Genomic DNA, 72,089 nt, shown 5'->3' with positions numbered 1-72,089 from the left:
AGTAGGATGGAGGAATAAACTGTGGTACATCCAGACAATAGAATATTATTCAGCACTGAAAAGAAATGAGCTATCAAGCCATGAATGCATATTACTAAGTGAAAGAAGCCAATCTGAAAGGCTATTTACTGTATGATTCTAACTATATGACATTCTGGGGAAGGCAAAACCATGGATACAGTAAAAAGATTAGTGGTTGCCAGGGTTTAGGGGGAGGGAGAGATGAACAGGCAGAGCACAGAGATTTTTGGGCAGTGAAACTACTCTGCATTATACTATTGATATAATGGTGGATACATGTCATTATACAGTTGTCCAAAACCATAAAGTATACAACACCAAGAGTGACCCTTAATGTAAACTATGGACTTTGGGAGACAATAATGTGCCAATGTAGGTTTATCAGTTGTAACATAGGTACCTCTCTGGTGGGGATGTTGATAATGGAGGAGGCTATGCATGGGGAGGGGAGGGGGTATGTGAGAAATATATGTACTTTCCACTCAATTTTGCTGAGACCCTAAAACTGCTCTTAAAAAATAAAGTCTATTAAAAAAAAAAGAAAGAAGAAACCAACAGTCCGATGCAAGAGCCTTTAGGTCAAAGTCATGAAGATTGAGATCCCAGGAAGTACCAGGATGCCCCAGGCATAGTTGCCTCATTACCTGAGCCCAAAAGAAGAAGTGGGTTTGCAGGTGAAGAAGCAGGTAGACTAAAGCTCCAAAAAGGAGATGGAGGAGAAGCAACAGGAAATCTGGAAGTGGAGCAGCAGCCAATTTGACAGCAAGACTTGAAGATGCAGAGCAAGGTCATCACCGAATGACCCTAGTGGGTGCACGTGCAGCCACAGCTTCCCTTGACCTTCAGCCTGAGCCCTCCTGCTGGAAGGCTTGCTCTGGATACCAGCACGTCAAGCAGATGCTGACACCATGAGGGTTATTTTTTTTTTCTAACATCTTTATTGGAGTATAATTGCCTTCTTGCGTCTCCCTCCCACCCTCCCTATCCCACCCCTCTAGGTGGTCACAAAGCATGGAGCTGATCTCCCTGTGCTATGCGGCTGCTGCCCACTAGCTATCTATTTTACGTTTGGTAGTGTATATAAGTCCATGCCACTCTCTCACTTCGTCCCAGCTTACCCTTCCCCCTCCCCGTGTCCTCAAGTCCATTCTCTATGTCTGCGTCTTTATTCCTGTCCTGCCCCTAGGTTCTTCAGAACCAATTTTTTATTTCTTTTTTTAGATTCCATATATGTGTGTTAGCATACGGTATTTGTTTTTCTCTTTCTGACTGACTTCACTCTGTATGACAGATTCTAGGTCCATCCACCTCACTACAAATAACTCAATTTCATTTCTTTTTATGGCTGAGTAATATTCCATTGTATATATGTCACATCTTCTTTATCCAGTCATCTGTCGATGGACACTTAGGTTGCTTCCATGTCCTGGCTATTGTAAATAGAGCTGCAGTGAACATTGTGGTACATGACTCTCTTTGAATTATGGTTTTCTCAGGGCATATGCCCAGTAGTGGGATCGCTGGGTCATATGGTAGTTCTATTTGTAGTTTTTTAAGGAACCTCCATACTGTTCTCCATAGTGACTGTATCAATTTACATTCCCACCAACAATGCAAGAGGGTTCCCTTCATGAGGGTTATTTTTAATTGCTATGTGTTGGTTGCCTTTCTAACAGGCATAGAGGACAAAGGTACTTCCTCACTCCCTTTGAAGTGAGACATGGGCATATGATTTGATCCGGGCAATAGATGTAAATGAAAGTGAGTGGGCTCTTCCAATGGAAGCTTTCAAAGCCATCACACACTTTACCATGCCCCAGTCAGTGACTAAGGATACCTCGTGTTAGAGCTAAAATTAAACTTTTTTATATTAAATCACAGAGATTTGGAGGTTGGTTATTACTGTGGTATAACCTGTATCTATTGATTAATATGCCACAGTTTGGGTTTATGAACGCAGCTCTTCTAGCTCAGAGTTTCTCAGCCTCAGCACAATTGATGCTTGGGGTTGGATAATGTATTGTGGGGGTTATTCTGTGCACTGTGGAATGTTGAGCAGCATCCCTGGCACCCCTTCCCCAGCTGTGGCAATCCAAAATGCCCCCAGACAGTATGATTCCACTTTCGTGAGGTACCTAGTCAGATTCATAGAGACAGACAGTAGAATGGTGGTTGTCAGGGGCTGGAGGGAGGAAGGAATGGGGAGTCATTGTTTAAGGCGTACAGAGTCCCAGTTTTACAAGATGAAAAGAGTTCTGGAGCTGTATGGTGTGGCTTTAAGCACAACAGTGTGAACGTACTTAAAGCCACTAAACTGTACACTTAAAAATGGTACATTTTATGTGTGTTTTGTCACAATTTTTTAAAAATGGAGGGAAAAAAATGTTTCCAGATATTGCCACATGTCCCCTTGAGGGCAAAAAAATCACCCCTGGTTGAGAACCACTGTTCTAGCTGCAGGGGCACCTCATTGAAATGTATGTGTGAAAACGCAGGGCTAGGGTTCGGCTGGGTTTTACACCATAAAGGGTTAGAATTTCAGCCCTCCTCGACTGGTTTTTATCTGCCCTGATTTTCAGCCAGGATCTCCACAACAATTAAATAGTCTGATCCAGAAAAGCCTCCTCCTTATAGACCCAAAACTGACGTGAAAGAAATAAGCCCTGTGAAAACTCTTACACTGTTTTAAGCTTTCCCCTCCGTTTGATAAATCCTAGGGATTTTATTTGGACTAATGCTTCCTAAAACCTACTGGTTCCTCACGCAGACTCTAAGGTTAAAGGGCAAAGGGACATTGGAGCAAAAGAATGGGGAGACCGGAGGGACTCCCCAGCAGGTGTGTGACTGTCATTTGGAAGTGCTCATGGGTTTCCCTTCTCGAGTTCACCTTGAGCTGTAGTCCTCATGTCTGAGAATAAATTAAGGCCAACACAGGGGTCCAAATGGTGATTGTCCCTGCTGTCCGTGAACTGAATTCCATCTGACACTGAAGCAGCAGAGGGCTTCTTACGTCCACCCGCACTGCCACCACCCTGCCTGATTACCACGGAGAATCCTCTTTGTGTCTCAACATTGGGGCTTCATTCTTACCCCTCCATCCTTTTCCATAATGACTGCCCCCACATTGCTACAGTCTAGAGCCATGACATAGAGGGCAACCTCAGTGCCGGGCGAAGACTTCGTGTCAAAGTCAGGGGTGGGCACCCTTGATGGCAGGGCTTCTGTCTCCGGCCCTCAAGGACATTCTCCAGGTTGACACTGAAACTGCTCCCCCAAAGCTCTCTATTAGGCATGAACAGATTACCCTCCTCTTCTTGATTCCCAGGGCCAGAATCCTTAACTAATCCTCTACCCACAAAGTAGGGCTAGTTTCACAAGCTGCTGTTTCAGCTGCTTTTACTTCAACATCTGCTCCTGATTTGCTTACTGGACACCTCCTACACGCACGGAGCCGCAGCGTCACGCTGCATCCCGCTCAGCTTTCTGCCCCCTCCATCCTCGAACACACCTGCATCTGCACACACCCGCCCCACTCGCTCCCACCCCAGGGCTGCACACCATTGATCCATCCCCTCAGGGGCTCGCACCATCAACTCCTTGCTCTCAGTCCGGAATCTAACCTTCCCATCCCCAGGGCGCCTTCATTTATTCAACACAGGTACATGTTTAAGCCTCTCTCATCCTGGAAAAAAAAACATCCTCCCTTTATCGCCGTCTCTCTCTCTCCAGCTTTTTGTTTGTTTGTTTTATTTCATTCATTTTATTAAAAAATATTGGGGCTTCCCTGGTGGCGCAGTGGTTGAGAATCCACCTGCCAATGCAGGGCACACGGGTTCGAGCCCTGGTCTGGGAAGATCCCACATGCCGCGGAGCAACTAAGTCCGTGAGCCACAACTACTGAGCCTGCGCCTCTGGAGCCTGCGCTCCGCAACAGGAGAGGCCGTGACAGTGAGAGGCCCGCGCACCGCGATGAAGAGTGGCCCACGTTCGCCACAACTGGAGAAAGCCCTCGCACAGAAACGAAGACCCAACACAGCCAAAAACAAATTAATTAATTAAAAAAAATTGAAGCAATCATAGCAAAGTGTAAACTATCAATAAAGTAGTAATAGAATTTTTTCATTTCTCAAAATAAAAAACTTTCATTAAGAATGCTTCAACATGCTGTTCCTAGCCATATTACATCATTTTTATAGGGAAAACCCATAAAATTCACTTCTTCATTACTTCCATGGAATACAAAGGTCCCGAAGGACTTTGTCTAAGTTCATGCTAAACATCAGTGAAACAGTTCCCTCTCTAGCTTCTGAAAGCATAGTCTGTGATATTCTTTGCTACGCATTTACCCCTGTACTGAGTTGATCAGTGTTCCCCCACAAAATTCATGTCCTTCCCGGGAACCTCAGAATGTGATCTTAGTTGGAAATAGGGTTGTTACAGATTTAATTAGTTAAGCAAAGGATCCAGTGTGACCAGTGTCTTTATGAGAAGAAGAGTCACAGACAGCACACAGGGAGAAAGCTGCATGACAGTGGAGGCACAGATTGGGGTGATGTGCCCACAAGCCAAGGAAGGCCAAGGGTTGCGGGCAGCACTGAAAGCTAAGAGAAAGGCATGGAACAGATGCATTCTTAGAGCCTTCAGAGAGAGCACAGCCCTTCTGACACCTTGACTTCAGACTTCTAGCCTCCAGGACTGTGAGAAAATAAATGTCTGTTGTTTTAAGCCACTCAGTTTGAGGCACTTTGTTAATGGCAGGCCTAGGAAACTAATACACCCCTTAAGTCACCATGGTTTTCCTTCTGGCTTCAGGATTCTTCTGCACGTGACCTGCTAGAGCCAAATCCAGTCTTTATTGTATGTGACCTTCCTGGACTCAGGCTACTCATTCATTCCCTGTCGCTGCTCTTCCGCTTCTGTAACATCGCTGGCCCTTGGTTCTCCTCTGCATCCTTCTCAGCCCCTCACTGCCTCCTACTCACTGACGAGCGCCATCCCTGGGTTCACCCCCTCTCTTCTACTCACCCCCTGTTGTGATCTCATCCAAACGCCAGCTCTCCTAACGCCTGCAAGCTGAGGACGCCGCACGGTGTCCCCTGCCCGCCAAACCGCTCTCCTGAGTTCTAGTTTTTAATTTCCTACTGCCTCCTGGACATTTCCACCTGGCACTTGTACACGCACTTCAAATACTACACAGCTAAAATGGAAGTCATCGTCTAGAACTCCCTTCTCAAACAAGCCTGTTTCTCCTCCTCCAGTGTGTCCACGCAGGGGCACAGGTCAGACATTAGACGTCTTCCTGGACCCCCACTGCACCCTTCACTGTGGTCACCAAGGCCAAAGGATGTTGCCCATGAGGGTTTGGGGACTCCAAGGCCTCTGTCCATCCCTGCCGCTGCTTCGGCTCTAGCTCAGACTCTCACCATCTTTGTGACTAGTACCAAATCCCACTTTAAGGCTGCTCACCGGAACTGCCTTCTTATGCCACCTTGAGGTAAGTCACTTCCCTGGTCAAATGCTTCAGAGGCTCCTGGTTACCTGCAGGACAATGCCTTCAGCATACCTCGGCTTGGAAAAATAAGGCTTCTTAGCACCTGGCTCTCAGAAGTTTAGAGTGAAAGGACTCTAGATTCAATTCCAAAATGCACCATGTGCTTGCTGTGTGGCCTTGGGCAAGGTATTTAACCTTTGTGCCTCAGATTAGATTTCTCATCTGTAAAATGGGTATAATAATAGTACCTACCTCACTGGGTTGTCCTAAAGATTAAATGAGTTATGCTTAAAGTGCCAGAACTGTTTCCAGCACATGGGAAGTGAGCACTGACCATTAACTGCCGTTGCTATGGAAACTGCGTTCTTCCTCCTTTCCTCCCAGCTCCGCAGGTACCTTGCTCTCCAGCCAATCAGAATGACTCTCTCATCACGCTCTGTGTTCCCCTGGTTCCCAGCCTCCACACACACTGCCTGGAATACCTTTTCCCTCTCCCCTCTCAGCCCAAGAACTCAGTGAACATGCTTCAAGACCCATCTCCTCTGTGGAGCTGCCCTAGCCGCCCCTCTGCTGGGGTCAGACGTACTCCTCACCGGGCCCTCATCAGTTCCACATGTGTTCCTCTGTCAGAGCACAGATCATACTCAATCATAGCAAACTGTCTCCTGCCTCTCGGTTAAGTCCTCAGGCAAGGCCTGTGCCTTATTGATCTTGGCAATGCCAGCACCAGGCATAAAGGAGCTCGATAAAAGCTGTAGAATTAAGTAATGAGTAGTACAAGGCGGAGTAGAGGTGGGGTACACGTATGTCCTGGGCCGCCTGGGATGGTCCAATTTAGGCGATGGTCCTGACATAATTGTTAAAGCACCCCCTTTAACTCTCAACAGTGTCTCCACATGCATAATAAATTATAAAGTCACTCTAGGTATTAGAGCTGAGATTCTCTATCTGACCCAATACTCCCTTTGTCTAACGACTATTCTGGAATGCCCCATGCACTATCCTTAAATAAAATTGATAGATAATAGAATCCGAATAGAATTTCCAAATAATTGATGCAATGCCCTAGATAGCAGGTAAAGAAGACTTAAAATGAAAGTAGCTTAAAATAAAATTATATGTATTTTGATGTAATGTAATATGTAATGATATAATTTTATATGTATTTATAAAGTACATACAAATACGTATGTATAAAATACATAAATAAATATATATTTTATACATATAAATATGTATTTTATTCATACATATTTGGGTAAATGACTTGCTTCTGGCCAAGACAGTAACAGAGACCAAAATTACCCTCCCACCTCAAAAAACTAAAAAACTGGACAAAAGGCATGAAACAATGGTCTTCAAGACACTGGAAGTAAGCAACAAAGGACAATAATCCCCCAGATTCAGTAAACAAATGAGGTGAGCTCTTCGATTGTCCCCGTTTACTGCCTTGTGGGGCTCCCTGGCCACAGCACAGGGAGGGGGATGCAGACAGAGCCCAGGGGTCTCCCTGAGGGCGGAGGGCAGAACTGGGGATCTGGGAAGGCCAAGGCAGCTAGAATTCACAGAGCAGGGTACTGCAGAGAAGAGCGCTGCACAGAACTGCAGGGAACACCCATCCCCCTGTGTATCTAGCAGAGTACTGATGAGAGCATCCCTGTGAGAAAACTACCTGAAACTGGAGAAAGAACGACCCATGAGGGAAAAGCACTGGGTGCTCACGTGGGGCCATGAATAGTGCCTGGTGCCATCAGTTAGAGTAGAAAACCTCGATTCATGAGGCAAGAGTAGAGGATGCAGATGGGTTTTGCCTCAGTAGGGGGCAAACAAGCCCTAGACTAAATGCTGTTCTTACCACCTAATAAAGCCAAATCTGAAAGGATCACACCCCTTCCAAGTAGCTTAATGGTGTGACAGAACAAAGCTTAAGAATATTTATAGGAATACACATTTATCACATACCCAACAAGGTAAAATTCACAATGTCTGTTATCCAATCAAAAATTCTCAGGGCTGTGAAGAGGCAAGAAAATATGACACACAAAGATCAATCAAAACCAATCCAGAAATGACACAAATGATAGAATTAGTATACAAATATATTTGAACAGTTACTGTAACTGGATTCTATATGTTCCAGAAGATAAAGATTAAGCATTTTAACCAGAGAAATGGAAGATATAGGAAAAGGCTCAAATTGACTTCTAAAGATGAAGACTATAATGTGTGAGATTTTAAAAAATACACTGGATGGGATTAATAGCAGATTAGACATTGTAGAACAAAAGACAGGTAAATTTTAAAACACAGCAACAGAAATTACCCAAAATGAAACAGAGAGAAAAAAATACTAAAATAAATTAACAGAGCAGCAGTGAGCTGTGGACAACTTTAAGTAGCCTAATATATGTGTATTTGGAATCTCTGGGGGGAGAAGGGACAGAAAGAATAGTTACAGAAATAAAGGTTAATAATTGTCCAGATGCTAAGGTAAGACCGGGAACTAGTTATACGCTTACGTTTAAACACATAGATTACCATGACAGCAACAGCTACAAATGCAGACCACTGCAGAAGGTGATTCAAACTCAAATACCATGAATGTTTTTTTGCCTTGGGTGGGACCCTCCGGTATATTCCAGGATGTTCATCAACCCTAAACCTCACCCGAAAAAATGTCAGTAATGCCTCCCAATCACTGCACACAAAACACAAGAACCCCTCCCTAGAGTGAGGTGCCACTTCTCTGAGGGCCACTGGGCTACAGTAGACAAGGACCAGCAAACTATGGGCTGCATTTGTATGGCCTGTGAGCTAAGAATGATTTCACTTTTTAAAAAATTGTGTAGAGGAGGAGGAGAAGTACGAACAATAGTAGAAGGAGGAAGAGACGAAATAAAGGGAAAGAGACAGATTATAAGTGGCCCAAGAAACCAAAACTAAGATTTTGCTGACCCCTGGTCTAGACTCCAGAGGGAAAAGGACATCACACGGCCCATTCCTGCAGGGCGTTTATAACCTAATGGGGAATGCATCTGTAAGGATTCAATCCAAGAAGCAGAACCATGATAAGCAATATGCAATAAGGGATTTAGTACAAGGATTAGTGTGCAACTGTGGGAGCTGGTGAAGAAGTCCACGGCAGGCTGATGCCTTCGTGCCTGGTGGGGGCCGGAGGTCACTGCAGGTAGACAATGCATCCATCTGGAAGAAAAGCTACACGCGATGTTGGGGAAAGCAAGGACAGACGGGAACCCACCAGAGCCAGCTGCAACCGATGAAGACAAACTAGAGCCTGCGTCTGTCTCTCTACATGTGCTAATTCTAATTTTTAAGGTGTTGTGGTGACGCCGTGTTATTATGCGGGGCTTCATTGACAGGCAAGAGCAATTCTCGTTGTAAACAAGGAGAGTTTGCCCAAAGGCTGTGTACTTCACTATGCTGGTCCTTGGGAAGCAATGGTGTACACGCTTGTCCCTCACACCAGAAGGCTGAGCTAAGCTAGCAGGAGACCTATGCTGGGAACCTTCTAACTGGAAAGAAACATCATGCCTTGTACATCACGCATATGAGGCAGGAACTACAGGACGCCCACCATGTAAAGACTGACCAGGACTCAAGAAAGAGGGTATCAGGGAAGGCTCCACCGATACTTAGGGACACATCACAGTTATTATCATCACTAAATAATAGCTGACATTTATAGAGCATTTAGCCTGTGCCAGGCTAACCATTCACATGCATTATTTCATGTAATCTTTACAATGAAATCTATAATTATCACCATTGGATAGATGGGGAAATCGAGACTTTGAGAGGTTGTTTGTCCAAGATTGCAGCGTTAGTAAGAGACAGAACTGGAATGCAAACCAACACACGTTTCATCCAGAGACCCAGTTCCTCACTACCATCTATCCTTGGAAACTGGGCTAGTCCCTAAGAAAACTTGAGTCTAAGTTTTATTTTAACAAACAGAAGCTGTTTCCCTACAGTAGGTACTTTTTTTTAATTGGGGTATAGTTGCTTTACAATGTTGTGTAGGTTCTGCTGTACAACGAAGTGGATCAGCTATATGTGTACATATATCCCCTCCCTCTGGGACCTCCCTCCCACCCCACCCTCATCCCACCCATCTAGGTCATCACAGAGCACGGAGCTGAGCTCCCTGTGCTATACAGCAGGTTCCCACTATCTATTTCATACATGGTGGTGTATATATGTCAATACCAATCCCCCAGTTCATCCCACCTGCCACCACCCGTGTCCACATGTCCATTCTCTCCCTACAGTAGGTGTTTAAATGGTTTTAGTAAACATGGGAAATCTACTCCAGGATTAAAGTTTCAAAGCTATTGAATATAAAATACATACATATATTTGTATATACAGATATGATATGTGATATCATATTAATTAAGTGCTGAATGCTGTGAATCTGGAAATTCAGACAAACAAGAAATACCTAACAGCATTATATAAAACACCAGCTGCTTACCAAACAGGTATTGAATGGTTAAGAATATGACCTATTAATTAAGGTATTAGAATATCCAAATCTAGTTTTACCTAAAATCTCCATTTGTTCTAGGTAAATAATACTTTTTGAACAACTATAATTTGAATAATATTTACATCCATCTAAACTTAAAGGACAGCCCAATATATGTACCACCCTTTTACACACATCAATATTATAGATACAGTAGATTCAAATTAATTTCACGTGTAGTTTTGAAAACGTGCTGGGAATTGTTTGAGACACAAAGACGACTAAAATTTGGTCTCTACGTATATAGGATTCCAGAGATTGGGGGACAGGGACACAGAAACTTCTGCAAAGAACTGCAGAATGAGACAAATGGTAATAAAAGCCCAATGTACAATGGAAGAATGGAAATGGAAATTGAATTTAGTATGCATACTCATTAAAAAAATAAGGAGTCCCCAAAGTTGGCTACTTTTAATTTTTATTAAACATATTTCTTACATTAAAGTGAATTTTTTTCTGTTCAGTCTAATTTCTTTCATATCCTAAGTCTGTTCAATTTAGCGTTATCCTAAAATGAATTTTCTTCTCATGAGCCCATTTATGAAATTTAATGTTACCACTTTTCATTCTAAAATATGTAACAAGGGGCTTCCCTGGTGGTGCAGTGGTTGAGAGTCCGCCTGCTGATGCAGGGGACATGGGTTTGTGCCCCAGTCCAGGAAGATCCCACATGCCGCAGAGTGGCTGGGCCCGTGGGCCATGGCCGCTGGGCCTGCATGTCCGGAGCCTGCTCCACCACGGGAGAGACCACAGCAGTGAGAGGCCCGCATACCGCAAAACAAAACAAAACAAAACAAAACAAATAAATAAAATACGTAACAATATAAAACATTAGAAACAAAATTTTTTTTTGGCCATGCAGTATGCAGGATTTTAGTTCCCCGACCAGGGTTTGACCAGGCATCGAACCCGTGCCCCCTGCATTGGGACCATAGAGTCTTAACCACTGGACCACCAGGGAAGTTCCTAAAACATAAAATTTTGAAACATAAAATGTTTTTGGAACTTCAACTAAAATTTTAAAGGTGTAAAGAGCTTCATTCATGCCAAAATAAGACTAGATTTAAATTTTTAGATGAAGTATTTGATTGGTAATTTTATATTTCTATAGATACATGGGAAATAATCTCATTTTTAAAGTTGTAAGAAAATGTGATCTCTACATTTAGGAAAAAATTACAAAGCTTTCCCAGATCCATGCTTACCCTAATAATATAATATTTTCTCAACAGTTGACTCTTAAAGGTATCTTAGCTAAGCCCTGCCCCTCTACAAACAATATTATTATCAATATTTGCTAGTATTCAAAAGTCTAAATAAATTATCTTATCCCCAGTAATATCTTTAAATATCATAAAAATATTGCCTGTAACCACAAGATCAAGAAAGTCAAATTCTTCCACCTAGAGAGGTGGGATACGGAGGGTGGGAGGGAGACGCAAGAGGGAGGAGATATGGGGATGTAGGTATATGTATGGCTGATTCACTTTGTTATAGAGCAGAAGATAACACACCATTGTAAAGCAATTATACTCCAATAAAGATGTTAAAAAAAAGTCAAATTCTTGAAGATAGTCCAGTTTCTTCAGCAAAAACAAAAATACAATTTTAAAAAAAGGATTGATGAAACTTAAAAGGAAGAGACTATAAGAGACTATATCAGCCAAATATAATGTGTACCCCTTATTTTCATCTTAATTCAAACAAGCCAACTAATCAAAAACAGTTTTGAGAGAACTGAGGATATTTAAGTATAGCCTGGATAAATTGATCCTATTAATGAATTACTTAGGTGTGGTGATATTGTGGTTACCTCAATGGAATTCTTATCTTTTAGAGAAATGTTCAAAAATATTTGTGGATGGAATGATAAGATATCTGGGGTTTGATTCAAAATAATCCAGTGGGAGAGGACTGTCAGAGGGTAAAGATGAAACAAGACTGGCCTAACCAAGGGGTACATAGAGGTTAATTATATTAATCTCTTTACCTGTATATATGTTTGGAAGTTTCCATTACAGTAAACTTTTTAATAAAGGAAAAAATAATCACTGCTTGAAATATAGCACAATGTCTCTTATACAACAGATACCTTGAATAACATAATAAGATAGTCACCTTAATTTTAAGAACAAATGATCAGAAGCATGGCTTTGAATACAAACATAGCTATAGGTATCAAAATGACAGTACCTGAAGAAAAGGAATTCTCTCATGCTTAACTTAATCTCATTGTTCTCTTTGCCTGGAATTGGGAATAGAAACTGCTTCGCTGGTTGAATAAATGATAACTATCCCCAAATAGTCTTAATTACTGATTTCAATAAGCATACCCCTGCATTCTAAGGACAAACAAGTAAAGGAAGTTTATAACCAAATACTTCTTTTATAAGCATTCATTTTAACATATAAATCTTGATTATGCTAAGGTAGCTGAGCAGCAGGAAACTGGTGTTAAACTGATTTTCAGACTGGGTCTTCAAAGCCTTTTTCTTTTCCGTCACCTAATTTTCCTGGGTTTTTATTTGGGGGGGGCAAATTTTGGTATTAATAGATAAAACCTATTTAAGTTCTTTGCACCTAGTGATGTATATGACATCAATGAATGTTTAAACCAGAGAATAATTTCAGTGCTGATATGAAAATTAGGCCATTAAGACTAACCAATTTTTGTAGAAATTACAAGAAGGTGACATTAGCAATTAAGAGTAGGATTACAGTTTAGACTGGAATAATATGTTAACGTGAGAAGACATTTCTGAACATTCTTCCTAAGTGCTGAGGGGAATGAGAGCTAGGAGTTCCCCACACAGTAAAACGTGCAGGACGGGTGCAAATTCTTAGAAAACAAAATTTGCTCTACCTCCCTCCCCCAGCCTTAGTTAAATCTTATCATCGTTTTGATTCTATTTATCCTAGCGTCTGCTGTGTCTCTAGATTTTCTGCTGTCTCTTATGGCATCCAAGTCAGAATGAAAGACAGGGGGTGTCCGGTTTAGGCAGACAGGAGATGAGAGAGGTTCCTGAATCACTGGCTACACTCCACTGAATACACAAGAACCATACAGCCGATGTACGCAGGAACGGGGCGAAAGTCGTGTTACCGCGGTGCCAGATCGTACCTGCGCGGGGCGTGCAAGCCACCGACAAGCGCCCAGGCTTGCAGCCTTCGACCACCTCGGGGGACTCCAGTCCGCCCGACCCACAGACGCCCTCCCTCCTTCTCTGCGAGGGTCCCCACCTGACTCCAATTCCTGCCGGCCAGGACCTTCTGACCAGATGGTGACTGAGGGCTGGTCCTTCCTCAGTCCGGCGTCCCCCACCCCTCCCTCGCCTCTCCTCAGGCCGGTGGCGCCCAACAACCTGGGCACATCAGGGCCCCTTTCGCGCTGCCAGGATCCAGTGCCCTCACGGGGCGCGAAGCGGAGCGCAGGGTCCACATTCCGGCGATGAACTGTGTCTGGGCGGGGCGGCGCGGGGCAGCAGGGAGCCCACCTCCACAGCCAAGGGCGGGAGGCAGGGAGGAAGCAGCGGCTCTGGGCCTGCAGGCGGTCGGGGTTCGTAGTACCGCCGACGCCTATGCGCAGGGGTGCCTGGGCTGCTGGCGACCACGAGGGGAAAGAGCGAAAGTCCTACTGGGGAGGAAAAACTCACTCTCAGGACTCTGCTGACTCCTCACAGGCGACCTTGGGTTAAGCGAAGTCCTCGAGTTTGGCGAGGGCCGGTGCACTTGCCAGGGCCGGGCCGGCCGTGACCTTCCTGTCGCTCCACTCAGGCGCTTTCTAGGGAAACGCAGAGCGGAGCCGGGGCGCTGGGCTGCGAATATTACCGTGCGCGGCCTAGGGGCGTCCGGGTCTTGCGGAGAGAAACGCGCTTCCTGGCGCGAGGGGCCGGATCCGGGAGCCCGGATGTACGGTCTGGGACCGTGGCCCTCTTCCTGCCTCAGCCTCGGCGACCCACTGGAAGCCCAGGCATAAGAAGATTGCTGACGCCCAGGGGGCTAGTGGTTGAGAAACCCGACAGAGCACGGTGCCACCGCCCGAGGTCCTCGGGCGAGTTTCTTAATTTCTCTAAATCGCGAGTTTCTTATCTGTGTAATGGAGGTTCCATAGTGTCCTCTTCATTGGGTGCTGGGAGGGTTAAAGGGGACTCCATTGCCCCGCAGACAGGGAGCAGGAGATAAGGATTAGCCGCTATTGTTACTATTATTAGTGTTATTGTTAGCGGGCTGGACCTGAGGGAGAGTCACTTTTCCTTGTTTCTCCTTCTGCCCTCGCCCGGCCTGTCTGTGCCTCCCAGCTCCTTCGCACTCCGCTCGAGCTCTTTGGCTCCACTACTCAGGCAGCTCTGGACGCTTCCAGTCAACCCGGCCTCAGGAAGACGATCCCGAGGGTAGGAGACGACCCCTGACCCTCTAGTCCTTTGCGTAACTCGGAAGCGCCGCGCACGCGGGAGTTTATTTTATTTTTATTTTTTTTTCGGTATGCGGGCCTCTCACTGCTGTGGCCTCCCCCGTTGCGGAGCACAGGCTCCGGACGCGCAGGCTCCGGACGCGCAGGCTCAGCGGCCATGGCTCACGGGCCCAGCCGCTCCGCGGCATATGGGATCCTCCCAGACCGGGGCACGAACCCGTATCCCCTGCATCGGCAGGCGGACTCTCAACCACTTGCGCCACCAGGGAGGCCCACGCGGGAGTTTAAAATGGACCAGCGTTCTTGTCCAAGCCTGGGGCCGAGGCCAACAGCGGGGCGGACGGAAGCCCCGGACCCGGAAGGTGTCCTGACGCCCCTACTCCGAACCCCCGGGGCCTGGGAACCAGAGCTGCGGCCTCGAGCTCGGCGCGGTACAGCAGGCCAGGCCGCGTCCTGTACCGCGCCGAGCACCACGCGCCCTCAGCCCATTCCCGCCGCCTGCCGCCCCTGCCCCGGGGGCTGCGCCGCCACAAGGCCGGCCGGAACGCGCTAGCCCGGCCCCGTAGTAGCAGCGGCACCAGGCGCCGGTCCGTTCGGCGAGCCCCAGTGAAGGCCGGAGCTCTCCGCGCGGTCGCGGCGCTTCGTGCAGGTGGACCCGAGCGCCACGTGCGCTAGGAGAAGAACGTTTAATTTACTCTTCGACGGAATCGATATTTTCCTTGAAGACTGATCGTTCGATACGGTTCCATTCGGTAATAATTAGGAGCTTAGGGGCCGGCTTGGGCCGGCTTCCGGCCCGCAGTCACCCACGTTCGTGGCTCCGCTGGTCTGGCCTGGGGTCAAGGGAAGGAAAAGTAAACGGCGTCTCCTGCAGGGCGCGCTAGAGAGCCTCAGGGTCGGCTCTGGGCTCATCCGCGGCTGTACCTGGCGCTCGGACGTTTGTTGATCGAATAAATGAACGAATGTAGGCCTGGAGAGTTTCCACACAAAGGGCAAGAGGAAATTGGAATGTGAACGGGTGTGTTGTTGGCATGACATAGGCTCCCTTTATACTCTCCCTTGTTTCCAAACTCTTAGGTGAGCCCCAACCCGTAGAATTTGCTAAAAGGATCTTAAAGCTGAGGTGATGAGGGCGAGACAGACTGAGTTCACGATTTGGCAAAGCCTAAGGAGGGAGAGGGGGATGAAGGGGATGAGGGGGGTTTGGAGGATCGCCTGCAAGCCGAGGATAGGGGCCGACGTAGTCAACCGGTGGTGCTTGACCTGTGGGCGAAGGCTGCAGGTGCAGAGCGGAGGGCAATTGAATCGGAAGCTCGAGAATGGCGGCTACCAAGGGTTGGGCTTGGGAACTTTCCAGAACACCCTCGGAACGAACTACTGCAAGCCAGGAGTCAGTGGGGGTCTTAGGCAGAAGTTCCGAGTGATGGGATGGAGATGAGAAGCTGGAGTAAAAATGGGCCAATTAAACGGCTGTAAAAATGTGTGTCTCTATATGTTCCCTCCCTCCTGGAATGAGAAATTCAAAACTGGGGCTGAAGAGTAGATGAGGGGGAACGAGCTTCTTACACTCACGGGGGGGACTTCCTCCAAACCCGTGCGGAATACAGTTCTTTTGAAACGTGAGCCCTGGTCAGGACCTTGAGAGCTGCAGGGTCTCTAGAAATTTGCTTTCTCTGGCGGGAGTATTTCTTGATGGACATCTTCGTCTTGTTTGCCTCCCACCCAGTCACCTGAAACCGAATACAGTAAAGCCTTCCTGGTTGCAAAATCTTTTCAGAAATTTTTTTGAAAGAGAAAGTTCTTTCTGTTCTAAAGAAAGGGAATAGAAGTTCCTAGAAGATACCTGACCTGGGAGTTTTTTAAATTGCAAATGTCTGGGATCCGAGTGCTTCATTTGATATTTCCCTTTTCTCTGGGCCCTAGTTTTGACATTTCTTATTTTTTAAATTGCCTTTTATTTTTCCCGAATAATCTCTGGCCACCACATCTAAGATTCATGTCAAATCGCCCTTCAACTTATTCAGGAGAAAAATCAACGCTTTAGAAAGATGGAAAATAAATGGAGAATATATTTAGATGACTCTAATTATTTTTCACTTATAGATTTCATACATACTAAATCCCATATTTTAAAAGCCAGAATTTTTTCAACTTCAAATATTCGGAAGTTTAAAAAAACATTTTGAAAATGGATTGTTTCTGACGTCTATAATGAATATGAATTGTAAAACTAAATTGTTTAACTGGGAGGAAAAAACTAAGTTTTAAAATAAGTTCCATTTAGAAGGCGAAGTAATATAAAATATAAAATAAACAATGTTGTGTAATGATTTAGCACTTTATTTAGTCCATATAGTCAGGTTTAATTTTAACACCTCTCCACGGAAGATGGCACATCAGATATACAGATCAGAAATAAATCCTCTGAAATTAAAACTCTACTCATATTACACATTGATTTCAGGAAGACAAAAAGGGCACAGGGATTCTGCGCTGGATTTGGGAATAATACTTGCAGTTCCTAGGGAGTGAAGACGGGGGAAACGTTGTGCATTGGACGATTTATTTTCTCTGTTTTTCTTTTAATAACAGAACAAAATGCCCCACTCACGTTCATAGTTCCTCTGGAAATGTGCAAATCGGAAAAGCCTTGGAAGTCACGACTGGAGGCTGGAAAAGAAATGTTCGACGCTGACGCCATCGAACATTTACGTTCAGGTTGTCTTAAGGGAACAATAACCAACTTTTCCTTTGTAAATATTTCTCAGCGAACCGAAATTAGTGGTTGCTCCGCTGTAGGATGCAGATACACACTCTTGGTTCCGGCTGTGGAAGGTGGAGTGCGCCAGGGCAGGCGGCGAGGAGAGCGTGACCCCGGGTGGCTCCGCCGTCCAGGTTGGCTCCCTGTCCGCCCCAAGGAGTCGGCTCCAGGGCAGGTGTGGGTGCTGTTCAAAAGGCCGGTGAGGTCCCCTCTCCGCCCGAAAGAGCGACCAGCGGCGTCAGCCTAGAGCCCTCTACTCCAGGCTGACACCCCAGGAGCGCCGCGGTGGCGGACAGGTGCCGGCCCAGCAGAGCGCCCTTGCTGGGAGCGCAGCCGCTGGCAGAGTCCTGCTGCTGCTGCTGCTGCTGCTGCTGCTAGTGGATGCGGCGGCGGCGACGTGGAGCAAGGGGGCAGCGGCCTGAGGATGCAACAGGCACGACGGGCGCTGCAGCAGGTGGCAGTAACCCCACGGGGTCGGGGGCAGACTCTGCGCGGCGCCTGTACCAGCTCCCCGGACCCCTTGCAGGATACTCTCGATGCTGAAGGAGGTGCATCCGCCTGCCGGACGCGACGCCGGCCCCTTGCCCTCCTCCCAAGGCTGGGAGCCTAGCGTGGGCTGCAGCGCCGGAAGGGCGCCGGGGGTCACCAGATCCGCGCCTTGCGGTTTCCTGGGCGCCTCAGCGTAGGCCGGGGCAGAGAGCAGCAGGTAGCGGAGGGGATGAGGATGCAGCAGCGCGCGTGGGCGGCTCCCGGGAGTGGAGGTGGGATAGGCCCCCGGGACAGGCTGCGGCGGGATCGGGGGCCCGAGCAGCATGCCCGAGTACGGGGCCTGCAGGGCGGCGGGCGCAGCGGGCAGGGGGAAGGGGTGGTGCTGGTGGGCTCCCGGAGGCGGGTGGTGGCGCTTGAAGCGCTTCCTGCGCCGAAGGAAGCTGCCGTTGTCGAACATGTCCTGGGAGGCGGGGTCCAGGCTCCAGTAGTTGCCCTTGCCAGGGTGTCCCGGCTCCCGGGGGATTTTGACGAAGCAGTCGTTGAGCGAGAGGTTGTGGCGGATGCTGTTCTGCCAGGCGGGGAACTTGCGGCGGTAGTAAGGGAAGCGGCCACTGATGAAGGCGCAGATGCCGCTGAGCGTGAGGCGCTTGTGTGGGCTCTGCAGAATGGCCATGGTGATGAGCGCGATGTATGAGTAGGGGGGCTTCGCCGGCGGCGGGGCGCCCGCAGAGGCCGCCGCAGACCCCGTCGGTGCCCCGAACTTGGGGCCAAACTCGGAGGAGTCGCTTGGGCCGCCGCCGCTCTCGGTGCGCTCTCCGGGAAGCGCACCCGCGCCCGCGCCCCGCCGCGCCTTCTGCGGCTCCGGCTGGTGCAGCGGCTCTAGGAGCCGCTGGCTTCCCTCGGGCTCCTCGTCTTCCTCTTCCTCTTCCTCCTGCTCTTCATCTTCCTCCTCTCCTAGGATATCGATCGCACCGTCTTCCGTATCGGAGCCCCGGAGGCTGCGCGGAGGTGTGGAACGAAGGCGCTCCGCTCTTGGCCAGTTCATGAAGGAGCAGGTCTTGCAGATGCCGGGGAGGTGGCGGCCGCTCACCTGGCTCTGGGTGGGCTGGGCTGGAAGCCTGTGTTAGGAGTGTTCCAAGAAGCAGAGATGCTCGAGGTCACCCTTTTGGTGATGGTCTTTTTCTTCTGCCGATTTCTCCTCCTTTCCTACACCATCCGGCAAAGATGCACTTTGCCTTTTATTGAAGCTTCTTCTGAGTCCTTGTGTGGTGGACTGCCCCGTCCCCCTTTATACCCTTTCTTGCCCTACCTCAGAGCGCTCTCCCTTCCTCCCGACGCAGTCCAGTGATGAGGGTCCTTTGAGCATTACCTTGAGCAGCCTTCAGCTGCCGTCTCCTTAGACGCACCAGCCAGCAAGGAAGGTGCTTCACTCCTCAGGCTCAGCCAGCCAATTGCGCCAGGAGTTGCATAGGCTCTGTTAACGCACTTTGAAAACAGCGCAGATGTAAAAGGGGGTAGGAAAATACGTACCCGACAATCTAAGGCCACCTCCATATTCAGGCCTCTCTCCTGAAGGATAAAAATAGGAGGTGGGAGAAGGCACTGAAATGTAGAAGGCACTGAAATATACAGTGTTTGACTGTAAAAGAATGTGTAAGAGTAATCTGTTTTTGTGTTTCATAGCTGGTTAGTTACCCACTTTCCCTGGTGGATTGTGTCCTCCACCCAGAATGAGGAACTGAAGTATTTTTAATGTTCTTACTACATTCCCGAGCTCAGAGTGGAGTGTGAGAGGGTGTTGCCTTGTCCCTACTACCCCCTACCTCAGCTTCCCAAAATGTTTTCCCTGACTCAAGTTTTCAGAAAAGTCTGAAATGTCCTGTCATGAGGTTGTGGAAGTTCAGGGTGGAGGGAAAGCAGGAGGGCTAGAGAGAAGTCCCCTTCCAGCAGTGATTCTCAACTTCTTTGAACATTTAACCTCAGTATGAAGTAAATTTTATACCATGATCTTGCATAGACTTATATAACTGAGTTTCATAAAACAAGTGATCACTGATATTCTTTCTTTTTTAATGGCCATGACCAACTAAATTGATTTTGCTGCATACTAACCAGTACAAACCCAGTTTGAAATATCCTTTTCACAAAAATGGCCCAACAACTCCAAAGTATATATATACCCAGTCTGAGACTCCGTCTCTTTCTCTCTCTCCCTTCTTCCTTCTTTAAAAAGAAACCAACATTAAGCACTTTTTACTATAATAATAAATTCTAATCTTGAAACTTATAGGAGGCAAAAAAGGGCTGCAGTTTCAGTGTCTTTAATTCACCAGGTCATTATTCCTTTCTCACACTGGAGAAGAACAAGATGACAGAGACGCTCTGTTTAAGTCACTTGACATCCTTGGAAGTAACATGATTTTTAGATTGGCTTCAGTTAAATTAGTTCAGAGAATAAAGTAGCAGTGCAGTGCAATATAATTTTTTTTTTTTTTTCAGTACGCGGGCCTCTCACTGTTGTGGCCTCTCTTGTTGCGGAGCACAGGCTCCAGACGCGCAGGCCCAGCGGCCATGGCTCACGGGCCCAGCTGCTCTGTGGCATGTGGGATCTTCCCGGGCCGGGGCACGAACTCGTGTCTCCTGCATTGGCAGGCGGACTCTCAACCACTGCGCCACCAGGGAAGCCCAGTGCAATATAATTTAATGTGTGTTATATCACTAGGTATCCTATGGTAAAATACTAACAATATATACTCATAATTTAATACCTACCTACTTGTGAAAAGAATTTGAGGTGGCATCTAATAAAGATTCAGCATAGAAATATTGTATTATGCCATTGATTGTTACATAGTAAATCTTCTATTAGAGTTTGTAAAATGACAACAAATTTTCAGTGAGAAATCAGAAGCCAGCTAATATAACAAAAAATAGCTTAAAGGAGTTAGTTTCTTCAGGATAAAATTTTGACAACAGCTTTCTTACAAGTCTTTTTAAAGTCTTATCCTCTATTTCTGAGGTGTTTACCCTCTAAGTCTTCTCAGTTGTATGTAGTTTGAAGTAGAAAAAATAACAGAAGTTTTCGAGCCTAACAGATTTGTGTTTGAATCCCAAATTAACCAATTACTACTTGTGTGACCTATTAAACTAAGCTTCAGGGGGGCTGGGACAGGTGTCTTATTCAGCCTTAGATTCCCAGATGCCTCTCCCTCAACCCCCTGTAGGTAAGGCACATTTCTTCCATCAGCATAGGAATCCGATTACCTGGGAAAGGGAGCATTGTTAGTTTTCCTACAGTCAACTTCTATGGGGATTTGGGTTATTTAAAAATGAAAGGAGAAAAGTAAGGGCACTTAAAAAAAAAAAAAGGCAAAACAACCCCCAATGATGGAAGTATGTCAAAGAGGGCACTGGGAGACAAGAAAGAGCTGCCAATGGCCAAAGCTGGGGCAATTAGAGCATCAAAATATAGTATTAGATTATTAACCAAAGTATAAAATATTCATGTGTCTATACTGATAAAAAAAATAGATGACTGAGTAAATTAATACATGGGGGAAAGAGGCAAATCTCCCTTGCAGAAAACTTCCAAATAAATTATGTAGATATTCCACCCTCTAGGAGGTAGAGCATAACCCCCCAGTCTCTTAACTGTGGGCAATGCACAATGACTTCCTTCCAAAGAGAACCATACGAAGTGGGGGGAGGGGGAATAAGTTAGCGTGGAGAAACCTGACAAAGGTTTCAGCCAGGTGTCAGGTAATCAATGTCAACATCAACAGTCATAAATCAGGTTGATAGTATGTGCCCTTGATATGAGGTGATAAAAATGGGAGACATGACTACCCACGTAGTCATGGGGGGTGGAGGAGGGTGGCTGGATATGGGAATTCCCTTCTACTATCTGCTCTGCTCCATGTTTCTGTAAACGTAAAACTGTTCTGAAAACTATATTTTATCAAAAAATTAAACAGGAGAAAAAGGGCCTAGTAGCCAAAAAGTAGAAACTCAAATGTCCATCAACTGCTGAGTAGATGAACAAAATGTGGTATATAAATAGAATTTTATTCAGCAATAAAAAGAAACAAAATGCTGATACATGCAACAACATGGATGAACCCTGAAAACATTATGGTAGGTGAAAGGAGTCCAAACAGGCAAATCTAGAGACAGAAAGTAGACAAGTAGCTGCTGGGGAACAGGGGCAGGGGGAAATGGGGATTAACTGCTAATGGATACAGAGTTTGAGAGCTATGAAAATGTTCTGGAATTACTGATAGATAGTGGTACTGGTTGCCACTACCTGTGGATATACTAAAGCCATGAATTGTATACTCTAAAGGGTAAATTTTTTTGCTAATTATATCTAAATAAAATTAATATACAAAATATATCAATGTAAAAATAAATAGCTGTATCAAGGAAAACTAAGTTGAGTTTTTTGGAGATATTCCATTATGGCAAGTAATTCCTTAAGGAAAAAAAAGGGTGGGGGGGACTCTGTCCCACCTGGTTAATTCTTTAGTGTTGTGTTACTTTGTGCTCATGAAACACTGAAACATTTAACATGGGGTCTGGTGCATAGTGGGCACTCAATAATATTTGGAGATTACTTCTTTCCTAACACTGAATAGGTTTTTTGTTCCTGAACAAATCTAACAGGGGTCATAAATGCCATCCACCCCACTTTGAAAAACCAACCTCTCTAAACTACTGTACAGAAAAGAGGATGTCTGATTTCTCTCCATTTCGCTCTGAAAATTAAAGGCAATTCAGTTATCAACCAAGTTGATCCTTATTTTAAATAAGTTGATTCTAATATTAAGACTAATTCTGAGAAAAAAGTCTAGTTCTTCTTTCTCACCAAAGTAGGGCAAGTTGCTAGACATTCAAAGACAGAATTCACTTCTTTCAGTATCACCTCCACAATGTATGGCATTTCTAGAACTGGGAAAGTCCTTTCAAAGAAATCTTAAAATATAATTTTCCACCTACATCACTAATCCAAAGGAGACATTTATTCAATTTGTAGCAAGCAACCAAGCCCACAAATGTTTAAAAGCGTTTTAGCTTTATTTTGTTGATAATTCCCTTCAAAATTCATAATATATTAGGAATTAGAGACCCTTTCAATCCCTGGTCTTCCCTCACCCCCTGGGCTGACCCTTCCTATAGCTATCTTAAACTCAGTACTAATGTTCGTGTTCCTTTCACTAAAAGCTGGAAAAGCCTAGGAAAGAATCATGTAAGAAGCTGTGCAGAAGCTTGAATGTATTATCAAGTCTTGCTGGAAAAGGAGAATTTACATTTACTGAAACTCTGTATCAGGGTACTTTAAATTTAATCCCTGGAACAATTCAAAGAGATTTGCACTTTATTGCATTTTATGAATAAGGAAGCAAAGGTTTAGAGAGACTTAGTAATTTATCCTATGTTACTCAGTAAACTATAAAGTTACAGATGAACTATGCCTAAGTCTTGATTATCATCATTACCATAATCATAATACCCTGAAAATCTTCTATGGTTAGCAGAATAATGGCCCATGTTATTTATTTGTTAGTGATATCCATTATAAAAATAAAATCTCTCGAGGATATCTATTGGAGGTTCCAAACCCCTCTGAAGTACAGGTTAAACTGGTAATGTCTCTGATCACTGAAAAATACTTCATGTTGGGAAAAATAAGAACGAAGAACAGGGCAATGCATATTTAAAAGAACTTATAAATAACATAAAAATACAATTAAAAAACCTAAATTAAAACAGTGAGATGCCATTCCATCAGAATGGCAAAGGTTAAAATGTGTTAGCTAGGTTTGGAAAAAAGGGTACTTTCATACACTCCTGTTTTACAGCAAGAAGGTACAGCCATTTGGGAAGGCAGTTTATCAGTATCTATTAAGAACTTTAAATGTGCATATCCTGGAAGCCAGTGATTCCACCCTTACATATCTCTTCCACAGAAACATGCTTACGTAAAAACAAAGAGGCACACATAATGATGCTCACTGCAGCACTGTCTGCAATTTCAAAAACAGGAAGCAACTAGTTCATCTGCCACAGTGATCACAACCACATCACCTGTCCAGCTCAAAACCCTCAGCCACTTCCCAGGGCTTTCAGAATAATGCAAATATTTTGCTCTGTCCTGTAAGCAAAAAGCCCGGCCCTGGCTCACAACTCCAATCCCACCTCCTACCCTGGCTTTCAAACCTTCCACCACGCTTGCCTTCTTCCTGGTCTTCCAGCACACCAACTGGTTCCCACCTAAAGGCCCTCTCCACTACTTGCTCCCTCTGTGTAGAATCTTCTCCCTGACTTTGCATCAATGACTCCTTTTAACTCTTCTCAACTGAAAAGCCACCTCTGGCAACCTGGATGAACCTTGAGGTTCATTATGCTAAGTGAAATAAGTTAGAGAAAGACAAATACTGTAGGATTTCACTCATATGTGGAATATAAAAAACAAACTAACAAAATAAATAAATGAGCAAAACAAAACAAACCAAAACATGTGTATACAGGCAGCAGAGCAATGGTTACCAGAGGGGAAAGGGAAGGAAACTAAACTGTATGGGGAAGGATGGAAACTAAATTTTTGGTGGTGAGCACACTGTAGTGTATACAGAAGTAAAAATATAATGTTGTACACATGAAACTTATATAATGTTAAAAGCTAATGTCACCTCAATAAGAAATAAAGTTTTTAAAAAATGACAATTTTCACCAAACTGTACTATAGATTGAATTCAATTCAGTTAAAATCCTAGCAGGCTTTTTGAAGAAACTAACAAGTTAATGATAAACTTTATATTGAAAACAAAAATATCTAAAATAGCTGTAACAACTGAAAAAGATAAACAAGACTGGAATATTTACACTACCTAATTTCAAAACTTACTCTAAGGCTAAAGTTATCAGGACAGTGTGGTAGTGCCATAAGGACAGACGAATGAAAATAATGTCCATGAACACACACACACACACACACACACACACACACACACACACCACGTGATTTTCAGCAAAGGTGCAAAAAGCTCATTCAAAGGGCAAAAGAGTTTTCAAGACATAATGATGGAACAATTAACTTGAAATGGATCATGATGCTAAATGTTAAGAGCTAAAATTATTAAGTTCCTAAAAGAAAACATAGGGAAGATCTTTGTGACATTGGGATTATCAAAAAGTTCTAAAACAGCCCCACCCCACCAAAAAAAAAAAAAAAAAAAAGCCACTTCTCCTCAGAGGCTTTTCATGCCCACTCATTCTAAAGTCAGTTTTGAATTTTATCAGCCTTCTTCAGGCACCTAGTATTTTCTCACTTATTTATGTCCCTGCACTAGAATGTAAGCAATACAAACCTGGCTTTTAACCATCATGTGCAGTTTCAGCCCCAGCACTAATACTGGGCAAACTTGGAAGCTCTCAATGAATGTTTTTTTAAAGAAATGTATTCTATGCTATACCATGAATTTCTGTCCAGCAGTTAAAGACATATTTATATGCATTGTCACAGAAAGATCTAAGATTAATAGTTTTTTTAAAGAGCAAACTGTATTATAATATGTAAAGAATGATTTTTTATTTAAAACACACATTATAAAAATCTTTCCTTGAGGATATTTATGGCAAGTTTGTAAGTTTTCCGAAGAAATTCCTTAAATTATAGCTTTATTATTGGAAAATAATTCACTCTGGGAAACAATGTAAACCATAATATGTGCATAAGTGAAAAGAAACATCTAAAAGGATAGACATTAAACTGACAACGCTGCTTACCCAGAAGTGACAGTGACTGAAGGAGAAAGGTCAGGAGAGACTGACTTCATCTGTAATGCTTGCATTTTACAACACAAATGTAGTCATGCAATACTTTTGTAAAGAAAAATATTTAAAGATTAATACGTTATAAAGAAAAAAATCAAATATTTATCAGTTTAAAACAGATTTTTAAGAGTTTAGATTAATATTACTTCAAACATTTCTCCCACAAAAGTACCATTAATTGTAAGCCCTTTCTCATGGCCTAGAACAGATGAATCTAAATACTTATTATTTGCCAATGAACATTATGAAGTATTATCGTGACTACATTAATTATAAAATAAATTGAAATTTTTAGGAAGGAGAAAACATTTATCTATGCTCTGTTGTGGGCCAGGAGCTGAGCTGGGTGCATTACAAACCTATTTAACCCTCACAACAAGCTTGAATGTTTGATATTATCACTGTCCACTTTAAAAGTAAGAAAACTAATCTCAGAGAAAATACTTTGCCCAAGATTATACAGCGAAGCAGCAGCAGAGCTGGAATTAAAGCCCTGGAATTAAAGATCTGACTCAAAAATCAGCTGACTTTCTATCAGGCAATTGGCTGCCACAAAATAAGCGTATTCTCTCAACCACAAATTAAGAGAATAGATTCAGGAGGCAAATGGATGAACATAAAGAAGTTATATTAAAAAGGTACAGAACACAGGGGAAGGGAGATAGATAATCTAATCAATTAGCCTGCCTCCAACGACTGGAACCATTCAAGATACAGAGATGTAATTTTGACTTAAAATTCTGAAAAAATATTCCAAAAGCCATTCTGACAGCCTTCTGATATTTAACAACCATTAACTCTTCTTTAAATTCCATTTAAGGCCTTTCTCTTACAATTTGAATATAGTTAAGCTGACCTGGCCTTTAGCAGGAAGAAGAGAAAAGTAATCCATTGTATACTTACATGCCTACCATTTATATAAAGATTGTTAAATTATCAAAAGTTAAATGCAGTTACATCTGAAGTTTTATACCTCGTCACTTTTTAGTTTATATTAAAAAATAAAGAAGTTAAAAAAAAGATGAATTTAATACCAGTAGTAAAATCTACTTTAAAACTAAAATCTACTCTAAAATTAAAAGCTCTACAATTGAAATCTTTGAAATATATTACAAAGTGAATGGCTGAAGTTCCATTACACTGACTACCAGTAAGTAAGGCTTAGAATCTGACTAAGAATAAGAGAAAGTTTCAGTTAATTTCTTTGATTTAGGTTCCTTCCACTTATAAGTCTCTACCACTGTAAACCCTTTATTTCCTTTAATAAAAATGGTGACATTGTTTTTAAAAATTTTTGTTATTAACAATAAAATTACATCCATGCAATCAGCTGAAGTTCTAAGGGAAGATGACAATGTTGAAGTAAGTTTTCCCATTATTATTATTATAACTTCCATGAGTGAGAAATTCAGCATATGTAAACTCCAAAGCCAATTCTGAAAGATATGTTTATGAATCATTTGTCCACAAAAAAAGTCAGAGGACAGTGTATTTTATTGTATGAATACCAAATGTTTTATAATACTGATTTACTATGTTGTATGTATTCTATAAAATAAATACTATTTTAAAGATTACACTGGAATTCATAAGAGAAGTAATGCAAAGAACAGATGCTTGAAATATATCCAATAGGAAACTTATTCCCAATTTTATTATCCAATCCTTTTGGTGATGCTTCTAGTGTTATGGACAAACTTGATCTTCTTTGAAATGTGTTGTCCATTGATTTTCTGTTTCAGTAACAGTAGCTATAAATAGTTGTTTAAGAATATCCTTATCTAAATTCCTGCCTGCAAACAGAACAAAACATGGTATGAGTATATGATGCTTATTAAAATGACACAGTTTACCTATCAAGTCCAGATCATTAAATGTTTCATGATCTTCAGAAATTTATAAAAACAATAGTAATTAGTGATTCCTTCCTTAACTTTCTAATTAAGTCCCTTAGAACCAAGTTGGCATTTGGATTAATCACTTTTCTAAAATTATTTGAAGAGGAGTAAAAGGCTTAACAAGTTCTTATGATGTTATCTCATAATTAAGACAAATACATTAACCACAAGCTTATTCAGATTTACAAAAGAGGTTCAGATTGGTTAGTACTGCTTACGTAGCACATTATATCCCTTTCTCTCTCTCTCTCTCTCTCTCTCTCTCTCTCTCTTTTGCTTTAGAAATTTAACTGTCTATAAGGGAAAAGAATCTGAAAAAATAGATATATATGTATGTATAACTAAATCACTTTGCTGTACACCTGAAAATAACACAACATTGTAAATCAACTATACTTCAATTTTAAAAAAAGTTAACTGTTTGTCACTTACCAATAAAGACCAATCGATTTGTTCTCTCACTGTCATCTTCCCAGCTCACTGGTGTCTCCTCCAGATCATACAGCTCATGGACACCCTGGACAATCACTTGTTGTGGTTTGTCTTTGATCGACACCAGCCCCTGCTCAGAGGAGAATGAGCAATCAGCCACAGTTTGAATTTAAAAGCAGAAATCGAGCATCAATGTTAATGGATTAATTACTCCCATTTCTTTTTAAAATACAAACTCATAAAGGAGATGCTGTTAAAATTACTTAATTCCAGTTATTTGTGCATTAAAGAGTTTCCTAAATCCTCCAATTTTTAAAAAAGGCTTCTGCACACATTTTTTTTAAACAATCCCTATTTCTTTTTTTTTTTTTTTTTTTTTTTTTTTTTTGCGGTATGCGGGCCTCTCACTGCTGTGGCCTCCCCCGTTGCGGAACACAGGCTCCGGACGCGCAGGCTCAGCGGCCATGGCTCACGGGCCCAGCCGCTCCGCGGCATATGGGATCCTCCCAGACCGGGGCACGAACCCGTATCCCCTGCATCGGCAGGCGGACTCTCAACCACTTGCGCCACCAGGGAGGCCCAACAATCCCTATTTCTAATGATAAAATTAATATACGTAATTAGGATGTTTATTCAGTGTTACCACAATGAAAACTGAAACAACCAAATGATAAAACATGTTATATCTCAAATTCTACCAATGATTCTACTTTTAAGGATTTTATACTTGTTTCACAGTTTTAGTGGGAAAATTTGAGAAGTTAAAGGATTTTGGTGATAATCTGTTTTTGAATGGGTTGTAATAAATGGAGAAGATAATGATGAAATAAAGGAAAAGAAAAATTATTATTATTTATCTGAATAAAATTCATTTAATACTGCTTTGCAGAAATGAGGAACAAATTATCTGATGAACTGGCCTATGGGAATGAAATAATTTCTCTGAAATAATATTTGTTATACATATTTATTATAAAAATAATATATGTATTAAAAAATAGTAAGAGACAAACCACTGTCATTCCCACCACATAATTTTTGATGTATTCATGTATTTGGGGTACATGTTCTTCCAGTTTTCTTTTCTTGTGCAGAGTTTTGTTTTCTGCTTTTCAAATCTGAGTTTTAATATGTAACAGCAAGCTCCATGGAGAGAATTACCTAAGCATCAATTTTATACTTGTATAAAGACTTTGAAGTGTCAGCTGTTATTAGAGTTAACAGTTTAAACATGTTGATTATTTTCAGACTAGTATAATACTTTGTAACAGCAAAGAGAAGGAAGTCTATGAAGAGAAAGGCTGTGGTGCCTCAGAGGTCCCAGCGTTGCTGTGATGAGAGGAAGGCCAAAAGAAGAACCAAGGAGGACAGCTGCAGAACAACTGTCATACACGAAGGACAAAATCCAGACTGGGATGGTGCAAGATGAGCCACTGAACTCTATACAGAGGTCTCGTTGCTGCATTCGTATAAACGCCCAAATGGTTGCTTTTCTAGGTAACCACCCCCCATTCAGTACTAGGGGATAAAAGCAGTTACAGAATGAAATATGATCTTCCAATTAGGATCACAGACTGTAGATGGGGACACAGTCATAAAGAAGCAGCAGGATCTGGCTTAGTTCCTCTGCGGGGGAACGACGGGGGAATAGACTAGGATTCAGCTGTGCTGCTCTGCAGCGCCAATCCCAGGTGGAACGAGCACAGGGAGTGAAGAAATCTAAACCAAAATAGTTTCCCGATCATTCTAGTGACCCTAGGAAGTCGGCTGCTAGCCAGAGAATCTGGCTACTAACAGTAATGATAATAAACAGTAATAATAAAACCTTATGCACACTTCTGGAAACACAGGAGTAGACACTCAAATGACTGTTGATTCGTTAAGCACATAGCCTAGAACCCACTGCTCCCTGGAAAAAACACCTTTTTTCACCCAAATATCAAGTAATATGAATAGATTTCCAAACACAGAGCAAGAATTCTTCTAGTCCTTTGTAACACTGTCTCACAGTATAACAAATGTTTAGTGTCTGCTAAATTCATCAAGAAACATAAGGTTCAGCTGCAGCAAGACTTCTACTATTACTCCTCTGTTAATGAAGCTCTCTTAGAAAAAGCAGCATGAGCACGCTTCGCTGGTGGCACAGTGGTTGAGAGTCCGCCTACCGATGCCGGGGACACGGGTTCGTGCCCCGGTCTGGGAAGATCCCCCATGCCGCGGAGCAGCTGGGCGCGTGAGCCATAGCTGCTGAGCCTGCGCGTCCGGAGCCTGTGCTCCGCAACGGAAGAGGCCACAACAGTGAGAGGCCCGCGTACTGCAAAAAAATCAACACAAGAAAACTTTCAGTTTTCTCTGACTAACCAAGCTGTGTGCCAAGGGGAGGAGAGATTTAACAAGTCAAGCTCATTAGCCAGATAACTGCTCAGAGCACCTGGCAGTAGAGAGCAGGGGGTAACGTTTCAAAGCACACAGGTTGTTTTAGCTGCAACACTCAATGAAGCTGTGCAAATAAATCATGCCTTTATGCAATGACTTCCAAAGCGTCTTTTCAGAAATGGAAATAAGGAAAAACGAAAACAGACAAAGGTTATTTGGACTAAAACTAGTCCTTGTGTTTAAGACTAAATATGGTTTTGTGTAACAGCAAAGAAAGGGACTTTGTCCAAAAGTACAAAACTGTAAGCTATGTACTGCACCTTTAGTCGTATGACCTCCATGCAGTCGTCATCCCTGTTTCTCACATTCTTTTCCCACAGAAGATTCTGTATCAAGTGACATATTTTAATAAGATCAACCACTGCTCATAGGAACAACTACATAGCAAAACAATTGATAAATCATTAATCAGTTAAAATTGCATTCACCTGAATATAGACATTTAGACTTTCTTCCTTTGCATTTCCTGGTACTTCGAATGTGACTGTAACAATACTCTGTAAATCAAGAGATAGTCAACAATGATTTTTTTTTTTTTTTTTTTTTTTTTTTTTTTGCGGTATGCGGGCCTCTCACTGTTGTGGCCTCCCCCGTTGCGGAGCACAGGCTCCGGACGCGCAGGCTCAGCGGCCATGGCTCACGGGCCCAGCCGCTCCACGGCATATGGGATCCTCCCAGACCGGGGCACGAACCCGTATCCCCTGCATCGGCAGGCGGACTCTCAACCACTTGCGCCACCAGGGAGGCCCAACAATGATTTTTGTATAGTAATGTCAAAATATTTTTTTTAAATCACAAGTTTTAAGATGAAAAGTAAGGAAACATTTATGGACATCTGTGTTGCCTTAACAACTATATTAGGTATATCTTTTTCACTATATTTGCTGATTTTTGGTATCAGCAACTCCATGTTCTATATTCTGCAGAGTTAGTCAATGGCTTAGTATTTACACAGAGAAACTCTTATGAAAGGACATTCATTGTTTAATTCATTCTTTACAAGACTCTCGGCACTAAGAGGGAGGGTAATATAGAGAGCGTATCAACTATGTACTGAACGAGGCACTTCTGCCTGGGTCACTTTATTTCATCTTTTCATTTACTCATGACAACAATCCTGTGGATTAAAGAGAATTATTTCCATTTTATAAATTGAGGAAGATGAGGCTCAGAAAGAATAAACTACCCAGAGCAAGGGATAAAACTCAAATGCAAACATTTTCTGGGAAAAATAAATATAAATTAAAAGATTCAGTTTATCTCTGACCAAACATGTACCAAGGGAAGAAGAGTTCCTAGAGATGAGAATGATAATATAATGTCATCTTTGGTTTTAGGAGGTTGATGTCAACATTTATAGAATGTTAACTCTGAGATTTATTTTTCCTCCTGATCTTGATAAACCTCCCACTGTCCACTCTAAGGAATCAGAAGCTTAAGATTTCCTCTAGCTGAGCACATAATTAAAATCCAAACCTCCGTTTGCCACAGTAACCCAAAATTTCAAAATTAATGATAAAAATACACAAGGGCTAAGCATAACACAATAAAAGCACAAACACCACTTTGGATAATAACATGCTCAAACCAAGCTTTAAAACAGGCAGGACGAACACACTAATGCACAGCTTTGCATAACTGTCTAGAACCACATATCTTAACAAATAATACTTAAAAATCCATACCAAAATGTATAGCAAGTCATATAGCATATCAAAATATACAGCAAAACGTTGCCAAATGAAACATAATTTGTCAGTTTCAAAAGACAGTAGTGGGGCTTCCCTGGTGATGCAGTGGTTGAGAGTCTGCCTGCTAATGCAGTGGACACAGGTTCGAGCCCTGGTCTGGGAGGATCCCACATGCCACGGAGCAGCTAGGCCCGTGAGCCACAACTACTGAGCCTGCGCGTCTGGAGCCTGTGCTCTGCAACAAGAGAGGCCACGACGGTGAGAGGCCCGTGCAGCACTATGAAGAGTGGCCCCCGCTTGCCACAACTAGAGAAAGTCCTTGCACAGAAACGAAGACCCAACACAGCCAAAAATTTAAAAAAATAAATTAATTAAAAGAAGGCTAAAAAAATAAAATAAAGACAGTAGTAATTCAGCTTTCAAAAATGCTTAAAATGTATTTTATTCAAGTTGGATAACTTGGCTTTTAATGTTGGGAATGTCTCAGTATAGGACTCAATACTGTCTTATTCTTAGCTTAAAGAATTTTGTAACAGGAATGATTTTTGCTTTTGGCAAGTTAGAGATATGACAATATCTCTAAGGGGTACAATTAACTCCAATGTGAAATTTTTAAAATGGTTTTAAAAATTAAGACAATGCATCATGGGGCTCAAGGAGGGAGAGAGACTTTTAGAACTAGATGTTTTTCTGTACCAATAAACTCTTCTCATATTAGACAAACCCTAAAGAAGATGAAACCCATAAATGCCCAGTGCAGAAGAGAAGGGTCACAACGCATAGTTCACAACTGGCTCTACTAATAAGTATACATAGAATGCCACCTGGGTTTTCTCATCTACCTTACCACCTTCCAAACCCAGGTCCTCTTTATCAGGATGACCAAGAAATCCATGAAAAATGGAGAAATGCATTAAACATCACAGTGATAAAACTGTAATGACATACATAATATGTCCTAGGTATTACCCATTTCAGACTTCTTTTTGACCTAAAAAATTTTTATTTTGAACCTAAAATTAACTCTCCTTTCCCCAGACACAGAAAGAAGCAGAAACCTGAGGCAATAATTCAGAAAGCTGAAGCAAAATAAGGTACTGCCCCTAAAATAAAATTTAGGAATAACTCCCAAATTTTTGTAGTTTGGTGTGTTTTTTCTTTAACCTCCCAGGTTATTTCCCTCCGTTTTCTACTCTTTTACAAACAATACCTAATATGCAATCATTTCTATACATTTTTTCATCTGGAAAACTAAGCCCACTAACATGCTTAAACACAAAACCTCTGTCGCCACACTCCACTCCTCTGCTCCTCTTTCCCTGTATCACCTCCGCGGTGATATCCTACCATCAGGTACATAGCTAAATATTTGGTGTTTTCATCCAAATCAGCTTACCTTCTAAATTTCCCTATGTCTAGGTTCCTCTTGTCAATCTAGGCTTGTTTCCCATCACTTCTCTCTCTCCTTACTGCTCACCATCAGTTACTTAGGCTATTCATGCAAGCCTACCTGTGCTCGTTTTACACCATTTCCATTCTCACTGTAACCAGCATGGATCAGGCCCCAATCACAGGGTATCTGGACTTCTGCAGTATCTTCCTGCTTGGTCTCCTGACTCCACACTCCAATCCAGCTCACCGGACACTGTCCAGTAGCAGAGCATGAGTTCTCTTTGTCTGGCAAATCAAAGCCTAATACCTTAGGTCAGGATTCCAATACCAAGCATTCATCAGGACTTCTGCACTAGAATACTGCTCTTCTAAAGCACTGTCACTTTCCCACTTTTAAAGATCTGGATTGCTCTTTCCCTTATTTCTTCCAGTCTAAAAAACACAAAAAACAAAAAACCTCCTAGTTTAAGGCTACTTTTTGGTGTATAAATCAGAATAGCAGTTACATCTTTGGAAGAAGAAGGGTTACCAACTGGGAAGGGACACAAGGGAACTCTCTTAACAGTTTTGGAAATCCTTATCTTGATCTGAGTGAGAATTACAGAGATATGTGTTCATGTGTACATATGGACAGCTATATAGACACAAATGTAAGTAAAGATACATTGACTTGTACTCTAAAAACTTGTATGCTTTACTGTATGTTAAAAAAAAAAAAGAAAAAAGAAAAAACTATCTTTCATGAAGCTTCAGATCCACTAAACCAAATGAGACTGTTCATGCTTCTGAAACCCATAGTCCTTGGTCTGCAATATTATATTATACTCTGCCCTATGTTTATATATCTAAAGCAGGAAAGTGCATCAGAATCTCCTGCAGAGCTTTTTTTTAAAAAAATAGATATGCCCTATTTACTGGTGAAATAATGTAATGTCTGGGATTTGCTTTAATACATACCAGCAAAGGTGATGGGTATTTGCAGGTCCATTATACTATTCCACTTTTATTTATGCTTGAAATTTTCCATTAAAAATTTTTTTAAAACACTCCAGCAAAAGAAATGTTAGGAAGATGGATAAAATAAAATCGGCAAAATGGTAAAAGCCATTGCAACTGGGTCATCTGCACAGGGGATTGATTCATTTTAATATTCTCTCTACTTTTGTATATCTCTGAAATTTTCCATAATAAAATGTTAAAAATATACATACACATTAATTTGCACATACCCAAGGTCTGCTCCTGGAGATGTAAGAGATGCGGACCACTGAATGTCCAATATTTTTTAAAAGCCTACAAGTGATTCTGACCTACATCCCCATCTGAGAATCACAGCTTTTCATTCTTCACTGAGCACCCACCATATACCACATCCTGTGCTAAGCAATGAGGAATGTATATTTAGGAATTTATAGACTACCGTTGGGAAAAGCACTTCAACCCAAACTACAAGACATTATAAATGCCACGACAGGGGTACTTTCAAGATACTGTGGGTATAGATAATGACCATGATAAAGGTTCTTGAAAGTAAATACTACATATTCTTCATCTTCTACTCCTTATGACTCCTAGTATGATGTCCTTCACCGAGAAGAATGTGATGTGCTTCAACTTCTTCTTTATGACTAATACTGAGTATCATAAAGAATTTTTCTAAAAATTCTACCTCTAGGGACTTGTAACTTCTCTCATTCACTCATTTGAAAGATAAGTAAGATATACTGTGCTCACGGATTAGAAGAATTAATATTGTTAAAATGTCCATACCACCCAAAGCAATCTACAGATTCAGTGCAATCCCTATCAAAATACCCTTGGCATTTTTTTACAAAACTAGAACAAATGATCCTAAAATTTGTATAGAACCAGAAAAGACCCAAAAAGCCAAAGTAATCTTGAGAAAGAACAAAGATGGAGGTATCACACTCCTTGATTTCAAACTATATTATAAAGCTACAGTAATCTAAACAGTATGGTACTGGCACATACAGACATACAGACACACAGATCATTGAAACAGGATACAGAGCCCAGAAATAAACCCATACTAATATGGTCAATTAATCTATGACAAAGGAGGCAAGAATATACAATGAGGAAGACAGTCTCTTCAGTAAATGGTACTAGAAAAACAGGACAGCTACATGGAAAAGAATGAAACTAGACCACTTTCTTAAACCGTATAAAAAATAAACTTGAAATGGATTAAAGATTTAAATGTAAGAACTGAAACCAAAAAACTCCTAGAAGAAAACAGAAGCACTACACTCTTTGACATAGGTCGGTCTTAGCAATATTTTCTTGGATCTGTTTCCTCAGATAAGAGCAACTAAAGCAAAAATAAACTACTGTGACTACATCAAACCAAAAAGTTTTTGCACAGCAAACAAAACCATCAGTAAAATGAAAAGGCAACCTACTGAATGGGAGAAGATATTTGCAACTGATTTGTCTAATACATGATTAATATCCAAAATATACAAAGAAATCACACAATTCAGTACCACAAAAAACCCAAACAATATGATTAAAAAATGGGCACCAGATATGAACAGACATTTTTCCAAGACATACAGATGGCCAACAGACACATGAAAAGATGCTCAATATCACTAAGCATCAGGGAAAAGCAAATCAACCACAATGAGATATGACCTCACACCTGTCAAAATGGCTATTCTCAAAAAGACAACAAATAATAAGTGTTGGTGGAGATGTAGAGAAAAGGGAACTCTCATGCACTGTTGGTAGGAATGAAAATTGGTACAGACACTATGGAAAACAATAATGAAGCTTCTTCAAAAAATTAAAAATAGGACTACCATACAATCCAACAATTCCACTTCTGGGTATTTATCCAAAGAAAATGAAAACACTAATTTGAAAATATTTATGCCCCCCCCAATGTTCATTGAAGCATTAAGTATTTACAATAGCCAAGATATGGAAACAACCTAAGTGTTCACCGACTGATGAATGCATAAAGAAGATGTGGTATATGTGTTGTGTGTATGTGTGTGTGTGTGTGTGTGTGTGTGTGTGTGTATACACACAATGGACTATTACTCAGCCATAAAAAGACTGAAATCTTGCAATCTGTGACAGTATGGATGGGCCTAGAAGTATTATGCTAAGTAAAATAAATCACACAGAGAAAGACAAATATCTTATGATTTCACTTATATGTAGAAACTAAAAAGCAAAACAAACAAGCATACATAGCAAAACAGAAACAGACTCATAGACAACAGAGAACAAACTGGTAGTTGCCAAAGGGAAGGGGCAGGGGGATAGGCAAAACAGGTGAAGGAGACTAAGAGACACAACGTTCCAAATTGTAAAATAAATAAGTCACGGGGATGTAATGTACAGCAGAGGGAATATAGTCAATAATACTGAAGTAACTTTGTATGGTGACAGATGGTAACTAGACTTACCATGGTGATCATTTCGTAATGTATAAAAATACCGAATCATTACATTGTACACCTGAAACTAGTAATATCTTATTCTGTAATAACACTGTAGGTCAATTACACTTCAATAAAATAGATAAATGAAGATGAATACTCTATTAGAAGTTTCTCAGAGAAAAATGTCACAAACATGGTAGTATAGTTTCCATAAATATGAGCCAAAATGAAGACAAATGAACAAGTATGCTATTTTCTTGGCCCTATTACAATTAATGACTCAAAAAATAAGTAACAGTCTCAAGATAAAGGAGAGAATGCCAGGCACACTGCTCACTCATATGCCCCTTTTTCACTGTGTTTTAAGAAGTTACCCTTTTTTTTTTTTTTTTGTGGTACGCGGGCCTCTCACTGTTGTGGCCTCTCCCATTGTGGAGCACAGGCTCTGGACGCACAGGCTCAGCGGCCATGGCTCACGGGCCTAGCTGCTCCGCGGCATGTGGGATCTTCCCAGACCGGGGCACGAACCCGTGTCCCCTGCATCGGCAGGCCAACTCTCAACCACTGCGCCACCAGGGAAGCCCTGTTTTCCTCTTTCTGACTTACTTCACTCTGTATGACAGACTCTAGGGCCATCCACCTCACTACAAATAACTCAATTTCGTTTCTTTTTATGGCTGAGTAATATTCCATTGTATATATGTGCCACATCTTCTTTATCCATTCGTCTGTTGATGGACACTTAGGTTGCTTCCATGTCCTGGCTATTGTAAATAGAGCTGCAGTGAACATTTTGGTACATGACTCTTTTTGAATTATGGTTTTCTCAGGGTATACGCCCAGTAGTGGGATTGCTGGGTCGTGAAGAACCTAGGGGTAAGACGGGAATAAAGACACAGACCTACTAAAGCATGGACTTGAGGATATGGGGAGGGGGAAGGGTAAGCTGTGACAAAGTGAGAGAGTGGCATGGACATATATACACTACCAAACATAAAATAGATAGCTAGTGGGAAGCAGCCGCATGGCACAGGGAGATCAGCTAGGTGGTTTGTGACCACCTAGAGGGGTGGGATAGGGAGGGTGGGAGGGAGGGAGACTCAAGAGGGAAGAGATATGGTTACATATGTATATGTATAACTGATTCACTTTGATATAAAGCAGAAACTAACACACCATTGTAAAGCGATAATACTCCAATAAAAATGTTAAAAAAAAAAAGAAGTTACACTTAAGCTCCACCATCCATAACTTGCTTAAAAGAAAGATGGTTACAGTAAAAATATACTTTCTTTGTTCCTAGCATTTTCAATATTTACCTCAGGAATTATAGTTTTAGAGCATGAAAAACACCTTAAGGAGTTCAAATTTACAGTGCTATCTGAAGGTGAAATCAAAGTCAATATTTATTTAAATTAGCCATGGATGCCCGTACTAGACTTTTCCTTAATCAGTTAGTTAAATATAGTTAAAAATAGGCTGCATAAAGAACCCCCAGGCTGCTTTTATATAGTAATTCCCTTCAGAAGAACTAATCAAAATATGTTGACTGACCTGTGGAATGAAGAAGCTAAAAAGCATGATTTTCTAAGATTTTAAATAACTCTGGTTTGATGAACTCCTATTACGTATTAAGAAACTAGATTAGATGACCTCAAAAGCATTTAAATTCTGAAAACTATCAAAATAGTTCAAAAATGCTTTATAAAAAAGAATTCTAATAAAACAATCCTAAACAGAACAATTTAGTTAAAGAGATACTTTAAAAACATTTTTTTAAGATTTTTTTACCTGATCAAGGTGAGGTTGTGTTGTTGGCACATTTTGAAGTTTTCTCTGCAAACTAAGAATAAGTGATTATAAATTCAGAGCTCAATACACTTCTGATTTAACCTTATATATTACTGAGAGATACAAAGCTAAACAAGGGAGAGACTTTCCACAACTGAATCTATTACACAGCTCTAATTTTACATGCTGTTTACATATTCTAATAGACAAATACTGGCAAACTGTTTAAAAACTTTTCTTAAAAATGTATATACATTTACATACATACATATACACATAATAGAGATAAAAACTAACCTTTAGCAACACTATTTGGTGTGGTTAAATATGTTAAATAAATTTCTTTTTTATTTCCAAAAGATCTAATACAGGCCTAGGAAAATATACATAAGCATTTTACAATGGCTCAAAATTTCATCAACTCTCCACAAGCTTCCTCAGATGAAAATAATGCTGGAACCTAAAGAAAATTAGAAGGGTAAATTTTTCCTTTATCAATGTTTTCCCTTGAATATCTCTACTTAAAAAAAAAAAAAAACAGTATCCATAAATGTAAGCCTTCTATACAGTCAGTTACCAGTAGTTGAGAGAAAACAAAAGGTCAGAATCCTAAAAATGCATTGTTCTGATATGGAAAGAGCAAAAGATCAATATGCCATAAATTATAACCATAACAACTGCAGCATACCTTTAGAGACTGATGGGGGTAGGTCGGGAGGAGGAAAAGGACTTAAGACCTTGCAGATGTTTTGCCTTGAAGAACAGTGAGGGGTAAATTAGTAACAGCAAGTTTAGGAAAGAGAAAAGGCTTGTAGGAACTGTTGGAGGGAATGAGTCTCCTTGGGGGGTCTTAATAGGGAAAGTGTCAAATAAAATCCTTCCCAGCTGGTTGCTCAGGAAAGGATTCTCTTGTTGAGCATCTAAGCACAAAAGAAAAGTTATGCAGAGGCGTTATCCAGAACAAGGCTTCACCTTAAACAGCTGCTTCTTTAAATGTCACTAACGCAGTAAGTGCGGAATGAAATGACCTTAGAAAATGTATGAAAAATTCTATGTTCTTTCCCTGTGTTCAATATTTAATGTTGGACAATGACTGCCTACAACTTCCACAGGGAAGGAAAAAGTTTTCCTCTACCTCTTAAGTCCCTGGCTGGGTCTGAAAATTAGACTGACGAAGATTAACAAGAGAAAGGCATATACATTTATTTAATAAAGGTTTTATTTGACAAAGGAACCTTCATAGGGAAATGAAGACCTGAAAAAATGGTTATACCTGAGTGTTTTTGTGCTAGGTTTGATGAAGAGTGAAAAGCCACAGAAAGATATGATAGGACAGAGGACGAGCTAAGCGTAGTAAACCAGGGGAAACTCAGAGAGGCCTATGCTTTCAGATTCCTCGTGTCCCCCTTTGTCTTCAGAGATAGGATGCTCTTTTCCTCTGGGTGTAGACAGGTTACCTTTCACATAAGGGTGTTATGACTCATCTTACTTCAGAGGAAATGGGAGAAAATATTTGCAAATCATGTATCTGATGAGGGGTTAATACCTAGATTATTTAAGAACACCTACAATTCTGCCACAACAACAAAAAACAAATAATCCAACTAAAATATGGGGAAAGTACTTGAACAGACATTTCTCCAAAGATAATAAACAAATGGCCAACAAGTAAATGAAAAGATGCACAATATCTAATTGTTAGAGAAATGCAAATCAAAACCACAGGGAGCTATCACCTCACATCCATTGGGACAGCTACTACCAAAAACAACAGAAAATGGCAAGGATGTAGAAACACTGGAACACTTGTGCACTGTTTGTGGGAATGTAAAATGGTGCAGCTGCTATGGAAAACAATATGGTGATTCCTCAAAATATTAAAAACAGAATTACCATATGATCCAGCAATCTCACTTCTGGGCATATATCCAAAAGAATTTAAAGCAGGATCTTGAAGAGAGATTTGCACACCCAACTCATGTTCATAGCAGAATTATGCACAACAGCCAAGAGGAAGAAGCAACCTAAATGTCCATCAATAAATAAATGGATAAAGAAAAAATGGTATATACATAAAATGGAATATTATTTAGCCTTTAAAAAGACCATGTTGTCACACGCTACAAAATGGATGAAACTTGAGAACTATGTGAAATAAGCCAGTCGCAAAAAGACAAATATTGTATGATTTCATTTATTTGAGGTATCTAAAGTAATCAAATTCTTAGAAACAGATAACAGAATGGTGGTTATCAGGGGCTGCAGGGAGGGGAACACCAGGAGTTGTCATCTGATTGTTATAGAGTTTCAGTTTTGCAAGATGAGAAAGTTCTGTAGATCCACTGCAAACAGTGTGAATATACTTAACACTACTGAACTGTACACTTAAAAATGGGTAAGGATGATTTAAAAAAAAAAGATATTGATGTCCAGGGAAAAACAATTTGTTCTTCTTTCCCTATCAAAAGGATTCTCTCTGGGGAAAGAGGCAGGAAACTGATCCATCACTACGGGAAAGGGAGTATCTGTGGGAACACGCCAAACTAAAATTTTCTATGTATTTCATGCTTTTTCTCATGGAAAGAATTACACATAGTGGTTGGTAAAGAAATATTAACAATAAGTTTTTAAAGTTAACTACCATTTACACTATAATTTCTGTAGGAGAATACACGTGATTTCCGAACATACATTTAGCAAAACTTTCAAGAATGTAATCATTAGGAATGGTCGTGTATGCCAAAGAAATGACAGGAAGCATAAATCATATGTGCATCTGTGTAAATCATTCCTGTAACTCCTATAACTATGGAATAAAAAGTACATTATAATAAAAGTGACCAAAATACAGGAAACATACCTTATTCCAGAGAGACTGTCAAAGGCATGAAGATCGAATATACTTGAGAGATCAACTCTAAAAGGAAGAAAACCATTTTGAAGTGTTAATTTCTGTAAAATATATTCAATTAATCAAGAAAAAAAATCTCTATTCTGCTAGAAATGCAGACATAAATGTTAATCAGTATATACTATTTGGGGAAAAATAAAATGATAGGCAAGGAACAAAAAGCTGTTGTAAAAAAATTTTAATGGAATTTATACAAAAATTTTTAAAATTGAATAAATGGTTTAAGACCAAGGCAGAAAATTACTTGGTTATTGGTTCAATAAATTGTAGTGGTTTTTTTGTTTTGTTTTTACCTTCAATTATCTTTTCAATCCTGAAAATTTGAGCTTTTCAAACTATATTTTTATAACAAAAAAAATCAGTTAAAGAACTGAAATTTTTCAAAAGTAGCAGTTTATTACTCAAAAGATGAAATGAGGGAAATTGAACAAATGGAAATAACACAGTAATATAGGTACATTGTCTTTGGAATTTCTGTATTTCTTTTACTCCACCTCCCTGCTTTCATGATACAACAGGTATTATCATAAGAATATGAGGAGTCAAACAATGTATAAATATTCACTCTAGGACCCTTATCTACATCTAAAGAATGTGGTTTGATTTTATTTCCTTCAGATGGGGTTGCATATAGACTGAAACTTCCCAGTTAGTGCTCTGTCTGAATAAACATTATTTCTATTATAATTATTTGGTGGTAATTAAGCCTAATTTATTAGGAAAGCAGAGATTAAAATCAGAAGAGATTATATCACAATTAGCATTAGGTTCGGTTTAAATACATAAAAGTAAATTTATAAAGACTAGTGATTGAGTTCCAAATTTTACGTCAGCCTATGAAACAGTAAAGGACAGTGATTTCTCCATAATCAAAGCTATAATGAAGGAATGTTTGAAGAAAATGACAACTATAATTAAGTCTCAAAATCAGACTCCAGGGATTTGCCAACATTTATTAAATTTTCTCACAAGGAAAACAAAACTTTGCAAATTCAAAACTTTTTCAAATACAAAAACATGTAAAAGCCACCCCCTTTAACTTAGGGCTGACCAGCTGTGTCTGCTTTGTTCATTCTCAGCAGTCTGCCATATATTCATACTTGTGGCAACAATACTGTTAGATTGTGAACACTTCTGGCACAAGGCAGACAAATTCCCATCTTACTAAAAGAAGAATACTCCAGAGTTCTATGTTAACAGACTGTAACATTTCAAATTCTGGACATTCTAGATAAACAGAATTAGGAAAATAATCAAGCAAAGAAGTAAATGTTCCATGAAGAAATTTTTGAATATCAATTTACATAAGAGACCAAAGCCTTAACATTAAACCTATTTCCTTTCACACCAACAGAGTTGAGCAAATATTTATACTGACAGGTGACAAGTGGATGAAGTTTTCCACCAAGTTTATCACCTTTAACTTAGGAAACAGCTTAAAGTTTAAAAAGTTTACACATGCTAATTGTGTCAATATCAAAATTCAGGTCAACTGTGTGAATACCAAAAGTGAGTTTGAAACACAAGTTTCTAAATACACTACAGTTTTCACTGCAACAGTGTCCTTGAGAATACATATCATAGATTTAGAAATAATTCTGCTTTGTACTCAGATTCTTTTGGTATTTTCAAAACAGATAGGATCAACAAAAGATCTATACAGGTTAAATTCTACAGAGAATAATAAAATATCAAAGTCTCTCACTGTATCTCACCAGATTCTCAATGGAGAATAAAAGAGGAAAAAGTCTAAGGTTCCAGATGAAAGTTGCCATGGACTTTAGTACTACCATCAAAAATAAATTCCTTCACTCATCCAAGGCATATAACTAGAAAACTAATTTCCATGGCATCAAATTTTATTTAACTTCCCCCTTCAGAGATAAAAACATCGGATCTTTTCCAAAACATTAACACAGAAAAAATAGACTATTACCATCATGTAAAAACTGAATGGGAGAATGAAGCAAACAGAGGGGAAGGAAAAAAGTTCCAAAGCTCATCTTTTCTCCTAATTTCTTGAACTATCCATGCCAGGAGTACCTGATCTTTTCTCTATGAGGAGCTTTCAATTATCCGTATGTCTAAAGACTGCTTTAAGTCGCTTAAGACCAAGGACAGGAGAATGAAAAAGGAAGAGGGCTCTGGCTGTCTCAGGGGAGGGGAGTTCAGCTACTACTCCAGAGATATAGCTGTCTTTTCAAAGTTCAGTGAGTCTCAGAAACAGGGGCCACCAGACCACCCCAGACCTACGAGTTGTTGATACCATCCAATAGTAAGTCTTGAACTCTAGAGCTAAATTTCCAAATGCCCTCCCTAGTGTTATCTCAAACTCAATGTTTACAAAATGGAACTAATCCCCTTTACCAAACCCACTGCTATCACTACCCTACCCCAAAGTTGCCCCTCCTTCCTGTATTTCCTAACTTGGAGAATAGCACCACATTCAATCCATCTCCCAAGAGTCACACTGCTTTTTTTTTTCCCGGTACTCGGGCCTCACTGTTGTGGCCTCTCCCGTTGGGGACCACAGGCTCCGGACGCGCAGGCTCAGCGGCCATGGCTCACGGGCCCAGCCACTCCGCGGCATGTGGGATCTTCTCGGACCGGGGCACGAACCCGTGTCCACTACATCGGCAGGTGGACTCTCAACCACTGCAACACCAGGGAAGCCCTCATACTGCTTTTAAAATCCTTCATTAATTCCTTGCTGCCTACAGGAGAAAATCCAAACCACGTGTCATGGTGTTCAAGACCCTTTGTGGTAATTTCTCCATCTGCCCAGTCATACCTCTTTTTCTCTCTGCAACATAATACAATGTGTTCTAGCCATTCTAAAATATTCACAGGTTCTGGAATACAAAATCTTCCTTATGTCAAGAAAGCCACTGCTACTCTTGTCCATCTGGAAAACTCCTATTCATTCTTCAAGATTCAAGTCAATGATAACCTTCTCAGTCAAAATATTCTGACTCTTCATCAAGAAGAGTTGAATAGTTGCTCCTCTATCTTCCTGATCTTATAGGATCCTGTGCATTTAATGTTACTGTTATATTGATAATATTTAATATATTGATTTTTGCTTGTTTTCTTGTCTCTCCCAAATGACTAATTTTAAAGGCAGAGTTTTTACCTTATACATTGCTTAAATCCTCAACATTCCATGAAATGCCTAGCAACTAGTAGAATGATCAGTAAACTGTTGAACTGATTAACTTATTATTGATCAACTGGACTTTGGTTTTCCTCTATCCAGTCCACTTAATCTCCAAGATTTAAAAAAAAAAAAGTCTGGAAAAGATAAGAATGGCCCTTCTTCTAATCTTCCACTCCTGAAGTCCATCAGAACTTCCATTTGCCTCAAAATCAACTTAAGTCTCACCAATGAGACCATACTATGCCATTCTTATTCCTTAACTTAAATACTAAAGGTAAGCCTTTTCTATACGTTTATAGCAGTTTTATGACTGTCATTTTACTATTGTAAGCATTTGCCAACCACAAGATGCTTAAGAGATTAAAATTTTTTTAAGAAAGAAAATTAAAATTTTTTCTTTATTTCAGAAAGCTCCTAGATTCTCAGATGTACTGGCAAAAAAACTGATTTACAATATTGTAAATACAAACTGAATAAATGCTATTACAACAAAACCACAGCTATTTATGGGTATGATTTTTTAAAACTTAATTAAGCATTATGTGGTTGTCTGTGTGTCATTTTGTAAAAAGCAGAAAATTTAAGAAGAAAGAAAATGGTAATGCAACAGGAAGAAGACAGATACTGAGGAATGGCTCATGGTATGAGTTAGGTTATCACAGACCTTCTACACTGGAATTTGAAATGAAGGGAGCACATGTGGTATATGCTTATAGAGGACTTAACACTAAGGCATTCTTCTGCTACCTCTACCAGCAGAGTGGCTTCTGAGAATGCATGGCAAATTAATTCCCCAGCTGTTCACATGCATATAAGCAGCTGCTGCTGTTACTGCCTAACATTATGGTAGTCTGTCAGCACCTCTAATCTCTACCATGGCAGACAAGCCACTCAACTAAGGCCTTTGCTGTACTTCCGAGGACAGAATCTCTGAATTGAGAACTGGGTGGCACTAGACTGCCAGCTGTGAGCCTCAGAGCTTCTAGCTGCATGTTGCTGGGTCTATCAGCTGCTAAGCCATTCTTGCTAAAAGATAAGCTTAACAAAAATACCTCTGTACAGAAATTTTCTGAAATCATGATAGCACTCAATGCAAAATAGAGTTCAATCTACAGAAATTCATTTTATAGATGTTTTAAGAACACATCTATTTTATAAAGCACATCTGTATGAACAAAATTAAAAAGAGAGAAGAACCTATAGGAAATCAAAATCAAAATATTTAAAAAGAATGCATCAGGAACTTAAATGTAATGGTTCCACGTATTTTTACATGACATTATTTTTGCAACTATTAAACACTCAGAAAGTTTTTAAAATATTAAAAAGCCATCTAAATATCTCAAATTAAGATAAGATTCCTAATAGTATATTTTTTCAGATTTCTATATTAATTACTTCCTTGAGTGGTTCAAAATCCTATGTTTTCTTCCTCATTAAAGCAAAAGCACAGTTACACAGTGTAATCATGGCTCTGAGGTCTTAGTTACAAGACCTCAGTTACAATATATTAACTAAATATGCCAAACTAATTTATAAAAAGCATTCAAAACAACCTTTTGGGCCTAATTTTTTTTTAATGCACATGTATCTTCCTTATATTAGAATCAAACATAGTTATCAATTACTTAATATTTATTAACTAAAATTATTTATTGTTAATATTAGTAACAGCTTTTAAAAGTACCTTGATCTTTGTGTTTCTAAAATTTTTCCCAGTCCATTTGTTGATCTGAAATAAATATAAAAATGAGGAAAGTAAAAAAGTAAATGTTAACTTTTTAAAAAACCATTCCATCACATTATTTCTAAAACATGAAGTAAGCATATACAAATATATCCTAGAGCTAGAGAACAATAAACAATAAAAAACAAACTTACATTTTTTATAGTTTAGTTTTTCCTTCTAATCATAAATCAGGTACATTCCACTTATGCATTAAAACATGATATGCAAAAATCTACTGCACAACTGACAGATTAGGGGCTACTTTGTGATTTATATAAAGACCCCTCACTTTAGAAAAAATGATTCATAAATAGCCAGTAATTCTAACATTCTTTTTTTTTTTTTTTTTTTTTTTTTTTTCCTGTACGCGGGCCTCTCACTGCTGTGGCATCTCCCGTTGCGGAGCACAGGCTCCGGACACACAGGCTCCGCGGCCATGGCTCGCGGGCCCAGCCGCTCCGCGGCATGTGGGATCCTCCGGGATCAGGGCACGAACCCGTGTCCCCTGCATCGGCAGGCGGACTCTCAACCACTGCGCCACCAGGGAAGCCCAACATTCTTAAAATGAGTAGATAAACTTTTAACTGACACCTAATTTTCCTCAACACACATTATGGAAATGGCTATACACACACTAGATATAAAAACCTGGTTACGAGTGGCTTTGACCCCAGCCTGTCCTCAGTATTCAGCCACACATCCAGTTTTTTAATAGAATAACCTCTTCAGTTCTCTAGCTAGGATCTCTACGTACTCTGCCAGGCCTCCCCTTTCTGATACAAAGATAATGAAATATGGCTCCCTTTGTATGGCACCAAAAATACTTACTAAATCCTTTGCAGTAAACTGTACACCTCATCTATTTATATCATCAGTTCCATTGCCTTTAGGGTTACTTGCTGAAGATATGTGATATTTGTTCAAGCTTGTTCTCATGGGTAAGGCTTCCCAATGATTCTGAGGCAAGTCTCTCTACTAATTCACAAAACTCTTATTAATCTTCTCTTTTGAATATACTCTATAACCTGAAGGCTATTTCCTCTCAAACATGTTTATCTTCTTCCAACTCTTCAAATCTAATTCTGAGTAAGTCGCAAGTCTGAGGTACAATGGAGGGTAAAAAGCCCAAAGGGTCTGTAATTTATCAAAGTGCTTTGTCAAATTCTTTTCTGGTATTGCTATACAGTACAGGCTGGCAACAAGCTGGCTAATGTCAATACTGCTCGTGTTAGAGATCCAGCTTACATAGTCAGTATGGGGATAGAAATGCCCAGCAGTAACAATTTCTCTTTTTATGCCAAAAATGTTTGTGACATAGATTACGTTCCCCGTTCGACATAGATTATGTTCCCCGTTCTACAATCACAATGATGCATAGGATTTTGAAAAGAGAAACAAAATTAAGGAGAGCAGTGTCAAAAGGGGTAAAAGAAATAATCTCCATTCACCACTTTCATCTTTCTAGACTTTTCAAAAATATCAACCATCTTTCTATTTCTTTCATTTTTTTATTCACTGTAACTGGAAATTACTATGTAAACTAAGAAAAAAAATCTACAATCTAATAATGATAATAATAGCTAACAGAGCACTTACTATGTATCAGGCACTGTGTGAAGCTTACCCACAACGCCTCAAACCAAACGCAGATTCCAAAGCCATGATTTTAAACATTATTCAATACTACACAGCACTACCTACCCTCCACATGAAGACATTCTTACAGCTTTTTATAGTAAAGTCTAAGAGGATATTACTACTAAAATAAGCCAAATAAGAAGAAAAATATGAATTCTTTCTTCTGCAATCATTAACCACTGCAGCCAAAATCCTAATGAGCCTTACCTTTACTGATTCAATTCATAACATATATTATATGAACTGGCACTGACAAACTCAAAATCTGATGTCAGCAGATTGTACGCACTGAAGATGACCAATAATAAAAGCTATCAAACGTTTCTCTGTAGATGGCTTTTATTAGTTTAGGTCTTACAAAATAATTAGAAGTCCCTAAACTCTAACCTCATTTGAAAAGTCCAAATGACTGTTGGATCTTTTAACACATATCTGAGTACCATTCATATTGTCCTATGTTGATCAGCCTTGGCCACGGACACTGAAGACATTAAAGCTAGCTGGAAAACAGGCATGGTTAGATGACAGTTAAGGAAGACCAAAGTCAATGAGGGTTCAGGGAAAAGTGAAACCACCTGAGACAGGGAAGACTTCGCAGGAGGGAGGGAGAAAGAGGTGGGAGGAAGGGATGAGTTCCAGAGAATGGCTAAAATCGCTTAAAAAAATAAAAGAAAAACAGAGAAAAAGAACGAATTCAAGGACTGACAGAGTGAGAGTTGAGAATACATTAAGAGTAAAGAAAGGATTTGGTAAGATACCTCCATGAGAAAATAAGTAAACCGTCCTGGGTAAAGTTAGGGCACTTCATGTAGGAAAAGAGTCAAAGAGAAGACAGGAAAATGACGAGGGAGTCAGAAGACCCTGAATATCAGTCCATGAACTTTGAACTGTAGTTGACCATGGAACAACTTAGGGGTTAGAGGTACCAAGCCCCCTCACCATCTAAAATCCTCAAACTGTTATCTCTGCCTCAAAAACACAGGAACTGGTAAATGACTCACCCAAGGGCAAGAAGCTGAAAGGGTTTGAACAGAATCAGGACTCAAACCCTAGTTCTTTTAATTCCACATATTATGATCTCTAATTGAACACAAACATTTCCCCATACTTAGTTAACTTAAAGATCTGTAAAATGAAAACACAGATACTATGCTTATTGGAAAAAAATCCACGTATAAGTGGACCTGGGCAGTTCAAACCCTGTGTTGTTCAAGGTTCAACTGTATATTCTGTAAGCAATGGGGAACAATTTTATATATCACTCTTTACATAACAGCCAATTAGGCAACAACAAAATATGTGATTCCTTAATGATACTTGAAGCAAGTCAACCTTGAACCTTAAATTTCTACAGGGCAATAGTCATGGTAAAAATATTCCGTACAGCACATTTTGAATTTGTAGGTACTTAACAAACATTTCTAATTTTGTACCTAATAGTTCTTCTTAATTTGCTTAAATCCTCTTCTGAAACCAAGTCTGTTTTATTGAGGATGATGATATCCGCCAAAGCAACTTGCCTAAAGTAGCAAACAAATAACAGATGTCAAGACAAATGTTAAGAAATCAGAAATAAATAAGAAACACCTCAAGATCAATTAGCAGTTAAGAAGGATATAGTTCTCTATGTAATGATTTAATTTACTCCTAACCTATTTATCATCCTTCAAATAGTAAGGATGGATTGTATTCATCACTATATAAACTCAGATTTCAAATTATTCATTCAAAAATATTTACTAAGTGCTCTTACTTGCTACTCTGAAACTACAAAGATAAGCCTCAAAAAGTTTACAATCAAGGATAGTTTACAATTAGGATGATTTTCAACTCATGATTTTCTTTGTAAAGAAATGCATAAAATTCCGATATCCAATGTGGTGGGAACAAAGACACTCTACTTACTAAAATATTCCACATAATAATTACCATAATTTTCAAAGAAATACAAAGAACAAGTTCACTTAACATTAATACTACATTGAACAGTTTTTTTAAAAAAACTATACTTGGATCTTGAACAATTATCTTCATCACTATGAATATTTATTTTCTCTGTAAAACAGATAAACTACTACAGAAATTCAAGTTAAAGAATCCAGCTGACAGGATGCTGGATGACAAAATAGCTTATTATAATTAGAAACTCTATTTTCTATTAACAGGAGTAGTAAAGCTGAGGATTCTTTAAAATTTCCTCAATTCTTCAGGAAAGTTTAATCACTAGACTATTTGTTCCCAATACTGGTTTTATGCTACCTGAAGGTATAGCTAATTATTTCAAAGAAAACCAAATTCTCAAAAATAAATCAACTTCAGTTCACTGAAAAGCGGGTTTCAACAGTATGTACATCACAATCCCATTTTAATTTAAGTAAATTTCATAAGAATAAAGATTGAATGTGCACATCTCAAAATATAGACAGTTGCAATCTTCAACTTGGAGGGCTCCTATATTTAACTTTTTTTTTTGACTTTTATAACATTTTGCTATTTTCTATTTGGCTTATATTCTCTATAACAAACGTATTTTAATAAGGAAAAAGTTACAAAAATATTTAAGTTCAGTCTAATGTGAATCATAGCTATATACCAAATGAAGTGTTCAGGCAGGATTACAAAACAACAGAGTACCATATTCTAAAATGATAGGGAATCAATCACCTCCTTGCAGTCTATTATTTATGTCAAGATCATCTGTAGCAAATCTTGGGGTGGAGGGAGGCCTCCCTTTTAAACCCAAGAGCATACTTAGTGATGTTGTCTATCCCAAAACTCTTTTCCCATTAGCAAGAATGTGCTTAGGGTAGGCAAACCAATTTAAATATTCATAAGTCTAAAGAGAACCCAATTAGGAACATACAGGTATTTAAACAAAAAATGTTCTAAATGCCAAATTGCAACTATTTCCATATTTATTCCTCTGTTGCTCTGAGTAACAGTGAACAGTTGAATCAACTGAATTACTGTTAAAGAAGGCAGGAAGTGAATCAAATCTTTTTTAATAATCATTTTCAATCCCAAAGAAATTGTATGAGAACAAGAAAATATTTTTAAATGTGAACATCTTCCAAGTTCCTTACAAAAAACTCCTGTGCTCAGCACTCACTTTATGCTATAATATAGTTTTAAATAGAGAAAAGATCTTCCTTGACTATGTTTTTATGTTTCTCAGTTTGTTTTGTTTTTCATATCAATAATTTTCTTTTTCCATTTAGCCAGTAATCAATATATACTTTAAATAAATGAATACCTAGAAGCTTCATTGATAAGGCCATCAGGTTTTTCTTCTGCTAAATGCTAAATAAAAACAAAGTTTGAACAAAAGTTACTGTGGTGTAACACATAACCTAATGTCAACACAAAGGATTTTACTTTAGGGACTCCTTTCTTGCCTCTAATAAAAACTTCAACAAGTTCTATTACTGAATACCCAAATTCAGGACTAACTTTTTTATCTGAACGCATTTTCTTCCTCACTTGTAATTTTTTCCCTACAGTGAACCTGTGAGGTGTGAGGGCTTAAACTTTGTCCCCTGACGTCTTCTTTTTCGTAAATGGAAAACCCTCCAGATTTAAATAATGTCATAAAAACACAGCACATTATAGTTCAGATTTTAGGCAACTTCCTTTTTTACAAACTGTCTTTGTTCTAAATATCCATTATTACTTATTTTTTAAAAAGAGAGATAACCACTGGAATTGTACTTTTAAAAAGTCTACTAGACTTTCCTCCATCCTACCCCACCCCCCAGCCCCCACCACAGAACCATACACACTATGAACTCACACTGGGTCCTTCCAATTCCCTAGAAACAAATTAGCTGTGGGTGGGACACAGCCCTATACCCAGCATAAAGCAGGTTATCATTTTGAAACCCACACTTGAATGATTTGGCCTCTCTGGGCAACTGTTTAGTTTGCACCCTGCCAGAGTCAAGCTAGTGCCAAAAAATACTTTGACGTTGACTTAGAAGCCCACGAGGTCATTTTGGTCTCTCTGGAAGTAGTTATTATTTTTCCAAAATCCTATTTATATCCCTAAAGTCACCAATGTCATAAGGTTCTTCTCTGAAAAATGTTCCACCTTCATTACCTTAATCCTCAATAGATGTTTCCTGTCACAATAAAAAGCTGCCTACTGATGTCAGAGGCAATTCAATTATATAATACTTTTTGTATTTGAATTGAACTCCACAAATTATTAAATCCTTTTACAAACATTATCTCATTTAGCCTTCATAATGATTATGGGAAATGGCTATTCTCAATTTATAAAAAAGAAGCTAACTCTAACACTGTCACCATCACGGGATACCTTACCATAGGGTGATTTTTCAAAAATGAAAGTGGGCTCAATAGAAGGAAAATGAATATAATTTTTAAACCTTTATGAAAGCTTCTTATGTCATATAAAATCAGTCTTGCAAAGAGCATTACACAAATGTTAATAACGACATAAAAGTATATGCATAAAGATTACCTAAAAATTACATTCAAAATTATTTCATCAGATTAGTTTTACAATTCATGAAGAGGTAGATCATTAAGGTATTTGGATAGTTTGGGACCTAAGAGCAAGTTGGTAATCATTTTATTTAATAGTCTTGGTAAAATCTATAGAGAAAAACTTTTTTTCTTCTAAAAGTTTGCCAAATTCTATTTTTGGGGAAGCTAGCCTAAACTAAAACTAAAGTAATGATGTACTAATCTCCACTTTAGGTACAACCTTATAAATTTAACTGCAGACCCACTCTGAAATTATGGAAGTCACAGAACTTGAAGAATACTGTATGAAAAATTGTTTCTTGTCAAAAGACCAATTTACTCTTTTTGCTAATTATTGTTGGCCTGAGGCTATAACAAATCCTTTCATTACGTCCTCTAGAGAATAAGGGCTATTACCATCCCAGGAATAGTACCCGGCACCCAGGTTCAACAAATACTTATTGAATGAATTCTAGTTAACACCTCCTATTTGTTGACATAGATACATGGATGTTGTTATCTGAAAAATTCTACATAACATGCAACAACAACTCCCTTTCTTTTCAGCAGTAAATCTGTTTAGTAAAGATGTATTTTTAGCAAGGTATCTGTCTCTGAATGATCCTATAATATTGAAGTTCTTTTAAATTTTTAAAATATTTGCAAAATATTGTATTTTTGACCTTTTGGGAGATTTATTTGTATATGAATTTGGGACTTTTTGGTTGTGAGCTGGAGGTGTATAAAAAAGATATGGTAAGAAAATTAGAGATTTGTTTTTGAATATCCATACCTAAATGTAACTAATAAAATAGTATTAATATTTTCACAAAGTAACTCATGTTTTTAACGCACCTAATCTAATCTCCAGAAGATTAGAAATTTTCACTCAAAGCTAATGGGGATGGACTAACATTACATGACCTCTAGGAAGTCAAGAAGTATCAAAAATAAAAACACGTTAAAATTCCCCAAAATAAAAACCTGCCCATAGGTACACCTCTATTAAGAATATGATATGTAATAAACATATTAAAAAGCAGAAGAGATAAATGTCCCTGTTCTATGCACATATGAAGGCTATACAAACATAAACAAATAATAAATGCACACTAACATTTATTTTCTCTGGATATCAGCCCATTTCCCTTATGCAACTTCTTACCTTCCCAAGTCAAACTTTGCAAAAAGACAAAAACCGATGTCTGGTATTCAAAAGGACATTCTCCAGTAGTACATTATACACCATTAGTCATTAAGTCAGATGACTCCCATTTACAAAGTGAAAAAATAGAAATTGTGACATTCTATTTTACCTGTACAGGCAATGAAGGAAAAATTTTTGCAAAATTTTTTTCAAAATATATTGTGTGTGTGTGTGTGTGTGTGTGTGTGTGCGCGCGCACGTGTGTATCCCCAACGGATTCCTCATCTCTGCTTAGAGACTGTGGCTTTTGCTTATATATCAAGAAAAAGACCAGAAAAATTTTGGTACTAAATAATCCAACATATCAAAAAGGTTAAGGTTCCACCCTCTAACTTAGCACAGCGTAAGAAAGAAAGGAATCCTTTGAAATAACACTATCGTATGACATAACTTCATTAAGGGCTTTTCTGCAGAAACAGAAACAAGCTGGACCGAAAAAAAGAAAGAAAGAAAGAAAGAAAGAAAGAAAGAAAAAAACACTGTTGTTGACCAAAGTGGAAAGAAATCTAGTGTCAAAGATGTCAGTGACATTTAAAAAAAAAAAGCAGCAGCTATTTCTTTCCAACGGATTGGTTATAGATCTAACACTATTTTAGCTTTTAAGAAAAGATTATTGCATAATGTCAGTCTATTTATTTTTCTGGTCTTTTCCAAGCCAAACTGTTTTCTGACTGAATTGTTTCAACAGCTTGTGCAATATAACAGAAGAATCAAAAAGAAACCTCTGACTTGACCTTTTCTGTGTAACTTCATTCATTGATTCTATTGCATTAAATGCTGTCACTTTTGTAGAACTGAAAAGGACAATATCAGTAGCCTGGGTGTCAAGTCCTGAGAATAGAGAGCTGTCATTTGAAGTTGTCCAATTCTTTGCCCATGATTAAAAAATGAATATTTCAGATCAATGGGTGACAATCCCATCAGAGTGATAGCCCATGATATCAATTACCACTTCAGTTTCAATTTGGCTGGCTGGCCACAAGGTACCATTTCTCAGCTTTACTTCTGATGGGCTGGCTCTGTGAAGCATGACACCCTTAAATTGCTGCCCATTATCCAAGTGTCATTACTTGTACTGCCTCAGAATTCTCTGAATCACAAGCAGCTACTGAGGTCAAGCTTTGCAACCAGAGGAATTAGACAAGTTGGCAAATCCTTTATATAAAGGAAAAGTTATTTATTTGGCACCTGACTTAGAAAATCTGAAGTTTCCATTATCCTGACAGTATGTCAGTTTTGTGTAGGTATATTGATTTAATAATTTAAGATGTTTTATCAAGGTGGGAGGGGGTTAAACGTTTGCTGTGTCTGCATTATTCAGAATATTGCTTTGTGGGTTTTCTTGGCCTCTATCACACTCATGGTAGATTCTATTTAACTCCTTTCCACATCCAAATATACATATAAAATTATTCCCATAATCATAAATACATAAAGAGTTTGATTTTAGGTCTGGTACTGTAAGTCTATCAAAAAAAAATCCTACTATCCATCCTGAAGATATCCCAAATCTGGCAATAAATCTATATAGGAGATGGATTCAAACATGCCCTTTAATAAACATTCAGAGTGAAGAATGTGACTTTTTTTTTTTGCTTCCTCTGTAAACATTTTGCTAGAAATATCATGATTTCAGAATAGTTGGAATATTTCTGAGTAAAAACTGTAATATCTGGGGTCTTTCTTTGGTTCTTAAGACTATTAATAAATTTTGACTTAAAAATCTAAAAAGGAATCATCTCCCAAACTTCTCAAATTAGGGTGCTCAATCCCTGAGGAAACTGAAGGGCCAATGAAGAGGTATTGGTAACCATTTGACAAGCTTGCCATACTAATTAAAGGTTTGGAAGAAAAAGAAACTTGTTCAAATTAAGAAATTCAGATATATTGTCGGGTAGAATACAAAATGGACATGAATTTTTAAACATTAAATTTAAACTTCTAAGAAATGATTACTTTGGGCACTATTCATATTGCCAGACTGGGTCAGGAGATAGGATAATTTCACTCTCTTCTGCCTCTAGTAATTTTTCACTTGGAAAGTTGAGAAACACCACTTTACTTTATGTGCCAACATGCATTTTAAAATCTTACTAAGTGCATTTTGTGAACTGAAATTCATTTAAATGCATTTCAGGACCTTGCTAGTCGCAAAACATTCACAGCAAGATGCCTTTTAAAGGAGAGTTTCTCCTCCCTAAACCTAGGCATAAATCCTGATTACTTCAAAATATGGGAAAGCAATATATTTTTTAAAAACTCAGTCATCTGCAGCTTGTGTCTGACAGCAGTTTAACAAGAAAAATAAGCTCTCATATGCTTTATCAAGCTCAATTTCCTCTATCAAACAGAAAAACTTATCAACATTGGGGCTGAATCCTAGTGAGGGGTTACACATACCCAAACTTTATCCTGTATTATCCTTATTACAAAATATTACACTTCAAACTTTTATCACATCAAGCCAGAGAAGCAGAAAATAAACATTTAACTTAGAAACACCAAATAATAATTAAAAGACACATACAAATTTCATCTATTGTTCAGGATACTTTTAAAAAATCTATTTTTTTTTTTACTGTATTTGCTTTATTATTCTTCATGCTTTTTAAACTTCCAAAATATGATATATTGAATTAAAAATGTAACTCATGGGCTTAACACACACAGTTTCTGATAATATTACTGCCACTTTAAAAAGTACTATCTTTTATATTTACAGTAGAGAAATATTTTTGTTAAGGATATTTCAAACAGACACAAACATAGAAAAACTAATATAATCAATCCCCATATAACCAGCTCTTAAATAATTAGTAACTCATAGCAATCTTTCAACTTACATTTAATCCATATTTTGAATCCACAACAGTTATGATACCTACAAAGGAATAAATCTTTCAATCATCTTTATATTTAAGAATTAAAACTAGTCTATTTCAGTTCACAAATGTCACTCAATAAAATACTGTTTTTTCTCTTGCCAGCACAGCAATTTAATTCAATTCCATTAGTAAGCAGATGCATTTCAAACATGAACCTAGCACTATTTTAAGGCACTAGATGGGACATAATAAAAACAAATATTTAAAATTAAACAAACAAATAAAAAGGAAAATAAGATTTCTCTGGCCTTTAAAAAGTTTACAATCCAAAACATGAGACAAATTTCATAATATAAAGTGGAATGTGATAAATTACACAAGACAGCTTATCTTTATTTTCACATAATCAAAATCGAGACTTTTCTTATTTAAATTATTGCTTAACAAATCTGAGGCATCTTAGAATATCTCTCACCAATTTAACTCACACAACTGTTTTATCTAAGGTGTACCTGAGTTTCCAAATGATCAATTAGTTTGGCAGTCTCTGAATTTATATGCTAAATAATTTTTTCAAAGGACAACAGCTGAATGAGTTTGATGACGCCTAAGGAATTTAACCAGCTACATTCTATATATATTAGGGCCAAATGATGAGGCCCAGCTTCAAAAATTCTTAAAGTTCACCCCTTAGTCTATGAAAAATATGGTCTACAGAAAGGTGAAGAATCAGGTGTGGGGTGTTGCAGGGAACATATTTGCCTAATCCAGAAGGTTTCTAATGTGTCTTAAATGAAGTCTACAAATAAGATTGCCCAGAAGTGTTACGGTAAAGAGAGCAAGGGGTAGGGGGCTTTGTTTCATTCTTATTTTTAAGGGAAAATGAAAGCAGAAATTTGATCCTCATACTATATATGTTATTTAAAATAAAAAGCTCTAATATATACTAAGCACGTAAATTAAACAACAGGGAATATAGAAAATCTACATAGTATTTTAAAAGGAAAACCTTAATGGAAGCACTAAACTGGTAGTTGAGATTATGATTGAAATCTAGTTCTACTACTGTCTGGGGCTTTAGAATCAGTATGAACAAAGACTTATTTCATCATCAGACTAAACAAGCTTAAAAAGAGTACCAATACAAGGAATTAAAAGTATAATATGAATAAACAAAAATGATCTTAACCTTAACATTAACATTTTACTTGAAAATTTTTTAAAAATTCATTTCTAAACTTACCATCAAGATAAATATCAGCCCCTAATTCAGCATCAACCCAAAACATAGAAGCTACAGCACCTGAAAATATATGATAATATTCATCAAATAAAAATATTTCTTCAAACTAGGAAACAAAATTCTATCCATAATGTTTTAATTTGCCCCAATGGAATTATCAGGCAAACACATATATGAATTAAATATGGGTTTTCAATCTTCTTAAGGAAATTACAGTGATAGAACCATTTACTATTTTATACCCATTTCTTCCCCTCTCTCTACTTCAATAAACAAAAAAAAAACAACTCTTATTACATACAAACCCAATATCAAGCTTTCACCAATGCCATAATAATTTACCAATAAATAATATCAAATAATTTGGGCAGAATGGCTGTGTGCACACAGGTCTTGTTTTTATTTTACCCCTCCTGAATATAATAATCATACAGTTCACAAATAATTAACTCCCTAAAGGAAAGCAAAGCAAAACATAGATAAATCCAAAATCACCTGTCCGAAAAATTTTTTAATTTTTTAAAATTTACTTGTAAGTTTTACAGAAGAATAAAAGTAAAATTATACACTCTATGTCCTTACTAATAAATCCTTACACTATTTATTAGTACTGATATAAAATTTGGAAATTTTTTTTAATTGAGGAAAAATAATTTCTAAATAAGAAATTAAAACCTGTTTTTGACAGAAACTGGTTCAATACCAAACCACACACCCTGATTAGTATGCCACAACACAAGAAAAAAGAAAACTGACAGTAAAGAAAGAATTTGATTTTTCAAAGCATCACAGGTCCAGTTAGTGACAGAGCTGTCTAAAAGGATGAGTCCTGGGGAAAAACAAGGAAAACTGAACTCATTCCAATGTCTAAAGCTGTCCACCTACCCTGACAAGATGTGGTCTCCCAAGCATCACTCTGTGTCAACAATGAAATACCTGTCAGCAGTTTACAGTGATTACTCATGCAGGATATAGCAAGGGCCACAAGATCTAATGGTTTCCTGATATGTATTGATTTTTTCCCAAAAACTTAATAGTTTTCCAATTTGACTGAAATAGGATTTGTGAGTAACAGGGGCTGAATCAATGCCTGTCCTTTCCAAGGAAATTACTTTACCATGACAATTATTTAGCTTAGAACTGGAGAGTGTCAGCCTTCTAAACAGGAAACAACTGAATTGTCAATAAGAATTTTCTTCACTTACTTGGCTAACAACATGATTTTAATTAATGAAGGAGAAAAGTAAATCTATTGTGAGTATCATTACTCCAAACAATAAGTTATTTTTTTAAAGTATTAATTTTTTTCACTCGGTAAAATGCCCAGCACTGTACATAAATCTTTTTTTTAATTCATTGATTTCTATTCGGAGAGCTTATAAGTCCGATAGTTAACATGTGCCTAGTATTAAGCTGAACTGTAAGAGTGTATTAGAGCTTTTATTCTAAATCTGATGTGTATCTTTGGCTTAGTACTTACCAGACTACAAAAGAAAGAACTACTTAAAATTTGGATGCAGGTGTTTAACAGGGGGAGTAAAGACGAGAGAATGAAGTTAATTAGTGATTCTAAACCCAGGGTAATTTTTCTCCCCAGGGAATATTTGGCAATGCCTGGAGAAATTTTTGGTCATCTCAACTACACGAATGCTACTGGCATGTAGTAGGTAGAAGCCAGGGATTCTCTTAAACATCCTACAATACACAAGATGGCCTCCTAAAATAAAGAATTATTCAACCCAAAATGTCATTTGTACCAAGGTTAAAAAACCCTGAGCTAAATTATAGAATCTCCCTTCTTCAAAACCTAACAAAACAAACAATAAAAATAAACAAAATAAAATTTTGAAAGCCAAATTTTATCAGCAGCAACCAAATATACAACTTCCTGCCATAATTTTTGGATGATAGTAAAAATAAAAAACACAAAGTTCTATGTGATGTATGATAGTTGTTAATTCTACCCCAATACTCAACAAGAGGTTATAGATAAGTAGTTTACAAAATCCTAATATTTATCAGAAATAGCTTTCAAAATGGTGAGAAGCAGAACTGAGGGAGAAATAAGCAATACAGGAAAAAGCCAACAAAGAAACTTCAAGGGTAAAATTTTCTAACCGTCTCCACACTTTCAGGGGAAGGGGTCACTTTCTAGGGCTCAGAGCAAAATGAAGAGAGAAGTCTGAAGCTCAAGCATGTCCCTGAAAAAGGTACAGGAAATCTACTCATGAGTAGTTTGAGCTAATACAGGAGGGGAACACTTGATATTGTAGGAGAGCAGAGCCTAAAAATCATATTGCCCATCTGGCTCTCTCAATCACTTCTTTTCTCTCTGCTTCCTCATCCCCGCTCCCAGCAATACCCAGCTTTCAAACTAAGGCTCAAGAGAAAAACAAGTTTAGGTAACATGGGTAGGGTATTTAAAAAATTCATGAACACCTCATCTAAGTAGACAGTTCTCTGAGCCTCCTACATCAAGCATAAACACAGTGAAAAAACTATGCACATGTTACTACAGATTAAAATAAGCAAAAAGCAGATAAAAGGAGGGATAGAATAAAATGAACAAATGAATGGGGAATACAGATGGCAAAGAACCTGTTCTGGAAGGAAACATAATTGAAGAAACCAAAGAAAATTCCTAAGGGCTTCTTTATAATAAGAAAGATAAAAACAATATAACCTTAATTAAAAACAAGCTCTAGGGAATTCCCTGGCAGTCCAGTGGTTAGGACTTGGCGCTTTCACTGCCGTGGCCCAGGTTCAATCCCTGGTCGGGGAACTAAGATCCCGCACGACGTTGCTAATAAATAAATAAATAATTTTTTAAAAGATCAAAAAGAAACAAGTAAAACTAGTTTTTTTAAAAAAGGAAAGAGCTTAAAAAAAAAAGGCTCCAAAGCAAAATAAAACAGAATAATATGAAAAGGTAGTTTATAATGCGGAAGAAATAAAACTTAGGGCCAATGTACCATTACTTAATCAATTAATTCATTTAAAACATCAACAGACATTTGTGGAAACAATTACGGGCAAAAAGGAAGATTTGAGATGATTACAGTAAATGCAGAGGCAAAAGATATATCAAAACAATTAGAAGATAATAAATATGGAGAATAAAAGAAAATTCAATATATGAAAAATTTGTATCATAAAGAAGAGAACCCAATAATTTGACAGAAAAATTCTTCATGGTAATAAATAAGGAAAATATCCCTAAATGAAGCACTAACCCTACAGACTAAAGAGTATATTGTAATCCAGGAAAACATGATTATGAATGACACCTAGATGTATCTTGGTTATATTACTGAACTTTAAAAATAAAGAAAAATTTTTTCAGGCATTTTAGATGAAAAAGCAAGTCACTTTCAAGGAGGCAGGAAAAAAATCAGATTTTTCTACAGTAAAATTTATTGCTCCAATATAATAAAATAATGACCACAAAGTTCTAACGAAAGTGTTCTCTGAGGATATTACCTCCTGCCAAGTTGTTTTTCAAGAATGAAAACCACAGGCAGACATTCTCAAACACTAAAGGAAACAACAGCATTGAAACTCAAAGAATACAGCACTCACAAATCCTTCCCGATGAAAAGAGAAAAATACTGCACGAGGAAATCCAGCCAATCAAAAATACTAAGAGATCATGACGCAACATTTTCAAAGTTCTGAAGGAAAGAAATTGTGATACGAAAATTTTATACCTAGCCAAGTAATCCTTCAAGTATATATATTAAAAAAAAGACAAGCATTCTCAAGCAATGAAGTATGCAAGATCTAAAGGAATACAGCACTGAAAGCTTGAAAAGATTACCTGACCATGAAATTCAGTCAATCAAGAGATTGATCAACTCAGGAATGGAGGAGCCATAGTGCTGGTAAAACAGTTTAAACACAGGACTAAACAAAGTATGACAGAATATAAATGTTAGAAACCTTGACAACATAGCAAAGAATACAATGAACTGAAACCAAATGGGAGAAGGCGGAAGTGTTTTAATTCTCTCATCCTTTATGCCAGAGAGTCAATAGGTACTACCCTGAAAATTTAAACATGTAATTTAAAAAATAACTTGTCGGGCCTCCCTGGTGGCGCAGTGGTTGAGAGTCCGCCTGCCGATGCAGGGGACACGGGTTCGTGCCCCGATCCCGGAGGATCCCACATGCCGCGGAGCGGCTGGGCCCGCGAGCCATGGCCGCGGGGCCTGTGTGTCCGGAGCCTGTGCTCCGCAACGGGAGAGGCCACAGCAGTGAGAGGCCCGCGTACAGCAAAAAAAAAAAAAAAAAAAAAAAAAAAAAAAAAAAAAAAAAAAAAAACTTGTCCCATTTATGTTCTTTATAATTTTTTCTTTTTTTTTCTTAACTCATATCTCTTACAGTGAAGCATTTATCTGACATTCAGCAATTCTTTCACTTCTTTCAAGTCCTCTTCTTTTAGGGTCAAGTAGAACTATATTAATAATTATTTAGAATAGCACAAAGAATGTGATCCTATTTTATAAAATTACTTCTGCATATTTACACATGGAGCGGGGTTTCCCAAACTTATGCATGTGTAAGAATCACCTGCGGGGCTTATTAAAACAGATTGCTGGGTCCCACCCTTAGAGATTCTGATTCCATAGAGCTCAGATGAGGCCCAAGAATCTGTATTTTTCCCAAGCTACCAACTGAGGCTGATGCTGTCATTCAACATACCACAGCAAGTAGCCCTGGCACAGAGAAATCCTTGGAATAAAATTTACCTGCTTGTATTTTACAGTAGTGAGATATAGGACAACATTCTTTTAACTTTCTTCTTTGTATTTTCTTAGTTACTGTTTAAATTTTTTTTAATGATCAATGTTTCATTTCTACCCAAACAATAAAAATCATTATTCTAAAGAAAGAAGAAACATCAAACTGTTTATACCTACAATTTGTACAAAAGCTCTCTCTGAGATTTTTATTTAATTTTTACTTCCTCTGAAAAGCTAAATTGTGTTTTAGTAAATTCACCTACTCTCAAAATTACAAGAATTTTTCTCTATGCAGTGGCTACAATGAAAGAAACTGATATTTTCTATTTCAAAAAGAGGCACACAATACACTTTCCCATCTTACCAGATTTAAATTAATATTTAACATCAATGTAATGGTCCAAGTCCTATCATCAGTCAGACCCCTTGGAAATGTATGAAAAATCCATGCCTACTCTAAGGACCAAAAGAGCCTAACTCAATCCTAATTTGAAAACATAGGGACAATGTTATTACATAATACTTCAAAATAAAGTAACGATTACATTTGAACCTTCAGTACACTCCAATATTTCTTTTAAACAATTATGACCCCTTCAATAAATTATTCCCGAACAGTTCTTTAATACGGTTTTATGGTGCAATGCCATAGACCCAGATCAAAAAAGAAATAATGGTATGGGTCAGCCTTACAAAACTAAATGTTCTGCATACTTGGAATAAAGATGTTAAGGAACAGAAACCCATTGTTAGAAACAGGTAGACTTTGTGTAGCTTTCAACAGGGAAGTTTGGATGTAATTCTATTCAGAGGTAAAAATTTCATAGATAATCATTATTAATTGCACACCAGGAAAAAAGGCTTGATTTAACTCTCTGCCTTATGACAATATTTACAAATAAAATTATTTCAAGTTTAATAGTAGAAAAACAAAATGCTAACAATTAATTTAAAGGGAATAAGTATTTCTGGGATTTAACTCCAAAAGTCCTTAGATATCTCTAAATGACCCTCTACGAAAACTGGATTAAAAAGCAATCAGAATTAAGATCTCTGTAGAGCAGAACCAACCAAATATATACTAGAAGTAGAATGTCTCCTTTTTCCCTACATTTTATTAGATTTTTCTAATATTTTTAACAACTTTTATTCATGCCAATAACCCTAAATTAATCGATAGAACTTCAAATTTTATTAGCATGTTAAAATTACCAAACACTTTGATCATCATTCATCTGCCAAAGAAACATGACAACTCAGTATTTTTTCTCCTTTAAAGCAAAATAAAAAATTTTTAATCTAAAGTAAAGCTTTAATACTCATTTTAGATATTTCTCTAGTCCATTTATTTTTAAATGTTTAAGAACTATATTCTGGTTATTAATAATGATATTTCTTACCAGGATCTGCTAATCCAGTGGTCTCTAACAGTATGTAATCAAATTTCCCTTTCTTCTGCATCAAATTCTCAATAGCTCTAAGGCCACTGTCCCTGGAGAATGCCAAAACATGATATACATTGATTGCCTGAATATTTTAAAGTGATCATCACAAACATTTAAAAATATATTTAGCAACCAGGGATAAAGATATCTTTAGGCATGTGGAAATTTACCTCAGTCCCAAGCTTCTAACATGTCCATCCAGTATTTACCAGTTTGGGGGAGGGGAGGGAAATGGATGCGTATATGCTGACAGGTAATAAGAAATCAGATACTTGATGAGTTAATACTTTAATTTTATTAAAATTAAAAGCAGAGGGAATTTTAATATACCTGACTAAAGTAAGTCAGAACCTGTTATTTCTATAGCTTTATGAAAGAAAATACTCAATACAGAAAATGACAAAATTTAGGAATTATAGTAGCTTAATATAACAGCTAAAGGGACACTACAATTAAAAACCTTTCAATTCTGTTCTGAATTAGGGTAGCAGGCTTTAATTTCCTTTTTTCTTAATAATATCAAAAGTGCAAGAAAATACTTAATTTTAATTGTCTAAGAAAATCTGTTGTTTTAGCCTTGCTAATACACTTGACTCAAACACCTAAGATAGTAAATGATGTAGAAGAAATTTAATTCACTAGAATATACAAAATCAACCATATGGGTATTAATTTTCCTAATCTGCTCAACAAACATTTGAGTGACTACTATGTGTCACTCCTTTTCTAAGAGCTGTTATATTGGTGAATAAAACACTGTCCTTGGAAACAACTATAACTGGTGGAACAGGATGTGAGGTTTTTCTCTTTTTTCATGGTCATTTATTTTTGTTTTTAGAGGTTGAATTCTTGGAAATAAGACCAATGACTTATTAAATTCGGAATAATCATTTTTTACACATTAAATGAGACTTTCATGCACCACAGGGATTATTAATTAAACCCTGACATCAAAAACAACAACAAAAAACTCAATAAAAGGACCACAGCATTAGAGCAGATAGAAAAACAAGGCATCAAGAAATGCTTTAAGAAAATGCATCCTAATAAGTCGTTTACTTGAAAATACAGTGAAGAAGATTATGTAGATTCAGTTAATTTACATAAGGAAATCAAAGCTAGAGATATAACCAATAAACATTTCCAGAAGCCAACAAGCACACAGTAAAAACATTCCTCACTTTACGGAACAGCAGAGGCAACCGTTTCTGAGTTCCAGCCATTCTTCATAGAGTTCTCCACCTTGGCTGACAGCTAAGGATTTCTCCAATGCACTTCCTAGAATGATTAACAAGAAGCACTCTTTAGGTTATGTCCACTAGTCAACCAAAAGCAAAGATGAGTATACTCAATAATGGGGAAGATTTCAAAGCAGACAATACATTTCTTAACTTTTATTCTTTCATTCTATTCAGGCTGCCTCAATATTTTAAACTATACTACTCTAGATTATTTTAGCTTTTCTTTCTTTAAGAGAATTTAAACCCTAAAGAGGCAAATGTAAAATCTACTTCCTCTTTAGGCCTCTTACTAGCCTGCTCCCATTTCCTAATAAAGGTGTTCTTTCTTGTCCATGGCCAACTCTCTAGATAGACCAGTATGTTTATATATTGGTTTTTATATGCCCTTCAATCTCTTACCTATGTTTTCTTTTCATTCTTCCTCTAAATTGTTTCTGTGTCTACTAGACAGAGCGTTCAGTATTCCCCATATGAGTTATACCCTTAGTTCATTTTGAGGAAGTTTTGCTTGGCCAGGGTACCAATGTGCTCACTTAAAAATTAAATTTTAATCAAATACACATATGTTTCCTAGCAATGCTTACCTGAGAAAGGATAAAGTATATTTGAGAGCCTGAGATGCTTGTTATCAAATAAGAATGATTTAAAAGTCTTACTTTTCCTCCAGTAAAGAAACATACCCCAGCCAGGAAAGAGTTCTAAATATCCAGTAAAGCAAATGACCAACAACAACAACAAAAAAAAACCTGAATAATTTTTCACTTACATATATTTTTTGTTTATACTTCAGTTAGGCAATGATAAAGAGTTTTGAAAGGGGCTGCTACAGAATTCAGGGTGTAGAGAATATTAATAAAATGAAAAGGAAAGTATTACAAATGCTGTAAAGGACAAAGTTTTAAAAAAGGTCCAGAAAGATAGTAAGAAATAATAATAAATGCAATCAGTGTCCAACAGAAGATCAGTTAATAAGAAGTTAGAATTAAAAACTATGATTAAAAAATCTTAGGATTTTTATTTTTGTCTAACAGGACTCTTTAGTTTACTGAAACTATCTTCAGTTTACTAAAACCAGAAATCAAGTTCAACTAACAGGCCTCCCATCCTGTTAATAAACCTAGCTCCTTTACCAATTTGTAACTGAAAAAAAAGTATAATTTAAGAAATACCCCAACTGAAGCTATATTTTTTGGCTAAACATGAGTTTTATTAAAATTCACACTTGAGAAGAAAAGCTTATAAAAGAAATCAGAGAATTGTGTCTAACATTGCTGTATACATTTTTTTAAAACACAGTTCAATATTAAAGACAAAAAAACTGGAATGTTAAATGTACATATTTTCACAGATAAAGGAAGTTGCTTGAGGATGGAGACCACATGTTTAACTTATTTTTTAAATCTTCTGTTTTAACTGTTTTGCAGAATAATAAACGTTCAACAAGATAAACTTATAAGCCTGAAGCATTTTCAAATATTTTTCAAAAGTTGCAATTATACAATACAGTCAGTACAAAAGGACCTTTCTAGTTGGTACAAATATCTTCCTGAAAGATTTTCTTTCATATCCTTAGATTTTTACTTCTGGAGATATTTATTTTATGCAAAAATCTAATTTAATTCTGTTGGTATGAATTCTAAAGTTAAACAAAATAAAATTTTATAGAAATTATCTGATTTCAGTATCTCGAATCCATACAAAATAAAGCTTGACATAAATGAATCTAATTTTTCCAAAACTATCTACAGCAATGTGTTCACATTATAATGTCTTGCATTTTCATTTTAAAATATGGAATATCAATTCACCAGTTGAATTAACTGTCCAATAAATTCTTGCAGCATGGCATTCACTGAACTTTACTTACCTTCCCCGAATTCATTTAAAATCACTGCTATTCTTTTACTATGTTGCTCTGTCAAAATATAGTTCAGAAGTGTTGTCTTCCCAGCACCTATAAAATATGTTTGTTTTAAATAACAAAATTCAAAGACTAATTTTAGAGACACAAAAAAAGATATAAAGGGACTTCCCTGGTGGCCCAGTGGTAAAGAATCCGCCTTACAATGCAGGGGACGCAGGTTTGATCCCTGGTCAGGGAACTGACCCACATGCCGCAGGGCATCTAAGCCCGAGTGCCACAACTATTGAGCTTGCGGGCCTCAACTAGAGAGCCTGCGTGCTGCAAACTACAGAGCCCATGTGCCCTGGAGGCCACGCGCCACAACCAGAGAGAGAAAACCTGCACGCCACAACTAGAAAGAAGCCCAAGCGCCGCAATGAAGAGCCCATGAACCGCAAAGATCCCACGTGCCTCAACAAAGATCCCACATGCCACAACTAAGACCCGATGCAGCCAAAATAAATTAATAAATTAAAGTCTTAAAAAAAAAGATATAAAGAGTCCCAACACTCTTTAAAATTTGCATGCTATTCAAATATTATTTAACAATGGTAAGAGAAGATTCTAGAGGAAAAGGTTAAAGTATTCTTTGTAAACTATTAAAAATGCTTTATGCTGACATAAAATTTTATAAATATTTATAAATACTCCAACAAGGTGGGTCACATAGATTTCTTTGACCTCATATGACAAAAAAATATGCCTTCTATATAACTTACACAAGTAATGTAAGGGCATCTAACTTTTCTATTAAATAAGGAATTATTGAAGTAATGGCTCCTAAGGAATAAAGTACTTGTGTAGTTTATAAAACATAAAATATTTAAATCCCTTCGCCCGATGACAATGCTTCTTAGTCAAGAATATATGGTTTACTTCCCCAGAATTTACACATAAAGACCTTTCTTTTATTTTAACATTCATCATTAACCAGACACAAATTCAGAATATCTATATGGCTACTTTTAGTATGCTTAAAGCAATCTATAAAATTGATTACACACACACACACACACACACACACACAATGGAGAATGGACCTAGGAAATGTTAACAAAAGACACAATAATCAGTATTAGGAAAGAAAAGTTCATAAAGCTATGCTAACTCTATCCAGTAGGTGGCATATTACACCTAATACATTCAGCTCAAGCAGAAGAAAAACTTTTGTCTTGTGAACCATACATACCAAAGTCCATGGAGGGGAAAACAAACAAACAAACAAACAAACAAAAAACCCTAACTGCATGCACATACTAGTGCAGTTCAACTGGATAAATATGTCATTTATTTACCTATTTTTCTGCTGGTGCGCATTTGGGTTGTTTCTAGTGTTTTGCTATTACAAATAGTGCTGCCAAGAACTTTTACAGGTAAGCTTGTACACATCTTCTGAAGTACATTTACAAGATTTCTAGGGTATAACTAGGAGGGATTTACTGAGTAATAGGGTATTAATATCTTCAACTTTTGGGGGTCACATTCGTATAAAGCTATCAAAGGGATGGAAGGCTTGTATTTAGCAGGCTTTAGGAAGCTCAATGTCACTAAAGGTGGACATTTAGAATGGAAGGGACAGAACTTAAGGACACAGGGCAATGAGAAAATTCTTAAAACCAGTCCAAGTGTGAGACGGGTGCCCTGAGCATGAGTGCTGCACTAAGCAGTGGCAGTGAAAATGGAAAGGAAGGGGTGGATGTAGGAGACCTAACAGAATTACTAGGGCTTCATAATTAACCATATTATGAAGCAAAAGACGTTAATACACAGTTCAGTCACTCAAAAGTCTCCTATGGACCAGATTTTATACGGAGCCTTGGTGAAAAGTGCACAAGACACAGACAAATTCTCTTTACCTTCAGGAAGCTTAGAAACATTAAAGGAAGTGGGAGAAGGAGGGGAATTCAGAGCAATAAAGAAGCAATTATGTCATGGGATGACACATTCAATAGATATACAAGATGTCAGGGAGCACCTAAGAGGGACATCTAGCCAGAGGACTAACAGAAGAAAGTATTCCTGGGGCCAAAACACTTGGCACATTGTAGAAGTAAAAGTCGTTCAGTGTGGCTGGGCCACAGTTTCACAGGCTAAAGAGGTTGTCAAGAGCCAGATTGTAAAGCTCTGGTAATTCATGTTAAGGAATTTGAACTTTAACCCAAATAGAAACCACTGAAGGGTGTGACAAAATCAGACTGACATTCATAAAGATCATTAAGACTCAAATACAGAGAATATATTAAAGGGCAGCATGACTCAAGACCAGTTAGGAAGCTTTTAGAATATTCCAGATGGTTGGGCTCACAGAAGCAACCATCATTCAAGATGGGATGGTAACATGAAGTTTTAGACATGCAGAGTTTGACATGTCTGTGGGACATCAAAATAGAAACCAGCTGGGTATGAAGTTAAAAGGATGGACAGAGAGCGAAAAAAATAAATTTTAAAGGAGAAGCCAGAGAAGTACGTGGAAAATCTGATGAAAAATGCGATGGAAACCAAGGGAACAAGAGTTCAAGAAAGAGAAAATGGTCAAGAATAAGTAAGGAAACTATCCCCTAGATTCAGCACAAAGTTGCTGGCATTAGTCCTCACTCCTAAGCTTCAGACCATTATCTCCAATGCTCTTCTGATCTACCAGTGAGCAAAATGGGGAAAGACGGGAGGGCAAGTCTAAACTATACTGTTTCAGACAAGAAATTTGCTCAACTTCGCAGTAGAGCAGCCTCTGAATAACAGTGGGAAATTCCTTTATTAATAAATAAACTCCTTTATAAAATTAATCCTGAGTAAAAATGAAAATAAACTTAGTCTACAAAGCAACAAAAGAGAAATGCCAGTGATTTAATTCCTATTTTTATGTAAAAGGCCCTCAGGTGCACGAAGTTTGTACTTGTCTCCAGCAGCATCTAGAAGTGGTACTATTTTCCCCAGATCGTTTCACTTTATCTACACTTCTTAACTTTTCCCACACTTTTAATATGGTATTTATTCTAGCCCTTCTAGTTAACTGTAAAGTTTTAAAATAATACTTCTCAAACTTTTCCAGTAAAGTACCTCTAGTGTAAGCACATAAACTGTCCTTCAGGAAATTGTATTATGTTTATAAAGCTATGAATTCAAGTGATCCCATGAACTCCTGAAAGTCCTCAGTTTGAGAAATATAGCCTTTGAGGGCACAGTAATTCTATTCTTACTCTTTCTCCTACAGTACTTGACAAATAGACCTCAAAAAAAAATGTTTGAGATAGGAGTACTCTACACGAAAGGCTGGAAGAGACTGGCTCGTCAGGAAGAGGAATATACTGAGGAATGGTCCTCCGGTGTCGGGCATTTTCAGAAAGGTCCCACTTTAATTGGAACAGAGTTATACGGTAGGTATTTCTTGCCCCACTAAGCAGAAGAGAAAAGCAAAGTCAGACAGGTGACTGGAACTATTTCCGTTTTCAAGTGAGGCAGGTGAACTTTAGAAATACAAGGTAACTTGTTAGAGGTCACATGCATAATGAGGGGCGGGTCCGTGCTTCACACTGCAAAGCCAGAACTAGTTTCAAAAATGCGAGGCTAATTTTCAATCTCACTTGATAAATGTGACCCAAACTTAGAGGGGTCTGAGCATAACCTCTGAGATGAAAAGCAACCCAGTCGGGGAGCAAGTGACCCAGCCCCTACTTCAGAGACATTTGCTGTCGGCCAGAAGGCCCCGATGCCTAAGGAGAACAGGCACCGTCAGCCTCAAACTCACAGGACAACAGCGTTCACTGCATTTTCTGACCGGGACTGTTAGTTACCTAAATACCCGGTGATAATTGTGACTGGGATCTTAGCGCCGGGGCCAGACGTTTCCTCCTTCTCCTCTCTTTGCTTCGTCTTAATGGGGACCAATTCAGGACAATCCTCCTCAGCCTGCTCCTCTTCCTCATCCGCGGAGCCCATAGCATGAAACATCCTGGCAAACAGCACAGCACACCTCTACCTAAGAGAAACACCTGGGATCAAAACACCGGCCCGCAGCTGCGTATGGTAAGCGCGCGGCGCGTGCTTTACGTCATCACGCCGCGACGCGTGGCGCCTCCTGATGCCGCCCACGGTTATTACCTGGTCTGCGGCTGAGGACCGCCTCCCCTATTAGACACGCCCCCAGGGGAACTGGGCAGGTCCCTGGGGCGTGTCCTCTGAACCGGACCCGAGCGAGGCTGAGTTGTTGGGCGCAGACCTGACGCCGTCTCTGTGTGCGCCTTTAACCTTAAAAGCTAATGGCTGGCTGATGGTAGAGTTGAGTCCCAGGTGGTTGGAACCTGGAGTGCGAAGCCTGTCCTAAACAGCTCTCATGAGGAATAGGCTTTATCAACTTCACATTTCTTAGTATCATTAAAAAATTTTTTTAATTCTTAGGAGAAAGAATGGGAAGCTGTTAACACTGCAAAGGTAATTGTAATTTTTCTGCCTGAACTCGTGAAACTTTTTTCTTTTTTATAATTGCAGATTTTACATGTATATCCAAATTTTTACTACGTACATGCATTATTTTTATTTATTTTATCTTCTCATTTTTTATTTGGACTCAGTTACCCTGAGTTCACTTATTATATTCTTTTTTTTTTTTTTTTTTTTTTTTTTTTTTGCGGTATGCGGGCCTCTCACTGTTGTGGCCTCTCCCGTTGCGGAGCACAGGCTCCGGACGCGCAGGCTCGGCGGCCATGGCTCACGGGCCCAGCTGCTCCGCGGCATGTGGGATCTTCCCGGACCGGGGCACGAACCCATGTCCCCTGCATCGGCAGGCGGACTCTCAACCACTGCGCCACCAGGGAAGCCCTATTATATTCTTTAGTGCATGACACTCTCATCAATAATCCATGGATAGTCTGGACAAAGAATGTCACCTGCCATATCAGTAAACAAAGGCTGTTGCAGCCATCAAGCCATTAGCCTCTGCAGCCAAACCAACA

The 72,089-nt window shown here is 38.7% G+C and overlaps 2 protein-coding genes across 3 annotated transcripts; both read right to left on the bottom strand.

Moving 5' to 3' along the window:
- Nucleotides 1-17,421: 17,421 nt before the first annotated feature.
- Nucleotides 17,422-18,767, bottom strand: LOC132492139 (forkhead box protein D4-like 1). Its single transcript, XM_060101389.1, is given in 2 exon segments — nucleotides 17,422-17,609; nucleotides 17,612-18,767. Coding segments are annotated over 2 exon segments (1,344 nt in total).
- Nucleotides 18,768-27,178: 8,411 nt separating this feature from the next.
- Nucleotides 27,179-71,213, bottom strand: LOC132492579 (zinc-regulated GTPase metalloprotein activator 1B). Of its 2 annotated transcripts, XM_060102257.1 has the most exons (15): nucleotides 70,932-71,213; nucleotides 67,105-67,191; nucleotides 65,178-65,274; nucleotides 63,952-64,043; nucleotides 57,810-57,869; nucleotides 56,585-56,622; nucleotides 51,300-51,346; nucleotides 49,480-49,566; nucleotides 46,367-46,411; nucleotides 41,472-41,528; nucleotides 38,612-38,663; nucleotides 30,750-30,818; nucleotides 30,582-30,647; nucleotides 27,886-28,015; nucleotides 27,179-27,348 (listed from the first exon to the last, which is right to left on the bottom strand). In XM_060102257.1, exons 1-15 carry the CDS (start codon nucleotides 71,086-71,088, stop codon nucleotides 27,242-27,244), a joined length of 1,191 nt encoding a protein of 396 aa, XP_059958240.1. In that variant the 5' UTR covers nucleotides 71,089-71,213; the 3' UTR covers nucleotides 27,179-27,241. The 2 variants fall into 2 exon arrangements, with proteins under 2 accessions (XP_059958240.1, XP_059958241.1); XM_060102258.1 differs by lacking the exons at nucleotides 30,582-30,647; nucleotides 30,750-30,818.
- Nucleotides 71,214-72,089: the final 876 nt, after the last annotated feature.

The sequence above is a fragment of the Mesoplodon densirostris genome, chromosome 6 (genome assembly GCF_025265405.1).
Source record: "Mesoplodon densirostris isolate mMesDen1 chromosome 6, mMesDen1 primary haplotype, whole genome shotgun sequence".
NCBI classification, from domain to species: domain Eukaryota; kingdom Metazoa; phylum Chordata; class Mammalia; order Artiodactyla; family Ziphiidae; genus Mesoplodon; species Mesoplodon densirostris.
This window is presented reverse-complemented; position numbering and strand designations above follow the sequence as displayed.

Coding starts and splice junctions, on each gene's coding strand:
- LOC132492579 (XM_060102257.1), bottom strand. CDS start 71,088: ATGTTTCATGCTATGGGCTCCGCGGATGAGGAAGAGGAGCAGGCTGAG. Junction 51,347..56,584: donor ATTCAAAATATGGATTAAAT/GTAAGTTGAAAG, acceptor GTTTTTATTTAG/CATTTAGCAGAAGAAAAACC. Junction 27,349..27,885: donor AAATCGATTGGTCTTTATTG/GTAAGTGACAAA, acceptor TTCTGTTTGCAG/GCAGGAATTTAGATAAGGAT.